Below are 69,742 nucleotides of genomic sequence, written 5' to 3'. Positions count from 1 at the left end.
ACATGGCAGTAACAGGATAAATTGGGACCATGATTTTTGGTGTTAGAGCTTCGATGCTGTTACATATTCTCCATAAACTGCATACAAGGGAGGTGTGAGCACTTTGTAGTGATAGCAAGGTAACCATTAAAACTTTTTAGGTGGGAACTAGCACTTCAATTTTTCTTTCCTGACTTATAGATGAGGTTTAAAAAGGATATAGCAAAATACAGAGTTGTAAATTCAGCTTCCCATCAGATAAATCCTTAGTAGGTTTTAAATTTATCGGACAAGCAATAAAAATAGGGAAAATCTGACTACTTCCAGCCAGCTCAATTACAACAGTTGGGCTCCATGCATTATATTACACTAAACTCAAGACTAGTTCATTAATATCAAAAAACCTTCAACATGCAATATACTATGATGTGCTTGCAAATGTCAGAACAACGAAATACAAGATATAAATGAAAACGAACATGCTGAGACATACTGAAGACTGAGATCAAGGAAAAATGCATTATTTGCCTCGGATTTACTGCAAGACTGGGGAAGAAAGCAAGATCTGCAGACTAGCTTTGCTGGAGCAGCCTCTATACATGTTTAACAAATTATGGCGGAAGACATGCAAGCCCTATGTACTCATCAAATCAATAGAGGGTTGAAAAACCCTGGAATATGAGACCATATCCCAGAGTAGGGAACGAAGGGGAGTCCTGAAAATTCAAAATGTGGTGTGGTAATACTCGAGGAGTGGAGAGAACATAAAACCAAGAAAAGACGAAGAAGAAAAGGGTGGTGATCGGTGCCATAGTTTTGAGCTTACTACACGGGAAGCTTTGTGCTGGAGCTAGCTGGGTCTCTATGATCTTAATCTGTTGCTTTCTTTGCGAGTTTCGACAAGGCATGAAACAAGTGATTGTGGCAACTGAAAATAACGATCCACACCCATGCACACACGCAAAAGGCTGAGAGAGGAATCCCAAGTGTGCATCAATTGCCTTACCTGATGCCGTGAAAAATTATGATCTCTCAAGGGTTTTCCAAAGTTTTTCCGACAAAGAAGTGTGAGGGTGGGTACTTTCGGTCACAGTGACATGATGCCTCGAAAAGAAAAAAGGGCAAGCGACAAAGTAGTTAGCAATTGCTTGCACGCTGCGGTCATGGTTCAAAAAGAAAACGCGACTTACAAGCAACTTCTTTTATAGCATTCTAGATCTGCAGTTACGGCAAAGCAGCGCTCGCCACGTTTCCATACCGTTAGCAAACCAGACTACGAGGACTGATTAAGATATTTTTGTAAAAAAATAATTTGTTTATTTTTTATTTATAGTTTTTAGTATTTTTAAATTGTTTTGATATATTAATATCAAAAATAAATTTTAAAAAATAAAAAAAATCACTTTAACGATTAAGAACATTTTGCTTTGAAAATTGGGAATTTAAAGAATAAAAATTGTAGTAGTAGCCTTGGCTTGTCTTCACTAATTAAACTGCCGATCCACTTGACTGAAAAAAAAACCAAGTAATTTGACGGTTTTTTTACCTCCTAAATGACGTTTCAGATTATTTTTAATAAAAGATTTTTACTTAACTCACCTAATCCATGATTATGATGATAAAATGTGCTTTTGAATTAACCATTATTGATTTGTGCTGATACCCCACTTTTATCATTACAGAACCGTCACAAAGAGATGTCATGGAGCTGTCTTTTGTTTTTATGAACACGGTTAAACCTCTGATCATGCCCTGATCATCCATCTCTGAAATTGATGCCTTCATCGATTGATGCCGCTGCCGATCATGAGGCAGGGCCTTAACAATAATACAATATACTTGTAGACCACAGCTAATGAACTAATCATCCCATAACAAATATCCAAAAGTTTTTAAAAAACATCCCATAAGGCAAAAAAAATTAAAAATACATTGGCTATGGACCAATCTATTTGCACACTCTCTTCACTTAACAATCTACTCAGTTGAGGAGTCGGTCGGTCCTGCAGACAGCGGCGGCGGCACGAAGAGTGAATGAGGCGTGCTGCAACCTAGGGATCACGAAGCAGCTCTTTTGCTCTATAGGATTTTCATTTTTCAACAAATACCGGGTAAGGGAAGGAAACTGGATAGCTAACCCGGAATTGGATAGCCGACTGATATTCGGGAGGGGAATCTATCTTCTTGCCCACTTGTTTGTAATTAGAAAAGTGAGAGATGTTATACAGCAGCCTCCAGGGAGCTTTGAGGTTGAAATTCCCCAGGATCCAGTAGCGAAAATCTCAAGAGAAAATCTCAGGTGAACATGGTCTCAAATAAATTAGCACGAGTTACAAAAAGTAGTATGCATACAAATGTGCTTTGAGTCTAATTGAGCCCAAATAACGGCAGATGCTAATCTTCTAGCAGAATCTGGACATTGGTTTGAGCCCTGAAACCCACGATTTCAAGCCTTTCCAGTTCTTACAGGTTCGAGCATTGCATCATTAACAGAGCCAGCCATGTTTCATCTGCCGCCGGCTTTAGAAATAAACCATTCAATTACACTAGTTCAACTCTCGAATCACATCATCAACAGTTAAGCAATACGCATCCATTGCTCTTAAGAAAAGGTAAACCCAGTAAAAAAAGCTAAGGGTCTCCAGAATCATCATGTACAGAAAAAAAAGAAAAGAAAAAAGTCCTTGTCTGGTTTGGTACGCTACAAGAGAGAAAAATAGCATCTTTTTTTTTTTAGATTAACGTGAATGTCCTTGCCAGCTTGTGCGCACCACGACTAATCCCACGGGCCCTGAAGTTAACGACCATGTAAACCTCCAGTGGCCATCATATGAGCAACCAAGGACTCGAACCTGAGGAAAAAAAAAGAAAAAAAAAAGAAGAAGATTGTAGCATCTTTATAGCATCTTTAGAAAAATAGCATCTTTATAGTAAAGAAGATTGTAGTGGTTTTTTGTTAACCCAACTCTTGATCCCAAGCGAGGAGTTTGAAAAGTATTACTTTCATCGTTCTCTTTTCAATGTTTATCAGATTAGATGATCTACTTTGTAGCGTAGCTAATATAGAATTCCAGAAGATAGATATTATTTTTGTATATATACAATAAGAATTTATGCTGTGAACTCAACTTAAAATGCTAACTGGTGGTCACAAAATGACTAAGAAGATTCACAGTGGTAGAGTGGCAATCGCAAGCTTGAATCCCTTGAATGTTCTAGTTGTAGCGAGTTGTACAAATCAACAGGAAGATTTGTGCAAAGCTAGTTATTTATTTATTGGAGACAAGATATGGAGTGGTTATGCCCTAATCTTTCATTTTATCTTTTAGCTACATTGGCTTTGGCTGAATCACGGTTCACTTAATGAATGATCAAGCTTAACTGGAGAAATTCTGACTTGCAAAGTATAAATACAGACGGGGCGATAATTTATCTGTTGTTTACATTTGCAGTGCCCGGGCATGCCAAGATTCGGTATCTGAGTAGTGGTTCAAAGCAGGAAAAATGTAATGATGAAGAAACTTGAAAGTGACTATAATAATAGGCAAAAAAGAAAACACAGCCTCGACTTCTCTTAGAAGCAAAATAGGTGCGTAGAAGAAAACATATCATTGAAGTGAATTCCAAGGCAAGTGCCTGAAAATGACACAAGGGATAATAAAAGCCTCCCTTTTCCAAAGAGACTTTATCTACAGATTCCATGATTCACAAACCCTCATTTTTCACCAACCCCACAAGAGAAATCCAAGGGCCGAAGAAACCATCATGCACGCACAAGCACTTCCTCATTATTCATGTTGAAAAGACTCCAGGTTTAGACAGTCGGGTTGCTCCTGAATGACCCGAGAGCCTTAATAGCTCCTGCTCTCAAGATGAATTGGTGGTAGAAGGCTGCTATGGCTGCACCAATGAAGGGTCCAACCCAAAAGATCCACTACAAGAGAAGATAATAAAAAAATTACGTACCCTCTTCGAAGTAAATAAATATTGCCAACTAATTAATCAGTAGTAGCATCTAGTGGATGCTTACCTGGTCATCCCAGGCCTTCTCATTGTTGTAGATAACAGCAGCTCCTAAACTCCTAGCAGGGTTGATGCCAGTTCCTGTGATTGGGATGGTGGCCAAGTGTACCATGAACACAGCAAATCCAATTGGAAGAGGAGCCAATACCTATTAATTAAGAACAAAACACAAATCAGATAAATAATTGTGAATAATATACATACAAACCTTCTCGACGGCAAATTAAAAAAACAAAGAGGTTCAAACTTCAATGAAAACAAAAACTACAATGCATGAACATGTTCAGCATACAGATCATCAAGGAAAATAACATCAAGCACATCTACAAAAGTCGTTTTGCTCCAGCCGTATACGAGAATGCAAAAACGGATTGTTCACGTAAAACTAACAGAAGACCAAATTTGTAAAATAAAGGAGGACCGTTGTTTTGAGGTAAAGTTCGATAGAAACTGTTCCTAGCCATGGACACAGAATACATGCATCCCAAAAATTAATTTGTGTTAACTTTCTCAGTGTTATTTGACTCTTATTGTAGATATCTTTTTCTAACAATATTGGTGATGTTGTTATTAGAATTTTAGTATTTTTAAGAACTAGTAGAAGATATCATCTAAATTATACTATTTTTTAAATATTTTTTATATTGATTTATTTTATCTTTTTTTTTAAAAAAAAGCTAAAGTAAAAAATAAAAAAAAAACTCTGTAAAGTAGGATGGAAACTGTTCCTAGTCATGGATACAGAACACATGTATCCAACATTGAAAAAGGTAGAATCTTCTTTATGACAAGAAAAAAAGAAAAGAAGACAAGAAATGGTGACAAATGCATTGAGATAACTTTGATGGCACCCCCCATGTGCAAGGATCATGATGGCAATCCAGTTACATGTTAAGTCGTTGCGCATGCTAGTTCCATTTACTTCATTACTTGAGTACTGAACTTCTCATTTGAGTTAGAAATTAAGAGCCTCGATAATAGTTTAATACACAATCATTTTGCCGAGTTCAAGCCAATGAAAATAAATTAGTGCCACTATCTTTTATAGAAAAAATAAATGGCTAATTGCATGCCATGGAAATGCATGTGAACAGTGAATTTATTTGCTTTCTTCCTGTGCATAGACATTGAATGATGAACATGTCCTGAAACATTCTGAGCTACTTTGTCAAGAAAAGGATTTTGGAATTCAATAGTTAATACATACTTACTTAGTAATCTAAACAAAAAGGTCCAACAACAAATCAATAAATAAATATGATGGGGATAAACCTAATTAAGTTACTAGAAGCATGGATTAAGTTATTAACCACTTGCTTATTGGGTGATAATCACCCTAGTTCCGATGAATGAGTTGGATATGGTCAACAATTTATAGCCCTCTCTATGCCAGCGCAGCCCATCAAGAAAATCAAATGGTAGAAACAAAATGAAGAGACGTGAGAGGGTAAAGGAACATACAGGCACATGGGAGTCCCTAGCACTCCTCTTGGGATCAGTAGCAGAGAACACGGTGTAGACCAGGACAAAAGTTCCAATAATCTCAGCGCCCAATCCAGTGCCTGTGCTGTACCCATCAGCCAAAATGTTGGCTCCGCCCTGATATTTTGTGTAGTAAGACTTTTGGAAGGCCTTGACCAACCCAACACCACATATGGCTCCCAAGCATTGGGCCACCATGTACATCACAGCCCTGATCAAAGACACCTTCCTGGCCAAGAAAAGTCCAAATGTCACTGCTGGGTTAATGTGACCCCCTGCGTAACAAAGAAAGTTTTGTGTTAGTCTTGACTAACATACGCCGGCTCACCATACCATACCAGGGAAGGAAAGACTAAAAAACTCAAGCTGGGCCTTCCAATTGTTACTTGATATCGTAGCAAACATATAACATATTTAAAAATTGTAATGTATTTCAGAGATTATGAGTATATTATTTTCAGTTTTAGCTAACTCCTTGTCAAATAGTAAAGTTAATTGTGACTAGATTTCAATTACCACATGACTTGATAATCTGCATTAGGTAGAAAACAATCTACTCCCAGAATAAATTTATTTGTCTTAAATCCTTCTGAGAAAAGAAAAGGAAAGGAAGAGGTAAATACTCCTCTCAATACATAGCCAGTCCAGGAGAAATTTTCATGTGAAAGGGTTTTTTTAATGAATAAAACGAGGAGTTAAAAACAGAAGCTATCAGACTAATCTCATTCTTTCTCGAAAAAATAAAGATTGACACTTTAATTTTTATTTGTATTTCGAAATAGAAATAATTATGGATAGAATTATGACTATATTAATAGATTTTCAATCCAACTTGTTTTGCTAACAATATCTGGTAAAGGGACTCGTCTAAAAACTGATATCATCTGCAACAACTTACATCTCGACGGAAGAAATTAAAGAGAGAAAAGAAAAGTAAGAGGCAGAGAGACTGTAAAAGGCTGGCATGTTTAAATCACTCTTGACGGTGTGTTTACAACTTAGGTGATGATTATTTTTTAAATTGATTTTTACTTGAAAACATCAAAATATGTTTATTTTATTTTTATATAAACAAATCAAAATGATACAGAATTATATATATATATATATATATATATATAAAAACTCAAATGCGTTTTCTAAACACAAAAACAAACACAATCAAAGAAAAATAACTATGCTTATCCTTATAGCTGAAACTAAAAGGAAGATAATATAGCTGCAATAAAAAAGAAAAGAAAAGGTAACGAAGAACTCAAGAGTTACAAAGACACAAACCTTATGGACAGGAGAAACAAGAAAAGGAGAATATCAAAAACCCACCTGAAATACCAGCAGTGCAGTAAACAAGAACAAAGATCATGCCACCAAAGGCCCAAGCAATACCAAGAATACCAACCCCATTACAAGGATCAGCATTTCCATCAATCTGGCTTTTGTACCCAATAACAGTCAAAACAGTGATGTAAAGAAAGAGCATAGTTGCTATAAACTCAGCAATCAAGGCCCTGTAAAATGACCACTTTGTTAACTCTTCGGCATCAATCAATGGTGCTGGGGGTGGGTCTTGGTAATCTTTTGCAGAGAATGATCCTGCCTCTGCCACTTCAATATCCTTTGCCATGCCAAAACACTAGATTTGCGTGCTTATTAAACTTCTCCTAGAGATAGACAAGTTCTTCAAAGAAGGGTTGACAGAAGAAGAGAGGTTTTGGCCTCTTGATTATAGAAGTAGAGTGAGTATGTGAGGGAGAGAGCAGGGCTATATATGGGGATGAGAGTAAGTATAGCCTAGCTACTGGTTTCCGTTTTCCTTTTCTTTTTTTTTTGTATTTTTTCGTTGTTTTTTAAATCGGGGTTTAATTTTAGTTTTTTATTTAAAGATATTCAAGGGAAAAACCTTACATACGGAGATAACCTTTTCTCGACCGAATCTTAAGCATATGATTATATATCTCGTTTAAATTGTAAGCAAGCTAGCCACGCATCATTAGGATGATGTAGAAGAAAATGCTATTCCTATAACTTTTTAATAAATACAAACCCTATACTATAATACGAAGATAATACTCATATACATCAATCAGAGAATAAATAATTGATTTGGTTTTGTCTACGTACGTACATGACACCAAGTGAGCATGCATTGCTGTATTTTGTTTTGTTTTTGGTGATGATTTGGTTTTTGTCTGGGTTCCCTTTCACAGATGCTTAGCTTTTTACCACGCCACTCCCTCCCCACTCACCTCCCCTGTTCTGTGTGCTGGCCCGTTGGGTATGCTAGCCCTATCGGTGTCCTTGCCACTTACTCCTACAGGGTCTTTTCCTTTTCTTAATAACAACTTGCTTGTTCTGTCCATGTCACTCAATTACCCTTAAACGTTAATTCACTCCCTTTGGTTTCTTCTTCTTTTGTCTTTTACAAGGCACTCTCTTTGGTTCAAAAGGCGGATCCGCCATTCAATATATTTCAAGCATTATTTTACCAACATGGCTTTTCACTGCATCGGCATCTGGTGTGCCCCTTCCCTGAACACGCGTAAAAACATAGGGCATCAGGGCAGGGCTTATTTTCGTGTTCCGGCTGACTAGAGACTGCCGATTGTATGGGAGCCAAAAAAACGCGAGAGAGTGAGTCCGTGGTCTCTACCCTAGCGATCCAGAGATGACAACAGTGGCGCAGACCCACGAGCAATCAGATAGTCATAAATGATAACCTCTAGTCAAATTTGCTAACGTTTCGCATTACTGTGGAAGGGAAAGTAAAAGAAGGGGCTTCGAATTTGATAGAGTAGGAATTTCGAGAAAGGGACACGTGGGTTTCTCTAGACCAGTTCTTCGAAGAGGTCAAATCATGGAATTGTGGTTTTAAGAGATATTAGACTTTCCACACGTGGCAGGAATTGTGGCCTGAGATGGCTTGGCGGTGTAGAGCGATGGGGTCCGGGGTTTCCTATTGGATAAGGAAGACAGCTGTATGACATGTGTACAGGTCACCATGCTTTGTATTTCCGCCCTTTTTAAAAACTAAGCAGGTAGCCGATACTCGTGACGTGGTGACAAAGACAGCATGAGGGGTTCTTAGTTTACCTAAATTCTGAAGAACAAATAAATATACTAAAGTAAATGATAATTGAAATTGAGAAGTCTAAATGGCTGAAAACACCCAAAGCAGCTGCCAAGTCCCTTCATTGGTTTTACGAACACCTGACCTTTGCAGGAGTTGCTTAACTGAGGAGGAAAGTTTTACTCGTAAGGTTGTCGACTGCTTTGTTGTTGAGTTAGTGTTTATTTTTTAAAATATTTTTTTAATAATATTTTTTTAGTTTTTATAAAAGTATAAAAAATTAATTTGAAGTAAAAAAAATTAATTTTTTTTTAAAAAAAATTTAAATGTAAAAAATTAAATTTGTAAAATGATTTTTTTAATTATGAATTATACTAACTGCGTACATTTTTTTGTTTTTAATGATTGGTTTTGAGGAGGAAAAAAACTCCAATATTCTAGAGTGTTCCATCAGTTTGCTTTTGAATTTGCCCTTTGCGATCACTTCCAAATCATCATACAAAAGTTAACATAAAGTTTTAAAGTAATATTTATATGACCGTTGGAGTTTGTTGAGCAACTAGACAACTCCCAATCTCTCAGCACATGCTCCAAATCATCCAAGATTAGATTAACTAGGTGATGAGTCATAATCTCTTAAATCAATATTTTTTAAAAGACAATGCATAAAAATCATAACATAAAATGGAGTTATATTTTTTTGTATTTCCAACCCCAAGTTAGATTAGATTGAGTTATATTAACACCCAACTCTACATTAGATTTGGATGCGACTCCTCTCAACTCTACATTGAACACGGACATGTTCCCGTTCAATTTTATATTGGGCTTGGAAGCTACCACGTCCAACTCTAGGTTGGGCACGGACACATCCATGCTTAGTCCCATGTTGGGCTTGGATGTGACTATGTCCAACTAAACATTGGACTCAAACGTGTCCACGTCCAGTCTCACGTTGGACGCGAACGTGTCCATGCCTTGTCTCATATTGGATCCGGACGCACCACGTCCACCTCCACGTTGGACCAAAATATGTTCATACCTCACCCCGCCCCATGTTGGACCTGGACGTGTTCACGCCTAGCTCTACGATGAACTTGGATATATCTGCGCCTCATTTTCTCCTGAGCTTCAGGTGTAGATTGAGCCTAACATCTCTCAGATTAAGTGCATAACTAACGAGTCACTTCACACTAAGCCCCCCAAACTCTGAGTTTGGGTAGTAATTATAATACTCATCATATCTTATTAAATACAAATAAGCAACCCATGCTTATATTAATTATATGTTATAGCATGAACAGTAAATAATATTATTTTACTATTACTATATTACATCTCTATCTCTTTTATGTTGTATGAAGCAAGTCAAGTAAAGTAATATAAAAGGAAGCATGAAGATATAGGAAAGGGTTCGAAACCTTAGACTCAAAGATAAAAACACATACTCTACTTCTTCTTCTTTAATTCTACACCTTTTTCCTTTTCTTCTTTTTTATTTTCATAAAAGTTTATTAATATTTCTATTAATATCTCTTATTTCTAAAAATATTTGTCAAAGAAAAAATTAATGTGGTCCTAAACTGGAGTTCATTGAATATACCATGAATGATGTAGGGTGATTTCAAAAAATAATTTCTAGGATATTCCTTTTAATTTGAACTCATCACTTGATCCTCTTATGCAAATAAAAAGAACAAAATTAATTTATTTCCTAGTAATATAAATAAATTGATTAATGAACCATGTACTTCCCTGTCTTTTGTTGAATTACAATGGTTGTTGGTCGACATGACCCTTACACAGCTCACCGTGCACATATATCATTTTTTTTTTTTTTTGAGAAATGTAAACTTACTAAGATGTTAATGACATTTTTCGAATTATTAAAATAAGAACAAGGTGACATTCTTTTCTTTTCTTTTCTTTTTCATTAGGTTATCACCATGGAATAAAAATCTGTTTCTTCTTGTCCTGAGTGGACCTTCTATGGGTCCCATGATCACAGGCAAACATATCTAATTGGTCGGTCAGCCAGCAGAGCACACCCACCTATACACAAATCAAGCAAACGAGAGCTCAGCGAGAAAGACCTAACTCATCCTGACCTCACAGTGTTTTGTCCACCGTCTTTGTTAGTTAATTATTGCTAGTAATAATTTAATTTAATTTAATTATGCTCGTGTTCCGGTAAGCTGAAACTAAAAAGGGAAACGAGAACCCAGTGTCTCTCTGTCCATCGCTCGTCGTCTCTGGAGCTTGCAGAGTCGAGAGGATTAGGAGAGGAGATGGAATGTCATAAACGTGGCTTAATTAGTCATCGAATTATTTATTTTTATTAGACAGTTTTTAGAGTTTCCTCTTCCAAAATAGCTGTGCCGGGTGTCATAACTTTCACTATTGTATCTGTGCCGAAGAGCATGGGGAAGAGTAAACAAGAGCCGGCCGCCCGATGAGATGATGTTTATGCTAATTTTTATTACAAATCAATCATTTTCAATTTTTCCGAAAGAAATGCAAGTCAATATGCCGAAGCATGGCATCAGATGATATACTTGTCTGTAGTATGATTGTTCGAGACAGCTCGTAACTAGACATTCCCATAATTAATTCAAAGACAAAAACCTTTAAGAAAATTCTGACATGTTCTCTTCTGCGCCTGGTTCAAGATTTGTACAGAGTTTCATGACCTGGCGCCGAGGTTATGCTATTTAATCAATGCATGAAATGGAGGGTTTATGGATTAATTAAAAAATAAAGATGTCATATATGTGAAAAACGGTAATAATGATAATCAACAATACCAGCATCTAAAATATATAATTTTTTTTAAAAAGGTCGTGCATTGATACAGTAACATTTTGCAATCTTCATCGCTTTCCTTTTCTTGGACGTCATGAAAATAATAATATTAATATTAATGTCGGTCGAATTTGACAATCAGCCGACCAACGCAGCCTAAGTTCGACTCCCGACGAATTGTTGCATGCCACGAGTTGAGTTCTTCCCTTTTTTGCTCTTAAATGATTGGTGTCACTACCGACTTGACACTGAGAGCCGAAATTGGGTCTTCAAAGAAGAGATGATTTTTGGATTTAAATCTCAATAGGCTTCCACACTCCGTACCTATCTTCTCGGTGAAATGCTTGGTCGGCGGCATAAGAGTTCATTATCATTTTTAATCGAAGAAAACTAATATCCTACTTAAATTGTTTTCAGAAATTTGGTTGAAATTGTTTATTAAAAATTTATTTTTTAATATTTTTAAATTGTTTTGATATTCTAATATTAAAAGTAAATTTTTAAAAATAAATAAAAATATTATTTTATATATTTTCAAGTAAGAACTGTCCATAATATTTGATCCTGATGACAAGAGCATTGTATTTTAACTAGGATAATTTACGGATTGTGATCCTAACTTTTACTCGATAAATGCTTGCACCCAACTCCTATACATGGGAAACACAAAAAATGCAGGTAAGGATCTTCAATCCCAATATGATCCTCATTTTGTTTTCTAGTTCATGCCATCCATGGAAAGGTGAAGATCAAAGCAAAGAATATAGGGCAAGCCTTGTATGTCTTCATGCATGAAACGGGAAAAGATTCATAGGGATCACAATCACATGACTCCCAAGCAGGAGTTGTCTATTATTACCTTGGTTTAAAATCTAATCCATTCACTATCAAGCTGATGTGTTGCACGTTGTTTTCACTTGAATAAATTTGGGATTGATATGTTATTGTGTAGTGATTTGTAAACCGAAAGCAATACTTAAAAAAAAAAAAATAATGTTTGATAATTAAACTAAGTATTAAAAAAAATCATGATTTTATTTAGAAAATAATGGAGCCTATCGGAAATTAACAGCTTTGCTTTTAGTTCAGGGTAGTGTTATTTTTATCTCATAATTTGCTGTTACTACTCCATAAATCTATTTTTATTTTTAAATAGATCAAGAGACACTCAAGCTGTATTTTTCACTAATGATGGTAGTTGTTAGTGTGGTAGTATTCCTTCAAGATATTATCCTCCAAAAAAATATTCATTTGAAGAAAATTTAACAGGAGAAGTAGCAAATTATTTCTCAGTCACAAGGTACATGACGCTAAAAGCACTCACAAACATAAAAGGTAGAAAAGCCACTCATCGATGTCATGTCTTAGATTCACTGCATCTCTGCAAAGCCAATCAAGAGTTGAACCGACTAGAAACTTGAGCCTGGTAAACAAAAAGCTGCTGAACAAATAATTAAGGAGTCGTGACAATCTGCAACAACTAAATAATATGTAAAATACTACGTACGCCGCCATACAATCATCCACAGTTGTAAGAAATTATTGATTAACAGCTCGAACTTGCGGGATGCGACTACCTCCACCGTACACATCATCTTCTCGAACCGACTTTTGGAGTTTTATTATATTTTTCTTCCATCGATGACAAAGATGGTCAACATAAAGATTGCGGGCAACAAAATAAAATTCCCAGATTCCACCAACCAGGACAGCCAGAAAATCGAGTTATGATGGTATAAGGTTCATTCACGGGAACCAGAAAATAAGGGAGTCGAGACAACAATAGGTCCCAACATTGCCGTCTCTGGACAATCACGATAATCAGAAAATAATGGAGCCGGGGAGGATGTACTATGTAGTAATAGAGTTCAATAACCTAATTAGGATATTTTCTCGTGTTATAGATTATATCTTCTTTGTTTCACCACAAGAAATGATATCAAAGAAAAAAAGCTAGATGATTAAAAAAAAACTCAAGCATTTGGATCCAAAAAAATTACATGGCAATATCATACAGAATTAATCAGTCTTTATAAAGCCCAATTTATTTCTCCTTATAGAATATTATTCATTATGGCTCAGCTCAACTCAGCTTTTACACCTTATGATTTTGTTTCTGGCATCCTACAGGCTTCAAAACACATCCTATAAGGTTAGATACCAACTGCCTTAACATGCCTAACTCTGGACACTGTTCTTTCGTTGTGGAATGTTATATTCTCCACATTAAGAACGAGTTATCCTTGACACTAATATTATATGTAAGAACCAGCCCCTTCTCTCTTGTAGAATATTGTTTGTTATAACTGAGCCCAACCTGAATTCCACACCTCACGGTTTTGTTTCTAGCAATCTATAAGCCCTTAAAAGCGTCCTATAAGGTTTGGTATCAATTGCATTAATATATCCTAGCTCTGAATACTCTTTTTTCGATGTGAGATGTTATAGTCTTGCTTAACCGGACAAATACTTGACCCAAATCATAGACTCTATTTAGTTTAATAATTTTTTTACCTAAATATATGATTAGAAATAAAAAAAAAAAGTTAAATGATAAAATTAAAAGAAAAAAAATTCAAGATAGTATTTTAAAAAGATATATATTGATGACTATATATTGAACTAGCTTTAGTTAATCCAAGTTAACATATCAAAATCATAGCTAAAATAATAAGATTGTGATAACTCTGTAAAAAGAAAATTAAAAAAAAATCTTATAAAAACAAAAAAAAAAGCATATCATGACTACTGATTCAAAACAAACTAAATGCCTAAAAAAAAATTAACAATATTTTTTTAAAAACATTATTGTGACAATAAAATGTTGGACCAACACAAGTTTGACTTAATTAGATCATGAATTTCATTGGGGTTAATAAAAAAAAATTTATTAAATTTTTTTTACCTAAATATAGAATAACCAAAATATTTTTTAAAAAAAATTATAAGAAAAAAATTAAAGGAAAAAAAAGAGAGATCAGGCGCGTGACCTTGTCTTGAGTGGACCAACACGTCTAGGCTTTTAAAAAACAGCTCAGCCCTACATGTTTGGGTCTTTTCTTCTTAATTCTTTTTTTAAAGGTGAACAATTTTTATTCCATTCTTATTTTTTTCAAAAAACTAATAATAGAACAAACAATGTGTTATTTGATGTATAAACAACACATCATCTTCTGTTCAGATTTCAACCATCATTAAGGTGCTGAAAAATTAAGGGGGTTATCATTTTGCCCTAAAACCCTATTTTCACCTAAATATACCTTAACACCCTCAAACACATTCAAAAACTAATCTATCAAGCTAAAAAAAACCCCAAAATGTTTTTTTGAATAGACGACCCTCTCACCTCACTAGAACTTTCTCCCTTCTTTTTCTAAGTCAGAGATTGAAATTACAAAAATCATTGGGACTGTAGTGAAAAAAATATGAAATTATAAGAACTACAAAGAACTTTTTTCAAGAATTTTTTATTGGCCATTTTTTCCTTTTGTTTTACACTTTAATACTTATTTTAATTTTTTTCATCTTTAATAAACTATTCATCAATCATCTTTTTTTTTTAAAAAAAAAAAACAGACTATTCATTAATTTGATCATTACAGGTTACAATTGAGAGAAAAAACCTGAGGGGAAAAAAAAAGGGGCAGTGGAGCGATAAAGAAAGACCGAGGTGTTTTAGTATATTTAATAATAATAATAATTAGCCAGGATTAACATCTATAGAAAGTGACCATTAATTCCCTACATAATTTCAAGAATACAATTTGCTAGACCTCTCTAGAATTTCTTCTCAGCAATGACTACTCTAGAAAAAATAAAATAAAAATTAATGATCCTGCTACTTGACCACTGACACTGGGTGAATCTATGGGACCTGGAAACAGTATACCGTAATTCCTTCAGTTTTGAGATCAACCCGGGATCTCCGGCGAAGCAATCCGACCATATCCTTCGGAAAATTACATTCCTTCCACACCAAATATTTTGGTACAGGAATCTGAACTGGAGAACAAGAAAGCAAAGCCAAAAGGGTGGTTTTCAATCAAGGTCACTACAAGGCCCCGCCACCTCTAATCCACCCTCTAAGGTCCCTATAAACCTGTCTATTTGGTAATAGGTCATGAAATTAAGGTGCCGAATTAAAGGGCATAGAGGCAGGACTGATCGTGACTCTATTGTCAATAAATGAGAATCCTTGCCAGGACCACTTGGAAATTCAATCTAGCCGTTATCGATTGTAGACCACCTTCTTCCTTGCAGTCGCTAAAATAAATAGACATAGCTTCCTATGTGGTCCATGCCTCCAATGCAGATAGCGGTACATTCCCTTCCTTTCACAGAAATCTGGCTGAGGCTCGAGGGAGATAAAAATCCAAGGGTTTGATCACAAAGTCAATCTACAACTTTGCATGTTTTTGTTACTACTGAACAGTTTTGTGACCCTAGGTCAATCAAAGCCTAGATTTCGAGCAAAGAGCACCCAAATACAAGGAAAATGATAAGGCAGAAAATCCAATAAAGTAATGGGGGCGATTTTCCTTTGAAGGTTTGTTTCAAGAATAATAGCATCTCAATTATTCTTCAACAAAACAAACCTGCTCATCTTTTTACGTCGTATCAAATCGCAAAGGACCATGACAAAGAGGTTCCTGTAAACACCAGAAAGAAACAATGCTACAAAAAGTTGCACATCAAAGAAACAAATACCACATGTAAAAAGTTAGGATCCAATAGTGGACAGAATCTTTCCAACCAACATACAGTTTGGCAAGAATTTAACACCACAAGAATAAAGAAGATGGTAAAGAAATTTCTACATTTCTCTACTTCATGGCTAACTATAAAACCCAACACGATAAAGACCAAAAAAATTTGGAATGAACAACAGCTGCACCAAGATCAGCGTTGTTTTCATGGTTACCTGCGAAAGGGAAATTAATAAGCTAAACATAACGTTTTTTCGGAAGACATGCAAGTGCAAATGCCATTAATTCAGCTGGTCACTTTCGTTCAATTTTAGCCACTACAGCACGAGTGCATGAACATCACATGGAAAACTCCATTTCCCAGTCAATCATCCATAAAACCTTACCAGACATAATGAGTAGTTAACACTGCAAAATACCAGGCTGACAAGTCAGAGCTCTCATTGTGAAGCAGTCTGAAAGAAATGCCTATACCAAAATGCAACCACATATCCTGACAGCAATCAAAGGTACCACAATGACTTCACAAGATTCGTATACAATCCTATCATAATTTCTAACTCTCAAATCTTTCTTTAATTAGTAACCTTCGAATCCTCTCTCAAAATAGGTTAAAATCCACTTGATTGTTACTGTGCCCAGGAACAACATTTTTTTTTTTTTCAAATGAAAAACCATGAAAGCACGCTCTTAATCACAAACGGCCTTCTGTACAGGATATACATAAAACCCAAACCTGGAATTCTGACACGAACAATATACATCAGGTACAGCCGACAAGTTGGCATGAAGGTGACAGATGATGTTTGGTTACAAGAGGAATGCTAACCAGCTATGTAAGCATAAAGCATATACAAAAAGAAAAAGAAAAAAAGGAAAAAGCTCTGAAAGTTAAGCAGAAAACCCAGATTCCATCGCTCGCAAGATGGAAGCAGTATCAAATCTAAAATTTCTGAAGCTCTTGCCAGGGCCCATGTCAGGAGGATGAGCATCAGATCCAGGCTTATTTAAATGGTTCTCCATTATCACTGTGCTGCTCCCTATAGAATTGTTCTTTGCTTTCCACACGCACATAGCTTGACAGAAATAAAAAAGAACTCATCAGTGAAAAATAGGGCTGATACTTAATTGATTTTTTAAATTTTTTTTATAGAAGGAATTCTGTTAATATTTTAAGAACAGAGGATCACATGTAGACCATACTAAATATAGCTTCAAAGCCTCATAAGATGGTGAATGCAAAGACTTATGAAAGTGTAATCATTGGTCTCCCGATATCAAAGGCACAATTCTCTTCTCTAAATGTATCTGTTTATCTTAACATTCTGGGATTGGAAAGAAAAGGCCAAACCTTTGGAAGGCATATCGAGTCTGGGGGCTACAGGGAGCTGGTGTGATGAAATCCACGATTTCAAAGACCTGTGTATAGACATTATTATATCTTTAAAAAATTGCAAAGAAGATCCAGAAGCATGAGAAACCTGTACTGATGGTGTTATCAAAGTACTCACGCTAAAAATGGTGCAACCATGTAAAGCTTGAGGCCAGTGACGCTGCGAGATATTACTTCGTAACTTGCCGACTGAAGTTCATCAAGCCGCTGCCATGCAATTTCCTGCAAGCAGACAACATAAATGACCACATCATTGCTAAATTCTAAAAGCAACCAAAATTTCATATTCATTCTATCAATTAGAAGATAGCCCTATAATAAAAGGTTAAGCAGGCCGTTCCTTGTTAGTGAAAACAGACAACAAATGTAGAGGCTAGCCATAGAAGCCATGGATATTGTAGGCATTATAGGTGCAAAGACCAAAAGCATGGCAGTCAGTCCATCCAAGATCCTTCAATCAAAGTAAAACACCCATTTTATCTTATATCCTTCTTAGGTCAAACTGAGTTCAGAAAAACCTTAATTAATGACCTAATGCAATTCTTAATGTTTCTAAGTGAGAAATAAAGTCAATAAAATTAAAAATAACTCTAAATGAATATATATAAGAAGCCACATACACTGATCTCCTTTTTTGTAAGGGGTGCAAAGGCAGTATCATCCTTCACACCAGCAATTATGTAGAGCCGCACCCTCTGCTGTCCAAACATCTCTTCAATGTAATCATCTTTGTTAAGAAGATTTGAAACATCAAAACCAGTTTCCTCCAGCACCTATATTCCACAAAAGAAGGCACGTTAATGACTAATGTGTGTTGGGTGCAGGGCAACCATTTGCATCCTCCGATCTTTAATCACTCTTATCAACTACCATTCAAAAGTATGCAGCAGTCGATTAAAGCCCCTTTATATCATAACAATTCCCCCCAACCACCTAAGGATCTACAAAAATGACTTGCACCAATGCCTATGCAACAAATGGATTAAAAATAACTTTCTACCGTCCTAGAATCTTTTCCACTGTGGATCAAAAAAGAAGCTCGAATAAAAGCAAGCCAGCATTCAGACTGGAAAAACCAAAAATTTTCATGATGTAGCCAAGGAAAGAAAAATCTATATTTTAATCGACTATTGGTTTTTTAGAGATTTCTTGTTGAACTAGTCCATGTAGGACTTCATATACTTATGATTATTAATAATAGTTGGGAATCTAAGAGGCTGTTAAAAAACAAAGTAATATTTCAATTTTCTAAAATATTGAAGTGGGAAAAAGGAAAATTCCTATTAAAATGTATATTTCCCCATCCAAAGAACTGAAAAACTAATTTTACAGTTTTACAAATTTGTGATAAATTTGGAAAACATATTTTAGAGGTTTTCCATGGTTTCCCATCAAACACTTTTCATTGTTTGCCAAATAAATAAATAAATAAAAACTAAAATGTTGAATAATATGATATTTTTCTTTTATATACAAGCACTTTGTAGCAACGTATAATATTAATTTTTCTTTTTTACAATTTCATATTTAGTATTTAGTTAGTGTCATAAAATTTATTTTATTATAGATCTAATATCAATCCTGATATCTTCACAAAATACCTTCAACTCTTAACCTAGCCCGACATCCTCTGCTCATAGAATGATGTTCGACAATTTAAAATTCATAAAAGAGAATTTTTGTGCTAGAAGGAATTGAAGGTTGGGTCAATGCAAGCTAGATTTATGGTCAATGCAAGTAGAGAGGTGAAAAACCATTAACAATTATGTGTTTTTCTTCTTTTAAATAAATCAAAACTGGAAAGAAAGTTTCCTTGGGACAGAATTTCAAAATCCCATGCCCACTGTTGCATGCATTTATCAAGCTGTCTACTATTGAAACATGTACAGCCACCCTGTGTTTAACTGAATCAATAGCAACATTCGGCATAAAATTAACTAGAACAACTAATAGCAGCATTCATCATAAAAGTAACTATAACAACTAATAGCAGCATTCATAATAAAAGTAACTATAACAACTAATGTCTGAAACCTTGATAAATTGTCTCTCTCACTAATCACTGGTTCAGGAAAATATATTATTACATTTACACCAAATTAAAATGCTTTCATGGATAAATGTGCGAGTACAGAGACAAACCCACAAGGGAAAAAAACTTACTTCTCGGACAGCACAAGCATGGTCTTCCTCGTCTTTGTTCTTTTTGCCCCTAGGGAAACTCCAGCTCGTCCCTTTCCATCCCTTCACTAGCAAGCACTGTCAATTACATCGACCAAGATAAGAAAGTTGATAAGAGGACTTCACAAATCCACAATCATTTACTGAAGCATTGAATAACTCGGACAAAGTAAATAGTTTAAAACTATTCCTTAAATCACACAGAAAAGCTTCGGTAGAAGCCCAAGAATTACAGGTTAAAACAGTGAATCGGGTAAGCATGCTTTAAAAGTCAGCATAATGATTTACTAAACTCACACAGCCATTGCCAAGGACACAAAGCAATAGCTCTTAAAAAGAATAGATATCATCTCAACTATGTCCACAATTCAAAGCACTTGAGGCATATGAGTTTTCAGAACTACCCTGTCATCCAAGGAGCATCTTTCCTTTTTATTTTCAAGTGTTTTACTTCCTTCTCAGGCAAAGGCCAGATCACGTGTCTGTGGACGATAAATGCAACACCAGCACCCATTCACCAAACAATTTGCATCATTGACCTTATGAACCTAAACTAAAGTTTCTCCAGCTAACAAAGTATTTCACCCCACATCACTAATCCTTCAAGTTTCTGACTATTATGTCCTTAGAATCAATTCAGCATCATATCAACACTCTCATTTCCATTTCAATTAGTTCAAAATCCAAAATCTTGATGAAAAACCAAGTACATTGATTTCCTCTCATTCTGTTTAAATCACAACCCAAAAGACTTTCTTTCCCTTTCTCTTTCGTAACTTAAAAATATTAACAACCAAGCACCGAATAGTGGAAGTAAAATACAGGTAATAATCATAATTCATAGCAAATCAACACAAAATTCCACACAAACACATAACAAATACCAAGACAACTAATCACTATGCTTCACTTATAAAAGACCTCACCCGTTCGAAAGTCTCATCCAAAATAATCGCACCGGTCACAGGAACTTTAACTTTGTAAGAAGTAAAATCCTTAAAAATATCATCAATATGAGCAACATACGGTCTTAAAACATCACAACTGTTAAACACTGCAACGAATTAAGGAAGAAAAAAACTTAAACTTGTATAATAAGATAGACAGCATTATCAAGAGATCAAAGAAAAAACACAAAAAAATAAAATAAAAAAGGATACTTAGAGAAGTGAATTCCTTCAAAGTGAAAGACTTCAAGGAGGGATTTTTCTCGACAGAGTTATCTTCATAGAACCAATAAGCGTACTCGACGAGAAATAGAATTCTCTCAAAAGATTGTTGGTCTTCTTTAGGCACATTTAAGACAAACCGACTGCAGAGATCGTCAAGGAGTTCTTGAGGAGGAAGGCCTCCGTTCTTAAGCGCAGCGCTGCTAGATCGATTCAGACCGGACATCGATTTTCTCGAGCCCTAAACCCTAATTTTTTTTCAAAGCTGAGTTGAGAAGGAGCTCTTTCAGTTGGTGTTTTTTAGAGAGAGAGAGAGGGAGAGAGCTCCTATTTTATGGAATTTGGGATCAAGTGTGAACTTCTACAGCGAATATTATTGTATTGCTCTAGAAGAGAGGGTGTTGCTTCTGAGTATCTGGATTTTATAGTGGGCCGCAGGTTAACTTTATGGGCCCGAATGAACAAGATAATGAGGCCCGTTGGTCCAACATTTGGAGCCATTACACGGGCAAGAAGGCAAATTTTACGTGTTTTAAATTGTCCCTTCCCTTTTTTTTTTTTGGTCTTGATTACCCTTTATGTTTTGTTTTTTTCCTTGTCATGCCCTTTTTTTTTTTTTTCCTTGTCATGCCCTTTTGTTAGCGAGAGTGATAAGTCACTGACAGTGTCAGATATAGGGTTAAACGGACCTTTTATTATTTTTCCCAATAATAGTCATAATAATAACAATATTTTTTTTTCTAAATGATTTACACAATTTAAAGTAACTGAATATTTTCATTGTGTAGACAAATACTTGACTGATGTTTAAATTTACTGTTTCATATAAGCATAACAGGAATAAATAAATTAGAGCAAATGTGAGAATATTGTTTTTATTTGAAGATCAATGTTTTTAATTTTTACTGTTAACAATGATTTTGATAAAAAAGAATAACATTTTAATTAAATTAAGAAAATAATCTCCTCACCTCGTTTGAAACAAGATCCCCTCTTCCCTTTGTCAGTTGCCACCTCTTATAAACAGCTTGTGACATTAGTCATCAACCAATCTATAAAAATTGTTCAGGTATGCATGTATGTGCATGCCCAAATAAATATAAACATGATTATTAAACAAGATTTAATCTGATAAATTAATTTAGAATCTATTTAAGCTGAGTTTTCAATTGAATAAAAAAATATCTATATGGTGAAGTCTAACTAATTATAGATTGTTAGTGATTGTTAACCTAGCTAGCTCAATCAAGTTAACATTAAAAAATAAAATAAAAAAATTAATTCAAATTAACAAAAATAACTCACAAATTATCTAATAATTCAATGAATCCATGTCCAAGTCATTTTGTGGATCGGATACGACAACTGTGAGTAGAAGCACTGACCGGCCCCAGTGAAAACAAAAGCCCAGCCCATTCAGTCCCCTTTTCTTCCAACAACCGCCCCAGTCAGCTCCCAAACAAAGCCTGCATCCGAATAAGAGAGAGAGAGAGAGAGAGAGAGAGAGAGAGAGAGAGAGAGAGAGAGAGAGAGAGAGAGAGAGAGAGAGAGAGAGAGAGAGAGAGAGAGAGAGAGAGAGAGAGAGAGAGAGAGAGAGAGACCTAAAGTCAACCACTCTCTGCTCTTACCAAAAAATTCAGCGAGCCCTGCAACAGTAAAAAACAGAAACGAAGCCCTCGCTCACAACAGCAGACGCAAACAAACCACATTAGAAAAACTCGTCTCTTAAATTAAAAAAAAATGCGAAAACGACCGCAAACTTCTCCCTCTTCGAACTCACAGCAACGGCCGCCCAAACAACTACCATATGCGAGTAGCACAACCAATCTGAGTTCATCAATGAAATCAACACGGTCAGGATCTGTATGGATAATCTTATCCGCAGTCATAATTTACTCGTGTTATTCCGTTCACTATTACCAGTTCGAAAATCTGCCTTCACCTTTAACCGCTGAACAAGCCGGTAAAAGAGGTTTCTCTGAAATCCAAGCCATCAAACACGTCAAAGCATTGACAGATTTCGGTCCTCATCCCGTCGGCTCTGATTCTCTCGACCTCGCTTTGCAGGTATACTAATTTACTTATTCATTTATTTTATTTTATTTTATCGTTTTTGTTTTTGGTTTTTTTGCAGTATGTTTTGGCGGAAGTGGAGAATATAAAGAAAAACGCGTACTATGAAGTGGATGTTGAGGTGGATTTTTTTCACGCGAAAACCGGAGCGAATCGGTTAACTAGTGGATTATTTAGGGGCAAAACTCTTGTTTATGCCGATCTTAAACATGTTGTTTTAAGAATTCTGCCCAAATTTACTCCAAATCAAGCTGCTGATAATACTATTCTTGTGTCTTCTCACATTGATACCGTTTTCTCCACGTATGATTTCTGTCCTGGCTGGCATTACTTTTTCTTATTGATCATTTAAAAAATCAGTTGGTTTTTACATTTTATGATAACTGATTACAAATATCGGGTACGAGACCGGATAGGACTGGACTGGACGTGACAATTCTCATGGAACGGGACAGATAGTAACTTTTGGTTCGTTCTATGTTTGCAATGTCCTATCTAATCCTGTCTCGAACTGGTTGTTTAGTTACACGTGCTTTAAGTTTGTTTTGATGAATATGTCATTGTTTATTAGGTTCTTGTAGTGACAAGATTGTTATTGATGTATCAGGGGAGGGGCTGGAGATTGCAGTTCATGTGTAGCTGTGATGTTGGAACTTGCTCGAGGGATTTCGCAGTGGGCGCATGGGTTTAAAAATGGTGTGATATTTTTGTTTAATACTGGGGAAGAGGAGGGTTTGAATGGGGCTCATAGCTTTATCACTCAGGTTTGAAGCTTTATTGATGCGTTTGCTAATTTACCCTCCTTTTTTTATCAACTTGTTGTCGCTTTAGTCTTTTACTGATTTTGAAAATGTTTTTGATGTTCTTGATGTTTTGTTTTTATTTTAATTTTTGCTAAAAGTGTATCTTGCCCTTTGATGTGAGTACTTTTTTGGCTATTTCAAATTACAAATCTTTCAAGTGTGCCATGGTGCCTTGCATATTCTGAATTGTGTTTTCTGATGCAGCATCCATGGAGTAAGACTATTCGTTTGGCTGTTGATTTGGAGGCTATGGGTGTAGGAGGAAAGTCTGGCATATTTCAGGTGTTGTTTTCTGTATAAATTTACTTCTTATTGCATTATCATTCATTTAGCCTCCTTAATCTCAACTTTTCTTTCTTGCTTCTCAGCCCAGCATTTTGTTTAATCTTCTTTCTAAAAGGGTGCATCCGAATATTCTGAACCTTTTTCTTCTTTTTTTTACACACCCCCACCAAAAAAAAAACATAAATAAATAAATAAATAAATTTTATGGTTCTTCTCCTAACAGGCCGGACCTCATCCATGGGCCATTGAAAACTTTGCATCAGCAGCGAAATACCCATCTGGGAATATCATAGCACAGGTTTGTAGCTTTTATTATCAAAGTTGTTTTCCTATATATTACTTTTGGGTAGTTGATGTATTTGAGTGGCTTTAGTTTTGCAGGATCTGTTTTCTGCTGGAGTCATCAAATCTGCGACAGATTTCCAAGTATACAAAGAGGATGCTGGTCTTTCAGGGCTTGACTTTGCTTTCACGGATAATGGTGCAGTTTATCACACTAAGGTAGTTTCTTGTCTTGTCCATTTTTTATTTATCTTCTTGGAAGGACGTGTCATGTTCATTTTCTTGACAGAACCCTCCTGCTTGTAATAATAAACGATGGAAGTTCACAGAAATACTGTCTTCAACAATATAAACTTAGCTGTATATGATGGGATCATGTTTCTGTTATGTTTATTTATCTTATTCGAAATCAACAAAGATAGAGGTTTGAGTCATGACATAATACTTTGACTATCTCACACTTTGCCTATGGTCATCCATGACATGTGATATTTTGGGTGGAAAAAAAATGATTCCACATGGTGATGGTACATGGAGTAACAAGCTTTGGTGCACTGTGGCGGGTAGCATTTTATTGTTTGATGGCTGTGGCCTTGAGCTAGGTAGATGGCTGCATGTTAGCATAGGTTTGCTGCAGTCAGAATATTACTTTAATTGGACCTCATTGACAGGCATCCAGAAAAAAAAATATATATATATATATATATACATATAGTATTTTTATGTAGTCATTTAAATTTTGAAAATTGCCCCATGCAGAATGACAAATTAGATCTCTTGAAGTCTGGATCTCTCCAGCATCTTGGAGAAAATATGCTTGCTTTTCTGCTTCGGATTGCTTCATCCCCTCATCTTCCAAAAAGCAAGGACATGGACAAAGAGCTAAAAACTGGCCATGACACTGCCATATTTTTTGATATTTTGGTATGATATAACTACTGGGATTCTTTAACACTTTTCTTGGCTTTGCTTTGAGATGGTTATTGAGCGAATTTGGCAACCTAATTTTGAAGTCTGCCACTTTTTAATCTGACATTTGAGTAAATCTCAGGGGACATATATGATTGTGTACAGTCAACGTTTTGCAAGCATGCTTCATAACTCAGTGATACTGCAATCACTTCTAATATGGGCGGCATCATTGTTTATGGGTGGTTCTTCAGCGACCATTTCATTGGGCTTGTCATGCTTGAGTGCTATCCTGATGTTGTCATTTTCAGTAAGTTTCTCTGTTTTTGCGGCCTTCATTGTACCGCAAATATCTCCATCACCAGTGCCCTATGTTGCAAACCCATTGCTGGTGCTTGGGCTATTTGCTGCACCTGCACTCCTTGGGGCTTTGACTGGTCAACATTTGGGTTATCTTATTCTGAAGAAGTATTTATTGAATGTCTACTCCAAGAAAAAGCAGCTTTCATCTGTTATCATAGCTGATGTGGTAAAGTTAGAGGCTGAAAGGTGGCTATATAAAGCTGGTTTTGTTCAGTGGCTAGTTCTTCTGATCGTAGGAAACTATTATAAAATCGGATCATCATACCTAGCAGTCTTTTGGCTTGTTCCACCAGCATTTGCATGTAAGTTTATGTTTGACATCTTTCCACCGCTGATAAGAAAGAAACACCCTTTTCTACCTTGGATAAGGAAAATATTTGTGTGTAAAGAACAAGTTACAGTCCAATGGAAACGTATTTTACCATTAGCATGATAACAAATTCTCATAAATTGCTGTTCTCATGGTGTTTTCTCCAAACTATTTGTGTCATTGGAACATTCAGATGGTTTGCTTGAAGCAACTCTAACACCAGCTCGGCTGCCGAAGCCACTCAAACTTGCAACCCTCTTGATGGGCTTGGCGGTACCAATTCTGATTTCTTCTGGAACTTTCATTCGCTTGGCTGGAACAATTATTGGAATGGCAGTTCGATTCGACAGGTAAAGTTATGTTTTAATCATGCTACTTTCTAGAAAGCTATTCAATTTGTCCTTTTCTTCTAAACACTACACTATGTTTCAACATGGAACATACTGAATAGTCTTATTTAGCATCTAGAGCTCTTCATATATCGACATAATTACAAAGCTACTTTGATTTACCAGACATTTAGAAATTGATATTGCTTTTTAATTTTGTGCAGGAATCCTGGCGGCACACCAGAATGGCTGTGGAATATAATAATTTCCATTTTCATTGCTGTTTGCATATGCCTGACTTTCATTTATGTACTTTCATATGTTCATCTTTCAGGTTTGGACTCTATGTGATTTCCTTATTTGGTTGCATCTGATATTGATATTTGTGTTTAATGATACTTTTGTATTGGTTGCTGTTTGATGTTGAGATCTTATTATGTAAATCAGTAATAGTTTCTGTTTGATTAACTGTTTCAAATGGCCAGTTTGTCTGTAGATGCAATACAACAGAAATTAATTATCATAGTGTGGCTTTATTGCTAAAATGACCGACCTGATTATGTTATTAATCCACCTACATATGCATTCTCTATGAAATGTTAGCCGACTCATACTGTTAGTAATTGAGGCTTTAATGAGTATTTAATTACCAATTTCAGTGCAGTTACTGAAAATATATACATGAGTTTTTTTATAAAAAAATTATATTACTGGTAACTTATTGGTGTGTAGGTGCAAAAAGGTCAATCATTCTTGCAACCAGCATCCTGTTTGGCCTCTCACTTATTTTAGTGTTATCTGGTCGCATTCAACCTTTTACAGAAGACACTGCCAGAGCTGTGAATGTAAGTATCTATTTCTGAATTGACTATAGTTGTTTATAGTTGGTTTTTATTGGTCTGTATCCTTAAGAATTCCTTGAATGTGATTATGGGGTAGTGGACTATGATTAGCTAGTAACCCTAACATTTTCTCATCGATTTCCATATGCTGTCTTAAGTAATCAAACAGATACTACCATGAAATATTGTGTCCTCATATTACATTGCCACGCCAAATTTAGGAAAACATCAAATATGGACGAGCTTAGAAATGCTATGATGTTTGAATCACATGATACTAGACACTAACACCATAAAAGTTATGTTGTTTGTAACAAATAGTCAACTTATTGCTGTTCTTCAAATGGTACACAATACTGCAATACGCTATCCATCAAGTAAAATATTTTAGGTCCACTCCATATCAGTGGAGTCCTGGCTTTGCCATAGCTTTTCATTCTTTCTCTTGGGTGCCCTTGGTTTTGCAATAAATCTTTAAAAGGCACAATCTCTTTGTTTTGTGATGTGCCCTGCTGTATCACTTAATTTCTGTAATATGCATGCTATCGTGCACAGGTCGTGCATGTTGTCGATGCTTCAGGAAGATATGGTGAAAAGCAAGATCCTCTCTCTTATATATCTTTATTTTCAAACACCCCTGGAAAGCTTGAGAAGGAGGTTGAACAGATTAAAGAAGGATTCACATGTGGTAAAGACAAGGTTGTTGATTTTGTCACCTTTTCAGTCAACTATGGTTGTTTGACCCATGATGATACTGAAAGTGGATGGAGCGAGTCAGATATTCCCACCTTGCATGTTGATAGCGATACCAAGGGGGGAGAAAGAATCACACGAGTTTCAATTGATACAAAATCCTCCATGCGCTGGTCTCTTGCAATCAATACCAAGGAGATAGAAGATTTCATTTTGAAAGGTATGTTGAGGTTTCTCTGGTGTGCATCCCCTCTTTTCTGTGTTTGAGTACCTTCATTGGAATGCATTCCTCTGAACATCTTCCTCGCTTTCTCACCTGCCCCCTGAAATTTTTATAACATGGGATACAGGAAACTTAGAAGAATTAATTCCTTATGGCAACAAGACTAGTGTCGATGGATGGCATCACATTCAGTTTTCAGGAGGGAAAGAATCACCAAGGAAGTTTGAGCTAACTCTTTTCTGGCCAGTAAAATCTATGCCCTCTGCTGACAATGTGGATAGAACGATACGGGACCAGCGTCCCTTGTTGAAGCTAAGAACAGATGTTGACCGATTAACACCAAAAGCTGAGAGAGTTCTTGCAAAACTCCCTACATGGTGCTCCCTGTTTGGAAAATCGACATCTCCCCTCACCTTAGCTTTCTTGAGTAGTCTTCCTGTTAATTTCTAGGTAAATGAATCTCTTCCGAGAACTGGGGACGTTTATTTATTAAACTCTCAGATTTTTACCTGCTTCTTGAATCTTGTACACATAAATTCTAGAGGGTTTTTTTTTTTTTTTTCCCTTTTAGAAAGAAGATTAAACAAAATGCTGTGAGATGTAAATCAATTACTTTGACGTTAGAAAGATTAAAAATGTTTTTCGTGATTTTTTTGCTCCTCAGCTATTTCGTTGAAATATTAAAAAGGTTTTGTAATGTAAACCATCAACCCATCATCAAAGACCTGTACCCGATAGTCTCAGGAGAGAGAAGAAGTGGAGAAAAAAAGTGATAGCATTCAAGATGACAGAGGAAAAAGAAGGGAGAGCTTGTGTGTTTTGAATGAACGATTGATTTACGAGTAGACGACAGAAAAGAAAAGCTCTGACATATTTACTTTAAAACCATCTAAAATGGGGGTACTTTTATAATCCAAACATGGTTTGGAGCCAGATTTAGATTCAGAGCATATTTGAGAATAAGATACAAATTATATTTTTAAAAAAATTTATTTTATTAAAATTTAATATATTTTATATGTTTTGAATTGTTTTAATATATTAATATTAAAAATAATTTTTAAAAAATAAAAAATATTATTAATATATATTTTAACATAAAAAATTATTTAAAAAACATCCATAATCAGACCCCCAGCTCTCAAATGAATTACAACAGCAGTACTAAACGACACCTAAGTAGTTTCCATGCCTAAGAATCTCAATCCTTGATAGGCCATGAACACGGCACATAACTAGATTCCAACTACTTCAAGGGTTACGGTAAGAAATAATTGTCGAGAGACGGGCAAATGCACAAAACTTAAGACTACTAAGTAATAGGGAGTTGAGGGTTTTTAAAAAGGATGTGTGGGATTGGTATATGTTCAAGAATCTATTTAGGAGATTACTAATTAAGCGATAGCCAAGCCATTAAAATGGTTTATTTCGCTTGGTATTGTTTCACTTCTAATTTCAATGGATAATGAAAAATTAAATTTTCCGTGGATATATTTTGTATGGATGATTTGACTAAAGAATAATTCAACTGTTTTTATAAAAAACTAGGCAGACCTAGGAGACAACAAAAAGGTTGTAGGTGTCCATGTTTTTTTTTTTCATTGTAATTAGGTTACCGGGTTAAACTACAATTTATAATTCACTGGATAGACACGAGTTAATTATTTTTTTTATAAAGATGATATTTGTTTAGAATTCTTTAATTAAATTCAATTAAAATGTTTTAATGAAATTTAATATTTAGAATTATTTTAGGTTTTAAGAATTGAATTACAAATTAAACTCAATTTCTAATAATTGTACAAAATAAATTAAATGTCAACCCCACTGATCTATAATTTAAAAAATAAAAAATTTAATATTAAAATTATTTTTTTCAAAATAATTATTTCTCCTTCTATTTTTTAAATATATTTAAAAGAAATAAGAGTAATATAAGAGTAATATAAAAAATAAAATAAAATAAATTCTATATTTTTCAAATACATCACAATTTATTTATTAATTGAATTTAAATTAAACATGGATAATTGCTGCAGCACTCGGTAACACGTGCCAATGAAGTCTACATGGAGGGGAAGAAGCCACAACGTATAGTGACAAACAACACACGTGTGATGCATTTTGTTCGTTGCGTTCAGGCTTTACTGAACCAAAACAAAAACCGGAAAGAATCTCCATTTCCTTACAGAGAGATAGAGGGAGAGGGGGAGACGGAGAGAGAATCTCTTCAGTTTCTTCCAATAGAAATGCGGTCAATACCGTTGGGATTCTCAGTATCTCCAACATCCATATACAACAACCTTAATTTCAATCTCAAGAAACAAAAACAACAACGACAACAACAAAATCAGTCTTTTTTCACTTATTCTTCTACAAGGGTTTCTCGTCATGAACTCACTCTCTCTTCTCTCCCCAAATCAGGTAAAATCTCTTACCGTTTTAAGCTTTTCCTTCATATCTTGCTGGATTTGAAGTTACTGTGGATTATCTTTTGTGGGTTATCATTCTTTTTTGTGTTTTATATTTATGTTGTAACGTGTTGTTGTTTCAACAGTTGGCCTGTAATCAATATTTTTTTGGCTAACTGGTTGTTATGATCCCTGATCTATTTGTAATTCTGATTTGATTTCAATTCTTGATATATTTGATTTGATATAATCTAGCTATCAGAATTGATAAAAACTGTAGTTAATTGTGAGACTTCCAATATGTTATTACAACTGATGGTGTTAGCTAATCTAGACAGTAAATCACATGATAACAAACGATCTAGGATTGGATCCTGCTCTAATTGGAGATGGGAGGGGCAAAGCAAGGGAAGGCTATCCTCCCTTGGGTAGCGTAGCCAATGGCTTGCTGGGCTTCCCTGTGAATTATTTAACAACTTTATGTAAACAAGACCCCGTCTTTAGTGCTAGTAAGATTGCTTGTCAAAATAAATTGTCAGAATATGGTATCTTTTATCATCTGCTTGCGTAGAATCTGTTCCCTAAAGTTCATTTGGATGATTCTGGTCATTGAGTGTAGGACCATGCAGAGCAAGTCAAGTGGCTGAATTTTATCCTACTGTATCTCCGGAGATAGTTGTAAGGGAAGCACGGTTGGAGGATTGTTGGGAAGTGGCTGAGACTCACTGCAGTTCCTTCTTTCCTGAATATTCCTTCCCTCTAGATTTTGTGCTGAGGGTTGACAGGCTGGCAGCCATGCTATCAGGATTCAGTATACCAAATGGCTGCAGAAGAACTTGTCTGGTTGCTGTCATAGGTAGCTCAGTTGATCAAACTTTCTATATTGGAATTGAAGATTTCAAAATTGGAGGTTTTGATGGGAAATTCAGTCTCAATCGAGGCTATGTTACTGGGATATTGACTGTGGACACTGTTGCCGATTTTCTTCCAAGGAAAGGCCCGCTCAGACAGAGAAGGTGAGTGTGAGTTTTTTGCTCTTATGACAATTAGGTCTTTTTAATTGTGTAAACCTTGCGTTGTAAAGTGCAATCTTGCATGCCATTGGTTTTGAGTAGATTTAAATTAAACTCTTTTAGTGGGTCACTAAACTAGCACAGCAGTTTTGTTGTCCAAGCTATTCAAAGAGAATTAACTGCTGACAACTTGCTGTCCACCGACTCTATGTTTGGTGGACCGAGAGTTTTTTTGAGAAATACTTTTTGGAGGATCTTTGCTGATGTTCCGTTTTCATGCTGAAACAAGGAAATCATAAGCAAAGACAACCCTAATACAAATGATCTGATGAACATTACTTATATCCACATAGTTTCTTTTACTTGCTTTTATATCCACATAGTTTCTTTTACTTGCTTCTTTTGCCTCTGGATTACTTCAGTTGCATTATTCAAATAGTTTCTTAAACTTCATTCCCTCAAATGTGATATGTATGCTTCTGCCACAGGACTGGGATTGCATATATATCCAATGTTGCTGTTCGGGAGAGATTTCGTCGGAAGGGGATAGCTAAAAGACTCATAGCGAAGGCAGAGGCTCAAGCTAGGAGCTGGGGCTGCCGTTCCATTGCTTTGCACTGTGATTTGAATAATCCTGGAGCTACAAAACTGTATAAAGGTCAGGGTTTCAAATGTATTAAGGTACCAGAAGGCGCAAGCTGGCCCCAGCCTAAGACCTCTCCAGATATCAAATTCAACTTCATGATGAAGCTTCTAAACACCCCAATCACCACATAGAATTTTTAGGAGCACACGAAGAATTGATAAGGTAAACGTTGTAGGAAAAATTGAAAGTAGGATAATTGAACTGCCTCGTATAATCTTGTATATGTGCTGGATCTTAAAGGGATTTCCACGGATCTCATGGTGCTGTATTTATGATGCCTGCAATGTCTACCGTGTGCCCGTTTGTGTGATAGATGACCTTTCTGTATAGCTTTTGGAACTATTTCAGAAAACATGATTCAATTTGCCTGGCACTTTGTCGCCTCATCACTCAAATCTGCTGCTTGTTTTTCTAGCTGCTGTCGTTTCCTCAATTCAATCATTATTTTTGCTTGCCCGATTAACAATTTACTATACTAACTCTTTTTTGGGGCCCTCGAAACTATACAGAAGCCAATATTAACGCAATCGAGGAACAGGATAGGAATTCAAATAGCATGTTTAACCAAAGACTGCAATTTATTATTATGGATAAAAGGCTCGTCACTCAGTATTTATTAATATCTCATCAAAATCAGATTTAACGAGAAAGACTCCGAAGCACCCGATGTTTTGCTTCTCCGCAGATAACCCACTCTGAAGGGATGCCTCCTTCAACAAAAAGTCTTGCACATGGAAACTGAAAGGCTGCAACTAGAAACTCAACTAATTATGTCTGGATAAACTTATCCAAGGCAGACGTATCCAATGCATGGAATTCCTTGACAGCAGAAGAGACAGCGAGTCCAAGTTTCACAGCATCTTCATGGCTAGCTGCCTGAAGCGCAATTACTTTTAGTTGCTATATATAGAGAGATAACAGTAGCAGTTGATGCAGAAAATGAAAGAATGTTTTCTACCTCGATGTTAAGGGGAAGAACGGGATCATGAAGTGAGAGTCTAAGAAGGAACCACCCATCAAAACCAGAAGCTCGAACCTGTTTAAGAAAGGGAAAGGGGAATAAGGACAGGAGAGAATTTATCGTAATGCTTTGAGAGCATGACACTTGATGCCAAATCACTAGTCACAGGCACTTCAATACATCCTCCATGATTTTGATCTGTGTCAAACTCACCCCTTCATAGTTAACAGGAGCTTTCTGAAGCTTCGGATCTGACTCTATATGATTCTCCAAAAGTTGCAGCACTGCCTCTCCATATTCTCGGAAAGATCTGGAAGTTCCAAGTGATCAGTTACACCACAGCAAAATTATATAGAAATGTGGCAAGCCATGCAGAAAACCGTACCCTCCTTTAAGATCTGGATGGTTCTGATCGATTTTCAATCTCAATTCCACAGCTACTCCTGGTTCCTGCAGACCCTCCACCAGATCAGTCAAAACTTTGCTGCCGCCAGCAATTCCAGAAGCTCTAGCTGAAGCCAGTTTATTTAAAACTTTAACCTGCATGGATAAACAGAAAACGGCAAAGATGAAAGTTAAGCAATAAATTGACAATACAATAAGGCAAACGAAGCTTAACCTTGCTATGTTTCATATAAAGCCTACCATGAGGTATGCTCCATCATCAAGCCAGTGGTTTTCTCTCAGAGCTCCATGGCCACTGGTTTCAATGGCCAGATGTGATTCCTCACCAACAGAGTTCTGCGAGCAATGTGAACACGACATTGTTATATAAGGGCACTGAGACTATCTAAATACCAAAGACAGAACAAGACATGCTGTTGAAAGTTGTTATACTAAAATCGACATGAAGAAATTTATTAAACTCTAGCTCACTGAAGACAAGATCCTAAAAACTGTTCAAAACGATATGATAAGGACCATATACAATAAATGATGAAGAGCTAACAAAGATTTTAGCATTTCAAACAAAAAGCAAATCAGAAACACCCTGAACAAATTCAGTCACCATTAGTAAGGTTATCATTCAATAACAATTTCCTCAAGCAAACTACTTTCATACTGATTTGCATACAACCTTCAGAAAAACCAACATCATATTCCGTGTGGTTTGAAACTCCATCCAGCCAGTACCATAACATATCATCATTACTAGTCCAACAATCAAGATTGCATACCCAAAATTTCCCTATTTGGTTTATTTCTTCATTAAACTGTCCCAAAAATTACCAAGTAAAAAATTTGGCATCTCAACTTACCAGACGAACAGCCTCATCAATGACATTTTTATAGCCTCTTTTGAACCGATGGTGCTTTCCCCCTAAAAAGGACTGCAGTTATAAGCATATTCATGTACAGGGAATAAACAATATGTCATTTTGGTTTTCTGCATACCGAGTTTCTTTTCAATAAATGTTGTCAAGCCATCTGAAGTCACACTGTCTGTAACAATGGTTGTTCCCGGATGCTAAATGGAAAACACAACAGGCCAAATTGATAATGAATTTGGTGGGGAAAAGAGAAATGGACACAAGTTGTATATTAAAACAGTAGCACTTGAGACAACTCAAGTATGAAGCTCTTACTTCCTCTAGAACAATGGCAGACATCAAGGCAATCAAACGATTCCGGTTGAACTCACGACCAATGGAATCAACAGCAGCAGATCTGCAGGAAATGATTATACATTGAAAAAAGAGCCGATACATGAATGTTCTATATGATTGGGCAGAGTGGGATAGTTAAAATACCTGTCAACATCAGTATCAAATATGATCCCCAAATCGGCCTTGTTCTCAAGGACTGCCTGGGTGATAGCCTTCATTGCTGTCTTGTCCTCTGGATTGGGAATATGATTTGGAAACATACCTGTTTTGAAAAGTCATTTTAGTATTACTACATAAAGAATTTGCATATCAATAGCCATAAAAAATTTCTGACATCAACATTACCATCTGGTTCCAAAAACTGGCTGCCAGAGGTGATAGCTCCTAGAGGCTGAAGAACTTTTTCCTGGAAAACCATCTGAAATATTAGCATATTTGAAGACAAGGAGATGAAAAGGTTGAATAATGGAAATGGAAGGAAGTTCTTTAACAAAATAACTGCATATATGTTGTGGATTGTGTCGCCACAGTCTGGACTATGAAGATTCAAGACACTTGGTTAAATGCCGATGATAACAGAGGCAGTAGTGTTCAGAAAGTTAGTTACTGGGAAGCACTAGATGAACATCAAGTATAGATTTTGTAACAAACGAGAACACTAATGTTTTATATGAACAGAAGAAAGCTAAATAAATCACAACATGACTTACAGCAAAAAATCCTCCTGCTCCATTTCCAGCATCAACAACAATATGGAATCCCTCCAATGGCTTCTCTAAAAGTTTAACAATTTCCAATCAACAATTAGCAAATGGGATCACACCACCTTAACAGGCAATTGGAAAAAAATAAATTAAACAAGTAACAGTAACAATGAAGTAGAAATCTCATGCAAAACATCTCCAAGAAAATGCAAAATATTTTTTTTAAAAAAAAGACTATAAGGGAAAAACCCAGTGGTTAAACTTAGGATTTTTAGTCTTGTGATCAAATCCTGAAGTGAGTGGGGGTTTAGAGAAAGCAAGAGGATCACTGCCTATCATGTGGACCAAGGTCCAGAAAGTCTCCTAATGAAGCAAAACAGAAATATTTGATGGACTAGCATTCCCAAATTTACCAATTCATGTATGAAAACTGTTTCAGAACATTTACCTATATTTTCTGCAGCTTTGCGGACTGCCTTCACAAGATCAGATGTATACACAGTCATGTAATCAACTCTTTTTATGGATTCAGAAGCCTTCTGTTTTGACTTCATTAAACCTTGATCTGTGAAGCTCTTATATATGTCTGCAGCACGCTCTAAAATGATTTTGATATCAGCCTTCCCAAGCCCACCAGCATTTGTGAAGAATTTGAACCCATTTCTGTTGTAAGGAAGATGACTAGCTATTTGCAAAATAACATCAACCAAAAATTTGATCAGGTGAAAGATAGTCAGAAAGCCTATTAACATGGTCCAAAGTAAAGCAAGGTTTGCACCAAAGTTCAAGCAACAAAAGTGGCAACATTACAAGGGCCATTTCCAAATCCCACAATTATAATAGGTCAACTTAATCTAACAGAAAATCAACCAGTTACCTGTTATCATTATAGCCCCATCAACAGGACATAAAAAAGCTTCATCTTCAGTTAGTGTGCTATTAAACATTGCAGGGGTAGATGCCAGTCTGCAAAAGGTAAGATGCTACAAAAGTTGAGAATAAATCATGAAGTCTTCAGTTAGTGTGCTATTAAACATTCCAGGGGTAGATGCCAGTCTGCAAAACGTAAGATGCTACAAAAGTTGAGAATACATCATGAAGGAACAATGGTTAAACCATGTCTTAGCCATGGATAAGATCCATCACAATCTTCCCAGAGGAGGAAAAAGTCATATAAGTTGTCTTCCCTGAAAAGGCCATCACAAGATCCAGCCAAAGAGATTTTTGGCCCAATATCATCGAGCTTGGAATATCAAAGAGAAGGCCATGCACAGTAAGATGAAAACAATTGCTAGAAAATCAAATCAAGATGGGAAATCATAAACCCACCCATATTGAACAACATCCAGGCCTGCAACAGCAATACCTTGAGAAACTGCATCCTGCAATTTAAACCATTAAATTTCAGTAATTTATATTAGTAGATGTGGATATTCCATGAAATAATATCTCTAACACTGCATGGTAGATGTATTCAGAGTAACTCTCTTTCAAAAAGATTATATTTTTTGCTGTTTGAATGGCATTTTTAGCATAGGTAAAATTAGCAACTACTATTATTCACAGATGGAAAAAAAAGAGAGAATTAACAGTGAAAAATATAAACAACTAAACATCAATTGCATAGCCAAAACAAAGTAACTTGATGAATCCAGTCAGAAGAAAGCATCTTCCGCTTTGTTGGACCTAATTTCTTCATAAGAAGGAGTTGATGGTTCAGAGCAGAACTGCTACAAGCATGTTTCATGAATGCCAATAACACAAGCATCATATGAGCTTAAAATAGAACCATAGAACAGTTGACCAATCAGAATGGAAGAGAAGAAAAGACTTAAAAATTGTTTGCAGATGATTCCAAATAGCCAGTAGATTAATGCACAAGAGGAAAAACAATAACTACCTGCAACACCTGTGCAGATATGCGGGAATCATGGCCAACAGACACTCTCAAAGGTTTGGACGCATCAGCCCTCTTCATTTCCAGTAACCACGCGGAAAAGGCTGCTGCTATTGCTTCTGTAACTGGTTCAGTGAGGGTAACAGGTTCTCCCTCAACGCCATCAACAGCCACACCTCGAATATCACTATGTTCACATTATGAGATAATACAAGCACAAGGTCCAAGTTCAACCACTTCCAATTAACACTAAAGTTAGCTTGGTTCCAACTTCCAAGCATGAAGCATAAGTAATACTTTTAAAACCCGGACAGTAAATAAACAATTCCCACCAAATAATTCTAAAATTATGCCTTTAACCACAGAAAATACTCACCTTCCATTCTGAAGCTTCATAAAATCCACCTTCTCCAGATATGGCACCGCAGTCGTCGACGGAGCAGCTGCAAGAAAGACCAAAAGCAGAGAATGTGTAAAAATTATTGCAAACTCACAGTAACAAATCAGAGTTATAGTGCAACAACATCTGTTTCCATCACAAACAGAAAAACAAAAGCATGTTGTTTACATGCACAGAACACGAGCATAAGACACAAGAATTTTCATGCAATGATCAACCTGGGAAAATGATAGTCTACAACAGAGCAGTACAGACCATTGCAGTAAATATTTCGACGGCTAACGAAACAACAGTGGTATTTTGGTAATAACTTTTTCCCTCCGTGGAAGGAAAGGAAGTTGCGGTGGTTATAAGGGGCCGCCGCAGAACAACAGTCCCTTTGGTTGTATTGATTTGTCGTCAACTCCCTATTCTTTGCTACAATTACATTTTCAACAATCTTCTTGCATACTGCTGCACTCACAACACAATTCCAAAAAATAAAAATCGATTAAGCAAAGTTAGAGAGGTTGGTGGTCACTGTGCTTATATAGTGAAATCAGGTTGTCGAATTCGATTCAGTTTCTATGATTGCTTGAATTTGATTACTGCGAGGGAAATGAGAAGTGGGATTCAATTCTACTGCCCTGCCATTTTCTTTGACGGTTCCTGGCGATGGTGCCGATTTTGGTTGTTAGGAGTCTTAAGACGGAGAGAGAAAGAGAGAATGGGTGACGGAGAAATTGATGAAAATGGAACGTTAATAATAATAATAATTTAAAAAAAAAAAGGAAGGAATAAATCCATATAACCTGTTTTTTTTTTTTTAACAACGCGAACGATGCTGTGGTTAATGTTACCAGTGAATGATGTCACGTGCTTCTACTTTTACATTGGGTTGTGATTAAAAAATAGATTTTTATAAAAAAAATTAATTTTTTTAATATAAAAACATGTGTATAGTTAAAAATATCATGAGAAGAATTTTTAAATGTAAAATAAATAAAAATTATGTTTTTATAAATAAAAAATATATTATTTTAGCTTTTATAAAATTAAAGTTGAAAATATAATTATATGTATGGTTATGTACAAAAACAACATACATGACTTAATTAACTAAATAATTTTTCTCTATATCAATTAAAAATAAAATGTAACACAATACTAATTTATCTCTTGTGTCTCGTTAGATATTGCAGCTGAAATTATATTTATATAAATTTAAAATCTTCTATTTATATTTTAAGAACTGATCATTCTACAGAGACATCAAAAAAGTTTTTTTTTATATCATAAAAGGGTTATTGAAAAATAAAAAAGCATTACTTGATTTAGATACCACGTATTCTTTCATTTATATTTTTAATAATGTTTTACTTTCATACACATTTATATTTATATAACATACCTCGTCCTTTAAATTTTTTTCGTTGATTTTTGAGCCGCCCAGGATTCCTCGACAATGTTTTTGAAAAATCACCTCTGGTAGAAGAACCATGAATAGATGGAGAAGGGTGAAGGAAGGGGTGAGAATAAAAGGTGGTTATTTGACGTAAAGGAAAATGCAGGTTAAAAACTTAAATCATTATTTGTTCGTTTTTATTTTCATAATTTTCTAATATATTTTTTAAAATCAAAATTTTTTAAATTTAATATTTGCATTATATTGTACTTAATTATTATTAAATAAAATAAAAATAATATGATTCAAACTTGTAATCGTTTAATTAATGAGTTTTTGATACCATATTAAATAAATATCTCAACTTTGTAATTTAAGTTAAAATATGAAATTAAAGAATATGATTTATATAGTTCTTTAATGTATGTTATGTTATATGTGTATTAATATAGACTATCATGATTAAAATAATAGTAGATTTTTTCAATAAAATAATAAATTAATGTTTCTAAGTTATTATAATAAATAAAATAAAATAAAACTAATATAAAAATATTTTGAATATAAAATTTAAAATTAGAACAAAAAACTATTTTAAACACAAAAAAAACCATATTTAGAAGCTCGAAAACCAGAATTATACATTCAAACACATGGTTACTAAAAGATCCAATTAACAATTATATAAAGTATGTGTATTCATGGATATAATGGGTTGGGTTTTTATACGAAATTATATCCAATCTAATTTTTAATATTTTATGAAATATAAACTCAAATCATTTATTTTTTTAATTATAATAGGTTGGATATATTGTGCTGGACCGATTTTTTTTATAGATATTACATAAATATATTAATTTTTTTGTTCTTTGATGGTTCTATAACAATATTGGATTGCAACCTTTTAAATACATATATTAGATACTATAAAAACTATTATTATTCTAATATAAAAATAAAACAATACAAAAATTACAATCAGGCTCTTTATCAGACAATTAAAGCACAATATGATACTAAAAAAAATATAAAATGTTTTGTAAATTTATAATTTTACTATGAAAATAAAAGTTTAATATGAATTATTAAAAATTTCATTTATTTTCTCATAATTTCTTAATAATCAAGCAATCTTATTAAACAAGAAAGATTAGAATGATAGAATGTACTATTATTTCATCAAATCAAACTTCAAATGAGCAACTATAATCTATGTAAAAGCGAGGAATAAAAAGAAGATTAAAAAACAAGGAGTAGATGTGGATGTGAAAGCAAAAGAAAAAAATAAAGAGAAAAGAAAAAATATTATTTATATGTAGAACTCAAATTATTTTATTTAGCTATACGTGGTAGGTTAGTTAGGTGGACTGAATTTTAAAAATCTAAACTCACACTTGACTAATAACATCTATTTATTAGTTTTTTTAATTTAGCATCAAATATAATATTTATACTATCCGATTTTTACTCGTTGGATGTAGTTAGGTAATGTAAACATGGCGTGAACACCCCTGGTACCCACCAATCTGACCAGACACCCTGTAATTAAAGACTGTAAAAATATCGCAATAAACGACATCGCTTTCGAGTCAACGCGGAAATCAGGCCAGGCCCCAAGCCAGCTATTGAAATTCATAACAAATACAAAATCAAACACGCCAAACATCCCCTTCCATTCAGTTTCGCTTTGTTATCGCTCCAGTTGAAGAAAAGTCCTTTCTATCTAGGGTTTGGGTTTGACAATCATTTCTTTGAAGATGTTGGAGGTGGTGTTGAACGATCGTTTGGGAAAGAAAGTGAGAGTGAAGTGCAACGACGACGACACGATCGGCGACCTCAAGAAGCTCGTGGCGGCACAGACCGGCACCCGAGCTGAGAAGATCCGGATCCAGAAGTGGTACAACATCTATAAAGACCATATTACCCTCAAGGATTACGAGATTCATGATGGCATGGGCCTCGAGCTCTACTACAACTAGAATAAACATGTAATCTCCTCCACTCTCATAATCGATTTTTTATGCTGTTTCTAGGGATTTGATTTTGAATTTATTTTGCGGGATTTTTTTTTCATGATTATGTGCCGGGGTTGAATTATAATGAAATTGACCCTGTATTGTATATTTTTTTCCGGGTGAATTTTAACTAGTCTAATTGCTGGAGTTGATCATATGTTAATTGTCTTCAATGTTAATCTAGAAGCGAAATTTGTTGACGAATTACTTCGTTGGCTAGCTGTTGATATGCTATAGTAAATATATTGGATATTGTTCACCAGGAAGGTTTTGGTGATTTCGTTCTAGAGAAGAAAACTAGGCGATGAAGCACTTGGTTTTATATATAAATGGTAAACTAAAACATGTCTCGGTGAAATAAATGTTTAAAACAACTGAGTTCACATTTATTTGAATTACTGTATGCTATTGCCTTGTACTAATGAGGCTCTAGTTTTTATCTTGCTTTCCTTCTAGGCTAATTGAAGTTGATAGCTTTGTGGTGAATTTGTTTGGTGGCAATATCGCTTGCCATTCTTTTCTGAAATCGATATATATATATATACACACACCGACACTGTGATAGTTGGCTGATTCTGGTTTTCATCTCACAAGATAAATTTTATTTCACTTGTTTTATTATGTTTTTTGTGTCATAATTCATGGTGCTATTTGATAGACGATGACTGCATTAGAGTAATATAGTCAATATGGTTAAGATGCATTTGTTATCATTTCTTTTGATAAATTTGTTGCTTACTAGTTGAGAGAAAACTGACAAGGAAATTTACTGCCACTTTTTTTGGCTTCTCCTCACTGATCCAGGAATTCCAGTGCAGTATTGCAAGGCATTGTGGAAGATGAAGCTGCCTCTTCTTTGCTAGTAATTTCTTACTCTTTGCAACTAGCCTGATGGTTTGTAATTGATGCACATATACTTATATGAAATATGTAATGACTGCCATGACTAGATTTGGTTATAATATGTTAACTTGCAGCGTGTTCTGTTTGGTACAAGTGTTCCAATTGTCTGTGAATTGGTTGTTTTATAACCAGGACTCTTAGGGTTTCAATAGGATGAAAAACTGGTTGATTGGATAACTAACTATATTTTTATTTCGCTGATGGCACGTGTATGCTTTACGCCTTGATCTTTTCATTTTCCATGAAAACATTATGAGAATGAAATTACTGCTTGTAAACACACTCCATGAACTATTTTATGTACTAGGACTACTCAGAAGGCTTTCTTCCCAGGAATCAATAGTGTTTTGAAACTGAGGGAGATTGTCGCATTTTGTAGTCTTTTTTCTGAGGTTTGAATCATCATGTGGGTTTGTGGTTTATATTTTCAATAAACAGTATGCAATATGATCTAGATGCAAGCTGGTCAATATTGCAATGAAGCTTGCACTTCCCATCCACCAGACCAACTGGGCTTTAATGCTGTTTATGAGCCGCTGATTGCTTCTATTAGCACTTGGTGCACATAGATATTCAACAACTCGTGGTGATTCATAATAAACCCCTCATGTCCATCCGCAATGAACTTAACTTTACAAACACTGGCAGTCGTTTACATTTAATGTGCCATGAAGGAAATGGAAATATATGACGTAACCAATCCGCCATTTCATTCTCAGATGATCTTTCCATGGATACTGACTGCAAGGGGTATCTTTCAAACCTATAGGTTTGGTCACTGGATCTGGACGTGATGAGTTGAGTGATTAAGAACTTAAAAGTTTACACAGTTCATCCTAGAGGCTGTTAGCCGGAATGAACCAGCAGAGCAGCAGTAGCCTATGACCTGCAACTGCTGTGTGTTATTTCTAGTTATTTTCCTAGCATCCCCCCACTCATAGGGGAAGGGATCGGGAGATATATGTGTGTGTGTGTGAAGCTAAACCTAGCGTAACAGTACCTGAATCGGTTGGATTAACCATCCCAGAAAATGGATTCTATTTGTATGGGATTGGTGATTGAGAAATTGAAATCTCTGGCGTGGCACAGAAGATACAACGGAGCTTCAATCACAACAGATAACCAGTGAGTTTCGGCAAGATTTTTAGATTTTAGCTTCAAATCAGCGGCCTGATCAAGAGTTTAAATATCTGACTGGTAGTTTTGTGTAGATTTTGAAAACGGAGAGAATCAGGGTTCTTTACCTATAAATCTGGGGAGATGAATCGATGATGCTAATACATGCACTCCCCAAACACTACACCGCACTTTCGCTAATTATATATTCACAAATTGACCATGAAACCTCCCCTCACCATCCTGGCATTTACCTCTTCTTTAGTCTTGCCTCCAGACAAGGAAACTTGCTTAAAAACACGACACACCACACAATTTACACGAACATGTTCCTTTTTACCAGAACAAGAAGAAAACTTGGAATAATGCATCGCGAGGATTGCACAGTTACCCCGTCAACCCCCTTAATTAATTATACACAGAAGAAATAATTTTCTGGTTTTGCATTGTGGTATCCTTAGTGCATGTCTTTGGATTGGGTTGTTTTAAAAATCAAGAGGTTTTTACAAACACGAAATTGTTAAGCTAACGATAAAGGTTTGTGGGACTTGTCACTCGTGTGTTAAGAGTTGACTTAGCCCACACTTCTCTTTGTTCTGCTGTGATGATGTTAATTCTTTCTGGATTTGCGATGTTTTCGTTTTTGCTAATTTTACTTTCCGTTTTCTTTTTCAATTGAGGCAACAATCAATTTTGAGATTTAATTTGGCGGCTTTGAATTTGAAGAATCAACAAATTCCAGATCATTGAAAACGAAACTGGACTAGAGAGTTGATTGAGAAGACAGGGAGATGGAAAAAGGATCCCTACAGGGGTATGGTTGTCAATCACAATAAAATAGAGTTGAAGTGCGCTTTTAACCTTCTTCACTTACAAGTCCTATGGAGTTCATGTCACTCAAGACGTCATGTAGGTATAGACAGTTCTTTTACGTAGGCCTCAACCTTCGTCGTACTTGGGTTTTCGACATGGAGATGATTCGGTGGCCGGTGCTTTGTCAAACTCAAGCCTCTGCATTGTTTGTGACGCCCCGAGTCCGACTCCCACTCCCACAGACCAGTGATATTCTTTTGCTGATGATTGATGCAATCGCCATTCTTTGGAATATCCCTCACAAGCAAATTAACAACGCATAATCTCACATTTCTCTGTACTTGGTAACACCGCCGCCTCCTCTTCTTATAGACAAGCAGAAATTTTGGCTCTTCAAATCATTCATGCCGCGGCGTCTAGCAATAACTCGGTTCACTTCCGATCCCTGCTTGCCATGTTCGCCATCACCATACAAACGCGACCGCCAACTACATCCATACAACAGCTCTGCCTGCTCTATTCACTCTCCAGGTCGGCCTGCTGGCAAGCTTGGAGAAACTTCAACAAACTGAGCACCTTTATCCTTCCTGCTGGAAGGAAGATCATTGATTCCTCGTCCAGGGACTCCAACCTAACTAAGCATGAAAGTCTCGAAGATCATAATAGAAGAAGAGAAGCCATTTTGATTACATCCTCCATGTCAAACAACAAGATGCAGTACCTATTTATTACAAGGGCCTCATCGATTGTTCCTCCGTCATCAACCGACAAAGAGGACATTTTCGAATATCCTCAACCAGTCCTGGACATGGAAGCCATGCCACCAGAGGCTTTAGAAGTCTATGCAGCCTCCTTTACTCTTTTTCAGGGACAAGTCCGAAAATTCTTAAACCATAAAACTACCCCTCAAATTGGGTTCGCATGTCCCCATGGCCTGATCTGGACTTTAAAGTTTTAAGGAGGCTAGTGTGAGAACCAGCATTTTTTTCTCCGGGTATTGAAATGGGCCAAAGCCCATAATACAAAAAGAAGCAAGACAGAATCTAGGGTTCTGAAGAGCTCTTTTGGGACTACATCAAATTTTCAGTTCCTCTCCGTCCATATCAGCTCCTTACTTACCTAAATCTTGGAGCAAGCATCTAATTTGCCAAGTCTCAAGGGCCCAATAATCATGGTTCAGGTTTATTGGGCCATCCTGTTGTGCTCGCTGACGATCCTTCGGTTTTCGCCATGAACTTCCGCGTTTGTTCGGTTCCTGTACAAGAAAAAAAAAGAAGAAACAGTCGTAACACAAGAGATAGGTACCTCGTATACACCTATTAGATCAAAGGAGAAAGAAAACGCGTGTGAACGAGACTATTTAAAAAATGTAATGTGTTTTGATCGACACACTTTCGTTATATTTCATTTTTTTTTTAGTTAAATAACATATGATTTATAAATATTTCTTTATAAAATATCAAAGACTATAAAGAATAGGTTAGTATGTTTAAGATAATTTTTTTTAAAAATTAATACATGATAACATTTCATTAAGAAATTAATCCTAGTCAATTTTATGACTTTTTAGTATTTCTTAAGAAAAATATTTGACTTGCGTTAATATCTAATAAATAAACAGGCCAGTGGTATCAATGATAATCACCTGTAACTGAAGGGTGTTTGTATGTATGGTTTGGAGATTTGGTTGTATTTGCAACATTTTTCAATGACTTGTCATACGGAGAAAATGACACTCATACGTGATCAAGGCGTAGACAGATGGTTCTTTTACGTAGGCCTTAATATTTGTTGCTCTAGGGCTTTCGGTGGAGGATGAGTGGCTTCAAAGCTCGTGGCCAAGAAACAATTTCACAGAACACAACATGTTGTGTTGACAAAAATGGCTTGTTTTCTTGACAGTTGTAAGTTTGACAAAGCTAATTAAACATCTGCTTGCTTCAATACCTCGCTGCTTTAAAATAGCCTTTGTTGCTCTAAGTTTCTGTTCCACGCACATTCATGCTACAATAAAAGACAGCTCGGAGGCTTCCAATTCCCATGTCGGAAATCTGATTTCATGGAGTTGACCCCCGAGCCATATCAATGGAAATTCTTGGATCTCGGTCTATAAAATAACACAAAAGCAAACACAGCATGGCATCAATAACATGACATATTGAAACTAGCAAGACTCGGCAGATTCAATGCTATGTTCCCTGTCACTTTTGCCTTGTACAATCATCCTCCTCCTTGGCAATTTTGATGCTAGCCCTTCTCTTCTAATTCCTTTTTGCGTGTTTATTAAGTTAGTTTTTTTTTCCCCTTAAACCTATATTACATCACACTTTTGTGATTGATCAGTAGATTTCCTCCGAGCACGTTCAAACTCGAGCCTCCCCAATATTTTTATATAAAAGCCTCGCTCGAATTTAACTTGCAACGGTTAAAGATGTACTCGGCGTTGCTAATCCTTTTACATTGGGATAGATATATTGTTGATGGTCGAGAATTTGGATAATTGACACAAAGTATTGACTGCATGCTGGACACAGTCAAAAAAGCATCCCGTGGGAGGAGGGCTCGGCCATCAAAACGGCACATTGTATGAATGGTTGACCTTGGCCTCATCATGTGATTAGCTATTAATTAATTAACTGTGATATTATTTTGTAGAGAAAGAAAGAAAGGGAGACGAAGAAGATACGATGTTATGTTAATGTTAGTCTTTTAATAATATGATGGATCCAACGCTAGACATTTAGAATGTGTCTTGCCTGTTATCTTTGCTGTCTACTGTTCAATGTTACTCTAACAAATGTCAAAGACATGCACTCTATCCACATTATTATTATTTTCGTCTTAATTTCCTTTTCTCTCTTTTTTTAGGTTATGGTCTCTCATGTGCACATATTTCCAACAATATTGTGATTATTTTCGGTAGATTCTTTTATTATTATTCAGGATTAATTTTGCTATAATTACAGTATTTATTCATGGAGATAGTTTATTCCTCTCTCTTCCTTTTTTTTTTTTGTGCCGAGAATTATAGACAAACCATCCATGTTAAAATTAGAACATTCAAGATATTTTTCCTCGTGATCTCTTTAAATTCAAAATGAGTAAATCCATTAAACACCTCGACAATGCTGTCTTAGTTGATATCAGTTGGTCCTTATTGAGAGATGATTTGACAAAAAATGGAAAAAAAAAAAAACCCTCTGAAACTGGATTTGGCCCTTCAAAATATATGTATAGAAACACATCGAGTTTTGTAAATTTAAGGGAGAGGGAGACGGAGGTTAGCTTGAGGTTTGTGCTGGTGCGTGTGTAAATGCAAGCTAGCAGAGGTAGTGAGGGAGGTTGGCATTCCTTGACTCACGAATCTCTGTCTGCCTAGTGTAGCATTAAAAAAACCCCACTTCAAGACCTTGCTCCTCTGCACTCGCAAACTTTTCAACACTTGTTTAATCTGTATTTGTGCATGCAAGTTAATCTTTTGTTTAATGTGTGCACGATAATTCAAATCCCGATGAGATAGTTTATTTTCTCAGGATTTGCTGAACAAGACCGGTCCGGTTTAGTAGCTTGTTTTTGCATTTTAAAAATGTAATTTTATAAATACGCCAAGTCAATATAAAAAAAGTGTATTTAAGATAGAATGGAAAAAAAAAGAAGTCCCGGTTGATACATAAACAAACCTAAGAATCTTCTTAATCGTTGAAACAAGAAAATAAAATTGATCATGGACCTAATCAAACGGAGATCACAAGCTGAATTTAATTCTCACCTTCCCCACCTTCCCCCCTGCTACTGGGCTAGATGTCATTTTATTCTGGTTTAAAGCTATTGCCCTGACAGAAACGTGTCGGGCAATGACTTTATTATACTAAAATGTACATGGTCTTAATCTCCTGTGTCATGCTGTTATTTGACAACCTACCGTAACTCTGACAAAAACTGCTGCTGCCTTGAAAAGGTTTTGTTACCTGGCAACAACATTAGATGCCATGCCACTTCCTACGAATCAAGGGCCACTAATCACTTCTTTTGACATTTCGTAGCCACAGGCAATTTGATAGAATGAGCTATTTCTAAAACTCAGAACAAGAATTGGTGGAGATACTCTCAGCATCAACCACTATTGTTCTTTGCAGAGACTCCAGCGGGCATGAAGAGTTATGCCAAACCTGCATAATGTACATACAGACAAATCCAGCATATCCTTGCAAGCTAAAACAAAATATAAGACAACGAAATTTCATGCCGGGATTGAATGGCATCGGTGATGAACATAAAAGTCATTTCATTGGAAAGTTAAATTATCCCAAAAGTGGATGGAGTGGACTTATCCCACAACTCCCGATAGACAAAATACGTGAAAAGTTACAATCAAAACAAATGACTTGCTAACTGTACAATTCGATGGAAGTTCCTCATTGTCTACCTTCCGAAGTTGTCTCTACTTGCATATGAAAGAATTGTTAACCTTCTTGCTGTCTTCAAAAACTCACTGTCAAGCAATTAGAAGTGCAATCTATGAGCAAACTGTATACATAAAACAAGCCAAAAAAAAAAATGTAACATGTAAAAGGGGGATGACGTGAGGATACCTAAAGGGCTCATCTCCAGCATGTTTGGTGGCGCCAGCTGCATCCCGGTAAAGCACATTGCTCAGCATCTCTGAACTCTCAATGCCAAACATACTAGCCAACTTTCTGTGCAGCTCTTCGTATGAACCAAGGACTGATAGGTCAAGGGTTCGACCAATATCCTCTGATTCCATGAACACCTTGCAATGATCAGTCTCCAGGCCAAGATCAGTTTTTTGGTGATCCTTGTACCAAGGAGACCTCTCATCCGAAGAATTTTCCATTGGGCCATTCTGTTGTAATGCAGAACCAGACCCATCAGAGCTGGCCTTCCCTAGATTTCCATCTGATGAACTGTTTGCATTTGTATCACCTGAGCAGCTTTGAGAACTCTGCTGATCGGTAACAATAAGCTGACCAAACAGTACAAAGTGGGGTGTCTTTGTTTCACTGCTTCCCTTCAAACTCTGTGAGGAACTTCCCATTGTCAGCAAGCAAGAAATATTCTCACTTTTTTTAGTATTGCCCATGAAGTTACTACTGGTGATTCTAGAAGGCGAGGCAGCCTGATCACGTCGCTGGAAATCAACTGGGAACAGTCCTGACTGCAGTTTGTTGAAGTGGAGATCTGATGAAGATAGTTCAAATTGAGCATGCCTGGCTCCCTGTATGCCTGCAGGAATGTTATCTGAGACACAGCATAAGGGACTGTTCGACCTAAGCGGGATGCCGGTAAATGACGGCATTGGAATTTGACCGATTAAGGGAAAGTCCGGGGGTTGTGGAAGTCTCAACTTCTTTCTTGGGGGTGAGAAGGGCGAGAGATGAATGGCTGGCATGTTTGATACCAGTTCAGCCAACCATGGGCTAACACGCTTCACATTCTGCAGTAGATCTGGCTCATCCCATGCTACCTGAAAAATGAAAACATGAAAGAAGATATAGTCAGGAAAATAATAAAAACAATCGAGTGATTCAAGCCTAAGGCAGATCATTTGTGGCGTGCTCCTGTTGATGAAAGTGTATTGGCTATTTCGCTACTTTCTTCCTATTGTTTGCAAACAACTAAACTAAGAAAATATCAGCGACAATTTTTTATGCCATTATATTTCAAGAAATCATAACCATGCAAAACTTGCACATCCATAAAAACAACAAATTTGTGGTTAACGAGTGATAATATTCAGGTCAAGAAAAGTAACACATGCTAAGGTTTTTGTCAAAAAAATCACTTCTCTTTGGAATGAATTACTAAACAAAGTGAAGTGCTCGAAATAGCAGGACAGCTAGCATCTTGGACCATAGCTGAGCTTTTTCAGAGTCACCAATCCAACTACATCATATGTTGCCCAATTATATCAATTTTATACAAATAAATCATTCCAAATCAAACAATAAATTCAACAGGGAACAGGAGAAAAGCAAGGCAGTAAGTACTGAAGATCAACAAGTAGAGAATTTCCACATCCAAAATTGAGATTCACGATACCTGTAGAAGTCGCCATGGAGAATTTGGCCAGCGGATGGGGTCAGCAAACTGAACAGAAGATATAGTTCCCATGAACCAGCTAATCCGAGACGAATCCTCGGTCTCAAATGCCATTTTGAACCTCATCCCTGGACACCACTGAATATGCATTGCAGTCCTCACAGCTGAGGCCCTTACACAAAATTCTGGAGTACTCGCTCTTGGATAATAGACAACTTCAAAAGGCTGCCCATTGGCTGCAAGAGATGCAGCTTCAATAACAGACTCGGGCTTCACTTTCCCCTTCACATCCCCATTACCATTCCTCCTCATCAATTTACTCTCATCTTCCCTCAAAAACCCAGAATAGCCCCCAAATGAATTCCACCCCGATGAGCATTCATTTCCACCACCGATCCCTCTCTTAGCACGTCTAATTCCAACACAAAGGTCTCCATTCTCTGCTCTCAAAAACACAATAGAGTCCCCAGCCACAAGCTTCTTTTGATTCACAAAATTACTCCATCCAGTAGTCAACAAATGGCGACGAGGCGTCCCTCTGTAAATATGCCTAAATTTCCAAGTCTCTCCGTGCACATCCTTGGCAAGAATGGTCTGCACAGGAGGCTCAGCGGTGTAATCCAATCTTGGAAATATAGTCTCAGCGCAATAACGTGGCACAGAGAACCCACCACCATTATTAGCATCAGATTGAGTCAATGTCTTGGCAAAAGAAGCAGGCTTCTCTTGAGACTCAATCCCGTTAGGCAACCTATCATCACTATCTTCACCACAACCATCTCCAAACATTAAATCACTATTACTGGATGGGTTTAGCCTAATTTTGGCATAAACCTCATCAGTTTCAGGTTCTGCCATGTACTTGATAGCGGATACCTTACAAGGGATTAGCGCAGGAATCTGAAAATGACCAAAATCCACACTCCCCTGAGCATGTTCAGCATGACCCTGAGGAAAATAGAAAACTTTTGAGTTAACTGCTGGCATTTGAACCATGCTACCAGCACAAGCATGCCATAATTGTGAATCTAAACATTTTTCTGCCACTCTCATTTGTTCCTTTGGGGGATTCATAACTTGAAACTCCCTAATCATTGGACCACTATGTAGTTTTGGGATTTGAAGAACCTGGGTATAACCTGAAATTTGCAAGAGAAAAAAAAAATTACATGAGAGAAAAGAACAACATCTTTATTGCTCGGATCAATTGCATAATATATCTATCACACGGTTTTTTTTTTTCATGCTTAACCATCCAAAAACAGGGGGAAACGAAGATGAGAAATAAAAAGATCAATCTTTAATAGTAACAATTTTTAGCAACAATTAAATATGAAAAAAAATCAGTTATAACTTGTGAAGAAAAAAAAACAAAGATTTTGAGATGTTGATGAAAATTAATTTACTCTGAACAAAAAAAAAAGCAGAATATTCTAATAAATCTCAACCAAAATCAAAGAATAACTTACCGTCTCTAAGTTTTGCTTCAAACATAAATTCTGTTGGGGAGAGACAGAGTAAAGCACAAACCTTAGCTTTAAAAAACACAAAAGCTGCAAAACTATTCAAAGGGTAGAGATCTTAGTAAGAATTGAGTAAGCAAGTGTAAGGGTATGAAGGAAGGGAGCTTGTCAATGGGTTTTTAAGAGTGTGCTTGTGAGCTTGCTTCTGCCGACCAGACTCGCAGGGAAGGATTTGACAAGAGAAAAAAACAAAGGGGAAAGAGATAGTAATTGTTTTATGGGTTTTCTCGAGGAGGAGAAAGAGATTGGGTGGCTTTTAAATTATGTGTTTTGGATCACAAGAGTCCACCATCATACCCAATCTTCAGGTGAAAATGAATCATCATCTCTCTGTGATTTCCCCCCCTCTTTTCTCCCCTTTGCTAACTTTCTACTTTATTCGCTTGTAAATAGAAAAACATTAATACAAGAAAGTGTTTATAAATACTTTCAACTGCAGTTTGGTCTTTTCTAGCGCGTGGGTTTACGCTCTGATATTTTTCTACATTCTTTTTACTGTGCTGTTTTCATTCTTTTAATTTTGTTTTTGGGTTAAGTTTTATGGTTATAATTTGAAAAAAATAATTTTTTTTAAAAATATAAATAGGTATAATTAGTTAGATTTAAATATATATTTAATAAAAATGATAGTTAAAATTTATATATAACAAAAAATATTTATAAAATATTTGATTATGGTTACTTTTCAAATGTATTTTTTACTTCAAATATATTAAAATATTTTTTTTTTATTTTTAAAAAATTATTTTTAATATCAGAGCATCGAAATAATTTAAAAATATAAAAAAATTAATTTGAAATAAATAAAAAAATAAAATAAAATTCAAATTTTTTAAAAAATACTTTTGAAACATAAAAGCAAACAAAATTTTACAAAATATAGTTAAAAAAACATGTAAAAATTACTTCACTAAAACTGCATTTTAAACTCTATTTTTTTTTATAAATCTCACAATATAAAACACATTTTAATATATTACCAAACATTTAACAATATTTTTGTATCATAAACACAAAAACAGGTGTAAAATAAACAAACCCTTCATTTTTTTTATTTTTCATATCTTGAGCTTGTGCCTCTGTCATTGAGTTTGTGTTGATTCTTAAAAAGTTATATTTTTAAAAAATATTAAAAAATTATATTAGACTAAAATAACTCTTCAATCTTTTAAAACAAGTTTTAAAATATCAACATATATTAAATACAACAAAGGATATGACACATATAGAGTTTAAATCTAAAAAAAAATCAAAAGGAAATTGTTAAGATTAAGAATTGTCGTCTGGTGTTTGAGCGTGGGGACGATGGAATTTTAAATTGTAACTTGAAGAGTTGCAAGCACAAAGCATGCCCAAGCCAGCTCTAAACTATCCCAGCTCCTTGAAAGGTGACAAACACGCGATACCAAAAAGAAAGTAACGTTGTTTTTTCTTACAGAGTATCCAAGTAATTAAATAAAAGAAGGGGAGAATTTTTTTAATAAATAAAAATCTCCATCCCAGTTGCCTGAAGATTAGATAATCCCCCAACAAGAGAAAAACTGGCTTCGCATCACAAGGGTTTTGTCAAAGGTGTAGCTAAGCTCTGAAATCAAGGCAGCCAAACCCAGATCCTAACCAGATACATTTGACCGTAGTTAAAGCTCATCCAAAGACAGTGAGACCAGTGCCCTAACTCTTTGGGATAACCATGGTTAGTACTTTACTGGTTCCGAGGGTTATGGTAGATTAACTATGGTCACTGGTCAACACCCTGGACTCACTTGCCACTGGTTGTTATGCGTGCTTCTGATTTCTTGGTAGGAAAAGAAGATTTGGTCATGGTAATTTTAGGGTTCAGGGGATGGCAGCAGTGGGGAGTAGAAACACTTCCCTGTCAATTTGGATTGTTATGCTGAAAACACATAAGGGCACCCTAGAATTAGGGTTTGTTCGGATTAGTTTTTTGGGCCATGGTACCAGCTAGCGGGGACCTTATTTTGCATATGACATGGAGATGAGGCCAAGGATTGGAGAATTTAGGCGGTAATGCTTGATGGTGACATTGAGATCAAAGAGGAGTTAACATACTCTTGATTTTATAGTGACTGCATAAATACTCCAATTTGTTTTGCACTTGTTGATCAAGACATTGGTCGGTCTAATTAGGGAAAATGAGTTTAGATTGGTAATTTTCTTGAGCTGCACGGTAGAGTCATGGGTCGACAGCATTCCCACGAATTTTAATGGCCTGGGGATTTTGAACTTGTTAGGTTTAATTTGGAGCTTTCTAATCAGTGTACATGGACATTTTACTCGCAGCAAGCCCTTCCTGTAACAAGAACAAAATCACCGAGTTCTTATTTGCAATACATGAAAAGCTTGAAAGGAAAGGGAAAAGGAAATAAAGTGGGAATTGTAGAAAATGGAAGCAATTTCCCTCAAGCTTCCGATGCTGGTGATATTTTTCTGGCCTGTGCTTTACTGAGTTGTTGTTTTCAAGTGATACAGTCGAGCTGGCTCCGGCAATGACGATGGATGGAGCTTGCTTGCAGAGAAGTAATTAGCTCACGCCGAGCGCTGGTTTCACAGAGATAACACAACAATGGGCCCCAGCCACACATCAAATCGAACCATTTATGTGACTGGACCTGGCATAATTATAAGCTGGAGACATCGGAGTTAAAATAAATAAATAAATACTTCCATGGTTGCGTGTGCCTAAATTCCTGTTAAAACTGTGTCCAAGAGTTTTAATGGTTGACACAGACCCTGCACCAACATGGAAAGAAGCAGCGCGAGGTTGTGGACACCATCACCCCACTGGTTATTGAAGGAATTAATTATCTCATTAACTATTACACTACAAATTGTCGGGGTTTTTTACCGTCGAAGGCTTCAATGTTTATTTTTAAAAAACATTACAGTCGAAGGTCCGTGAAAATTTTAATATTTTTGTAATTCGGTTTTTAATTTGTTTTTTAACCATCTAGTTTTAAAGCTTTAATTGAAAATCAATTTTAAAAAATCAAAATAACATGCTATAAATTTTATAAAAAATACACTTTCATTCTTAAACTTTAAAAAATCACATAAATCATATAATTTTACTACCTTATTATTTTTTCAATTTAATTTTAATATAAAAATTTATTTTTTTAGTTTTCAATAAGAAAGAAGAGAGAGCAGTAGTGTCTTTTTCATTTTAATTTTTTTGTTTTTAATTGATCTTGAATTAAAACTAAATGGCTGGGAAAAAAAAGAGTTTAAGGACCAAAAATTATGGTTTTTTCTCTATTTTTTAATTTATATTTTAATTAATACTCCTTTTCTTTTTTATTTTGTTTGAAGAGTCTTTTTTAGATGATAATTATTTTTTTAGTTATTCATTTAAATTTAAAGAGTTTTTTTGATTCATGTATGATTTTTCTTTTTATTTTCATATAAATTAATTTTATTTTTAAAAATAAAATCAGATATTATTTTTAATATATGTAATCTAGCATTTTTTTATTTAATTTATATCTATATCTATATCTATATTATTATTTGTTTAAATAAAAATAATGGGACAAGAACGGTGCCAACAAAGTTCAAAAACCTTTCGCAGCGCCAACAATTTATTGATTTTTCAAGTGAAGGGAAAAGGTGGGGAAAGAGCAGAAACCTCTCCGTCGATCATTCTCTCTCTCACACACAACCAGGGGGGGAGGGGAGAACATGCTAACTTTCGCCAGAAACATTCTTGAGAATTTCCCTCAAGCCTAAAACACCAGGAAAGTGACTCTTTAACCAGACATATAAGATACAAATGGAGACGAAGGGAACAAGACAGAAACAGTTGGGAGTGAAATAAACACCGAAAAGGACACCAGTAGTGTTTTGTCCAGCTTATCCATCCATTGCTTTTCTCCAGCAAACAAGAACAAGAGCTTGACCCATCAATTAATGTTTTTCGAGTGTGCATTTTGGTGGGTTTTCTCCAACCAGTGTTTGCCCAGTCTTTACACCACCGCAGACCCCGAACATGGAGCATCTCTAGAAGGAATTTTGTCCAAAAGTAAAATGATTGTCTTGTGGTTGTCTTTCATGATGCGTGCCTTTGATAAGGACAATTCAACAGGGACAAAACTTACGATTGTCTCTTGCAATTAATCTTGATGTTTATTTTTTATTTCCGTTTCATATCGAGACTAGACGTTAAATCTAATCAATTCTAGCCTCGGCCACAAGGATGATGTTAAAATATAGAGTTTTTTATGTGAATTTAATTACGAGTTAATTTATACTCATATGATATCAAAATAATAATAAAATAAAATAAATCAGATTGAAGCCTTACAACAACAACTGTAAATTTCTAATTTTTATCTTTTTTACTGCATGCCTTATGTTTACCTTGTATTTATTGATAAGTATAAATTTATATATATTTCATTCTGTCTTGCTTCTTTTTTTATAATAATTTTTAAGTTTTCCTTGCTGGAAAAAAGAAGGTACAAGGCATAATTGCACAGATTATTACGACGTGGATGTTTTTCTTAATTTGGCATCTTCTGAAAGAGTTACGTGGGTACAGCGAGATTCAATGGAAACTTCAACGCTCAAATCATCAGAGGGTTGTCTTGCAAGCACTGGATTATCTCATTTGAAGCCAGCAGCACAGGAGGTTGATCATAGCCACCCAGAATATCAGAAAACATAATACTCAAGGATAACGAAAGAATGCATTCCATTTTACTCTCTCTCTTTCTCCCTCCTATTATTATTATTATTATTATTATTATTATTATTATTATTATTATTATCATCGTCGTCATCATTACCATCAATCATATCATCATCGAGATTTTAGAACTTTAAGTTTACCATATATATTGATTTATAAGCTACGATGAGATAAGTTGTCAACAAACAAAACGCTGTTTTTATCATAAAAAACTTTTTTAAAAAAAAAATACAGTCTCCACTTTTTACCTGATTGATACCAGAACCGAGACAAAGTTTTCAAAAATAAACCCTAACCCGATTGAATTTGTTATTTATCTGATTCTACAATAGAATTGTTCTTTATATTTACTAGGAAATCCAAGTCCAGGATTCCGAAAAAACCAGACGCGCAAGAAAATCCTTAGAGTGTTCCGAGAATACTTACCAGTATCTACCTCTAAGAAAAAATGGACACAAGAAAAGGAGAGAATTAAGGGGAAGAAAATAAAATAAAGTAAAACGTTTTCGAGCCTAAATGAAAATATTATTAAAAATAAGCTTATAAAAGAAGCATTTTTAGTTATTTATAAAAGAAGAATAAAAGAAAAGAAGAAGTGGGCACGCGTGCAAGGCATGTGAGCTCCCTCGGGTTGGTGTTGAATGGGCTTTGCCGACACATTTAAACTTTTTCAATCTCTGATAATTTTCACTACTTTCTTCCATCAAAACAATAGCCACGTTTCATTATCTGGAATTTTCTATCATAGAGTTGTCTGGGCGTTGTGAAAACGCTGTGCCCTTTCGTCACCCACAAGAACTGAAAAAGGGCTCGCTCCCTGCCTCTAAAAATAAAATAAAATTACTGAAAATAAATGTTTTATTTTTTTTACCTCCTGTCCTTTCATGTCCTTGAAATAAACGGACCCTTTTGTCACTGACAAAGCCGGTCACTGTCACGATAGCAAGAAGCAATCACCGCTTCCTGCTAGCATGTGCCAGAGGGTAAGAGATCAAAAAAAAATAGCAAGTTAAAATATAACTAAAACCGGCCATGCTAGCGTGACAGTGAACCGTACGTGTAAAGAATTTCAATTACGGGAGCGATTTAGAGTACGGCACGTGTCGTAATTCGTCACGGAGCGGGCCCCTGTTCTGTGTGAATCTCGTCAGTGATGGGACTTGACGCGTGGGGCCCAGATAGTAACTGGTCCCATGCCCGAATCTCTGTCGTTACTTCTGGGACTAGTGAAAGTCTTATTACAGCTTTGTCGGAGACTTTGTTACTTTGCATGACTTTTGATTTTTATTTTTTTCGCTATTTTATTTTCTTGATACAGTATTTTTTATCGACCTATGTGTATAAAACCTGTCTTGCCCGTCAAATCAACACAGTGATTTGATGATTTAAACCCGCTTCGAAGTTTTACTTCAAAATAATTATTTTTTTTAAATCACTTTGTTTCAAATTATTCGAGGTTTTTTATTTAAAAAACAATTAAATCACAATTAAATGAATCCGCTCCACCCAGAGTTTAATCCAACCACAATTTTGACTTGCCTTATCTTTACCAAAAAAGTCAAAAAAGCGTCTAGGGTCATGATATCAAGTAATTTTCAATACAAATTTTTATTTTTAAATATAGTCAGATAATTTTTATAGATTTTTTAAATATTAACATATTAAAATCATAAAAAAATTAAAAAATTATTTTAATATTTTTTAAGTAAAAATACTCAGCTTTGCTAGCACAACTCGTGAATACGGTGTGTCTATCCTCTTCTTCTTTTTTTTTCTTTTTTTTTCTAGAATGGTAAGTTGAATTAGAGGGAGGAACAGTGATGCCCGCAGGAAAGTTTCTTCGTCTTCCTAACCATCTCGGCAACTTAGTGCATCAAAAGTTACATGATTATGCACAAGACACGGTGTGACCAAGAAGAGTAATGATAGGGTGGTTCACTAGAGCCACAACCCATATAAATATCATCACCATTGTTTCCATGTTGTTCCTGCCCAACCGAACACTCAGATGACCCGGAACACTTCAATTGTCTCATCATTACAATATATTCGTATACATGATCACTCGTATTTCTGTTCACTAATTTTAGTCTTCTACCTAGTTGTCCGCTCATTATTTCATTCATGGCCCAGCATGATTATACTTTGGACCGTATTCGATTGACTTCTTCAACAAAAATATATCCCCAGTGGGAAATTATCATCGTGGAATCAAAATGTATCTCTACCTATCACGATCTCCTTTAATATCGACAGATTTCTTAAATATCCTGCTATACATGTACATTTAGATATAAGCTTAGTGGAATTGGATAATTATTTTTTGGTGTGGATGAAGTATTGAGATGAAAAACATTGATTGAATGGGGTTATGACAAGTGGAGGTGCGAGCCAATCTAACATGACAGGGGCAAAGAGAATATGTGTAGAGAAGACGGGCGATCAAGAGGAGGGTGTGCATGGATGGGAAGGTTTCGAAGACCACACAACCTTGTTTATCTCGAGAGATCTTGCACGAGGTTCATAGCATAAAGACTACCACTAGTTTGTAACTTAGATTGGAGTCTTTGCATGCGACAAAATCCCTAATATATGTGCGTGTACACACACACACACACACACGTGTGCAGTTGAAAGAGGGGAGGTCACATGTTTTGGATAAATTTCATTATGTATTGTTAGGGTTTAAGGATGATGAATTTTCCTGTGCACAGATGGTGTATTTAATTAGTATGTCAAACAAGCTATTTCTTTACACTCTGGATAATCTACAATGGATGTCGAAGAAACCTCTGCTTGGTGTTCAAGTTCAAGCGTGATTGGAACCTGCCTGACGCTTGCAGCAGTTGGGTGGGTATCCATCGAGGCTTTGGTGGAGAAGGTGTAGGAATTAAGATCTTAACCATCTAGTTTTACTTTGATTGGATTCAAGCGAAGATGAAGTTTATAGTGACGTGTTTAGGATCAAATAGAAATTGTTGGTACCCCTAGTCGTAGCTCTCTCTTTTTTAGTGGTCACCTGACCACACATGTGACTACGATTGAAAAAGCCATTTCTTTACATATGTTGCCTGCTTTTTACCTAGATGGTTAATAATAATAGAATTATAGTGATTATTTAAAAAAAATTGTTTAAAAATAATATTTTTTTATTTTTTAAAATTATTTCTATCATAATATATCAAAACAATCCATATATATATATACACACACACATATTATAAATTAATTTTAAATAAAAAATCTTATTTTTTTTTTGTGAAACACTATTTAAAATGTAATTTCAAACAAACTCTTATTATAATTATAATTGGATGGGATGAGTTGTTCTATAGGTGTGTGCAGCCACATATACATTAGAGAGTACTTTAAAAGAAGAAAATGAAGTCATGTAGTAAAATTTTGATCCGTCTTAATTTGTAGGCAAAATTAAGGAGGCATTTTGAACGAACAACATGAATTTTCGTGTTTTTTTTTTCTCTCCTTTTAATCTCTCATTTTCTTTTGTTAACACTCTATAAAAATATTTATTGTGATGTTTGAGATGTTTTAAGGTTTTCCAGCAGTATAGAAGGAGTGTCGCCGCCTTAAAAATTAAAACCCATCCATGAGATCTGCGACAAGAGCACCAGATGCAGCATCTTAACAAGGGCAACGCCCAAGGAAAAAAGGGCTGCGCGGGCTAAACAAGAATCATGGGCAAGGATTTATCTGTTCATGTGAAAGCATGACATTTTTGTGAAGATTCCATTTCACAGATTCGACGTTTGTTTTAAATCAGACCCCTTGATGTTCCTAGGCATGGAGCTAGAGTCAAACTCATTACAAATTCTAATGATACCAATCTAAACTATGACATCAACACACCTTCTTTTACTTTACTTTCCATCTTCATTCCATTATCAGCAGCTGTCTTGTATGGTATTGGAAAAAAACAACAATTAGATTAGATGGTAGAGCAAGCAAGCCTTTCCATTTGGCCGAACAACCAATCGATTAGGTTTTGACAAAAACCACCACGATGTACAGCACTGGGCAGTGGTTGCTGTTTGGCTAGACAAGCAATCAATTGTGAATGGTATGGTAAAAATGGAAATTCTATTGGGCCGATGAACCCAGACGGCAGTGGGACACACAGAATGAGCAGATGGGAAGCACCCAACATATTAGAGTTGTCTCCGTTCTTCCTTCATCAATCCAGTTACGTCCTCCCAATGAAGGTTTGCCATGTAGTGTTGACCTGGGAGTGGCTGCAATTTATGTGACGGGATGTGGAGTTCGTGTCTTGTAGCATGTGAGGGGCAACAAAGATTTGCTATACAATACAGTGAGGTGGGGCATACACGCATTCATTTTGCACTATTAATTTATCATGGGCTGTCTCAGCATTGATTACTACACGTTGATGACACACAAGCGGAGGCAGCTGGTGCGCCGTCACGGTGGCCGCAGGCGGCGGGATTGCTGGTGTGCTTGCTTTCAGCTTAAATTTTCACCTCTAGGGTCAGCTGGTTGATTTAATGAGAGTATTAATTATATAAAACCCGGCAGAGTTAACAAATGCAGCCCAAGACAAAGCTATTAATGAAACTTAATTAGTTGTCGTGGGAAAAATGAGATAACATGAAGACTTTTTTGATAATCCTTGGGTTAGTGCCAAAAACTATGGATAAAAATAAATGAAAATGAACCGAAATCGAAATCCTATCAGTGAGAACCAGCTATGAAGGAGTTGCTACTCAGCTCCATCAACACGGACTCAATGCTGTGATGCTGAAGATGTAGCTGCATCTAAGCTTTGCACAAGTACACAAGTTTGATTAATTTCTGCTTGGGCTCCGCCTGGCCTTTCCAGCTCACCGCCTCTATGCTAATCCTCGTCCGATTTCAGGTCCAATTGTCCTTGGACCACATCTATCTTCTACAGACACTAGTTTAGCATACACATATAGTCAAAGTCCAAGCAATGCAAAGCTATTTACAGCTCGGCTCATTTTGTTTTGTGGGCTTAACTTAATTCAAATATTTCGTGTTTCATTAACGAAGTCCAACTACATTATCCATTCCCTCGGTCCCCTCCCCAAAGCAGCCCCCATCTTATTTGTAAAGCCATCGAGGTGTCCAAAGTCTCAAGTACCCTGTAAAAGTATTTGAACTATATCTATTTTGTTAAGGTTACAGGTCTTTTTCTTTTTTTTTTTCTATCTATTTTGTTAAGGTTACAGGTCTTTTTCTTTTTTTTGTTCTATCTATTTTGTTAAGGTTACAGGTCTTTTTCTTTTTTTTTTTCTATCTATTTTGTTAAGGTTACAGGTCTTTTTCTTTCTTTTTTTCTTCATTAGTATTATCTTGTTAGGATCACAGGTTTCTCCCCTTCATTTCAGAGAGAATGATATAAATTCTGGTTAAACCTGGATGATTTAATGAGTTGATTTGCAGAACCTGGTTTTAGTTGGGTTTTGAGATACGAGTTTTCCAAATGAACTTGCTAGAAAAATCGAGTAAGAGATTAGTCTGGGATGATAACAATAAAAACTCTTTTCCTTACATATATGTCCATGAAACCATGGGATTGACTCCAAATTAGGTTGCCAAGGCTTTTCAATCTGGTGATAAAATAGACAAAGTTCTTGCTTGTGGTGTGTTGTCTTTCTTGTGAATGGCACCATCCAGCTGTTTTTATTATCAAAGCATGAACATAAAGCATGTCTATGAATGAAAGAATGCCATACCTTATGATTAAAATGTTGAATCAAACTTTAAACTTGTGAAAGCAAACTGGAATGATTGATTTAATCAATTTGTTGTATTTCTTGCATTAGTAATTATTCTTAATAATGACTTTCTTTGGCGGTGTTGGGTCAGATTAAGACGTGTCGCCAAATGCCCTGTTAACAACCTAATGCAGGACCATGATTACATAGCTAAAGTTTAAGCAAACCAGTCTTGTGCCAAATTATTTCTTGCCCAAGCTACTTGTCTTTCCCATATAGCCACCACCTACCTAGTAGCAGGCCTGGAGCTTGATTTCTTTAATAATATCACTCATGAGCATGAGCTCCAATTTGTCTTGGAATTGGTTTATACTCGAATTATGTAGTGTTGGGCACGATGGCTTGGATGGCCACATCGGCAAACAGAAGCAAGGTATAATTTCATGTGAGCTTTCTGTTGCCAACTCGCTAGCTTTCCCTTGTTCAGGCTCGACAAGATGAATCTGCATCACCATGTTCCACCATTTAATGTTCTCAGTTGAGGCCATGGTTTCATATCAAGTTAGAAAGTGGCTATAATCTGATTTCTGAACTTGCAGTGTGGTCTGAGCAGTGTGATAAGGCATTGCTACCAACACGTCTCTGGGCCAGGCTATTTGATTCCCATCCATGTAGATGCATTGGTTCATCGATATCCCCTCACGGATGCTGATGACTGTATCAAGGATGGGCAGTTCTTATCTTCAATGGTGTCAGAACCTTTTCTCCATCCCGTCTACCACCTAAATCATTATGACATCCGATGAAATCAACAGCACAAAGTTGAATTTCCTTCTCATGATTATAAGGTAATTCACTAAAGATTTTGATCAGATTTTCAACCAGGCAGATCACTAGAGAACGTATCCATCATTTGTTCAATTCCCTAGTTTGAGGGTCCAAGCCGATGATTCGCGCAGACTTCAAAGTGGTCTGACAGAGCTAGCCAATCTTTGAAATTCTCCACAGTAATGCTTTCAATTCATGGAGCAACAAGCACTAAATTGTATCTTGATCCATGGATTTGTACAAGGAGCTCCACGGCCATGGAGCATTGAATCCCCTGCATTCTTTGATGTGATTCTCTAATCCAGAAAACTGAGGTCATTGAGGGATTAACAATATATTTAAAAAAACCCAAGCCTCGCAAGCCACGTAGCTGAAATGGGGAATAAATAAAATTGAACAGCTTTGTGCACAGGAGAACAAGTCGACGATTGATGAAGCATTACAAAGTGCTAAAAATCCATTACTCGTCTCAGATTTTTTTACTAACACATTGAACTGCAAAAAGAATACCCATGGCAAAGGAAAAATAAAAAAGAATGCAAGGAAGAAACAAACAGACTCCCAATACCTACTTATCTTAATTAAGGACCTACCCTTGACTAAACCTAAAACCCTACTATCCCTTAAGCTTCCATTACGCACTAACCATTTTCTGAGTTCTGTCTTACAATGCTTCTCTACTGGCTAAAATTGTGGTCATCTAGTGCTTCTATTCACCGTTCCATCCCTGTACAAAAATCCATTGAAGAAAGAAATGAAATAACAGTAAACGAACAGAAAATAGGCAGCCATCAATTTGAAATGATCCAATTGGAACACTGTTCTCTACACCATCCCTTCTATGTAATCCATTGCAGGGTTGCTCTTATTAGGAATCAGTTCCGGCGAGTTGGCCACCATTGCAGCAGGTCTGCTGACAGTAATTTTCTCCCCAGCCTTTGCTCTCATCTCGACAACTTTCTTATGGGAATTGGAATGCAGGGAAGGAACGAAGGTTGGACTAGCCGCGGGCCGGTACTCGGGGAAAAGCCGGCCTGACTTGTAGCGAACACCACAAGCATTGCAAAGGGTTTTTGGTCCCATTGGGCCGGCTCTCCATTGTGGTGTCTTGGTTATCTCACAATGCATGCATTTTCTTACTGCTTGCTGTGGTGATGGGTTTTGGTTCATCTCCACGGGACCTAACGGAACAGTAAACTTAATTTTCTTCTTCTTCTTGTGCTCTGGGTCAACATGGTTCGGTATCTTGATCACAAGTCTGGACTCAGCAAAGTTCTCAGAGTCCAAAGCGATCTTAGATGGATCGAATGGCTGGGGAACCTCAGTGATTGATGAAGTGGGTGAAATGAGTTGCATTGCTGGACGAGGAGTGAAGGTAGCAGGGCGAGGACGCTTGCTACGAGGACGCCCACGTTTGCCAGAAGCACCAACTTCAGGGCTACGCGGCGCAGTTTTCTCTCCTGAGCACGAGCTACTGCTCTCAAGGACAGAAACTGGGCTGGAAGTCTGGAACTGGTACTGGTGATGTGGTGGCGAGTCCTTGTTGTTGACGATTGTGGACTCCTCTTTCTTCATCGTCAGGCTTCCTCCAGAGAAGGAATCCTCCACAAAGTTTGATAGCCATTCCAGCTGAACAATATCTTCATACTGCAACACAAAATTCCACATTTTTAGATTTCAAAATTAAAAATTGTAAGTTTTATACCATAATTAAACTATTACATATGGAGTTCTACCATTCAAAATCATCAATTTTTAAGTCAGCAAACATCGCTTCCAATTAAAGCCTAAAAATCCTAAATTAATACACAACTATTTAACATTATTATCCTAGTCAATGACAACTAAGAAATGTTTGACAACCTTAATCTTTTCATTAAACATAATTAATTATCCAACTACTAGTGATTATAACCTGAATCTTTCACTTGCTTAACATACAATTAATATGAATATCTATATATATATATATATATATATATATATATATATATATAAAGAAGATGATCAAACACTTTCCGCTTTTTTGGTGGGCCTATAAGGCTATAACAACTTGCACATGATCCTAATTCACTTTGAGTAAATCACATGACAGCCCACGTGATCCATAACTGAACCATTTCTTAAAAGAAAAAAGTCCAGCTTGTCGCCGACAATCCCACTAAATGACAAAAACACCCCTAAAAACCAAAATATTTTAAAATTCTAAAACAAATTGACAGGCTGGCAATCGATGACATCAACATCGAGAAAATACGACGGCTAACATTGAGCAAACGAGAAAAAAACAAAAAACACCAAATCATACAGAACGACCGCGTGTAAGAATAATTAAATGCACTCACAGGAACGGACAACTCGGCAGATAGGTCAGAGGCAGAACCCGGGAGTGAGTCGGACTGAGTCGGCCAAATACCAGGAAACGAGTTATCATCGTTGTTCACGAAACAACTGGTATGGTTGTTTGTGGTGGTGCAGTCAGGTAAAGTAGCGTCGACGTCATCAGAAGGGAATTCGAGGAGGTCGTCGATGTGCTCGAAAAAGCTTCCACAATCTATCTCGTCCATGAAATTACTAGTAGTATTTGTCTGTCCAATCATTTTCTCTTCTCTTCGCTTCTTGAACTTTTTATTCTTTCCTGAGAAATTATTTCAGGGTTGTGAGAAAATGAAAGGAGAATAGTAAGGGGCAAAACGCGATACTAATTATAAGTGGAGATTTGTATATGTATAGAAGTAACGTAATAATTACGAGTGGTTTGTGGCGTTTTTTCTGTGGGTCTTTGAAAAGTTTCTCAAAAAATATAATAAAAATGTTTTTTTCAAGTTTGTCTGTCTCACTGTCAATCAATTATGGATTTCTATACCCAGCAACAGCGTATAATTCGTGTTGCGTAATTTAGCCAAAATGCTATCCGTTTAGGTCAAAAGGAGACAGCTAATATTCCTGCTTTACTTTTCTTATTTGGAATTTTAGCAAGTGTAAAATTTGGAATCTAATTTGGGAAAGGAAAATTATAATTACCTTGACGGAAGGGAAGGGAATTCTTGGTAATTCGAATTTCTTGTTGGGGTTTTTGGGAGTTTGTAATTTTAAACACCTGCAGAAGAACAAAAAAAAAATTAATTAATGCAATTCCGAGTGCTTGATTATTGTTCATGAAATGCATTTAAAAAAAAATGTCGTCAAGTTGTAGAAACAATTAATGGAAGGAACCTTTTTTGAATTTGGGGAATTTGTTCAAGGAATTATAGCTATAATATTCATTTAATGCTAAATTTGCTTGTAAACGAAACTGGGGAAAGTAAAACAGGAAACGGAATTTGGCTCTGAGATTGGGTTTTAGAGGGGAGAGTGCGATGAACTTTCACGAATTCAGGAATTTTCCTTTCCCTTTCTTTTCTTTGCTCCAGTTCTCAGCAACCCCAGACAAGGTTGTCATTCACCCAAATTAAACCTCTACTAATTCCAGTCGCATAAACCATGCCGAAACTTGAAGAAATTATAGTTTCGAAAACAATTTCAAACTCGATTTGAGAAAAAAGAACAAGTAATTGCGCTTAAAACCACTGAAAATGCAGAGCCAAACCAGAACCCACTAATCAATTAATTCCCGCCCAAAACCCAGAACAACGCTGAATTTCTGCTAAAGAAAGACAAAACACGCAGCCCAGAAAATGAAATTCTGCGGACGCTTGAAGATCAATTTCAAAAACAGCTTAAACAACCCAGTTAAGCTCTAAGCCACTATTAGTGGAGAGCGAAACCTCAACTTAAAACCCAAAAGAATCACTCAAATTATCTCAAACAAAGCAGAAGTAAACAATCCAAAATGAATACCACATTACCTTAGAGAAAGAGGGAGGACAGTGGGAGCGACGAGGAATGTGGGATATGTGTTTGAGTTTTAAAACGGAGAGAGGGAATGAAGAAGAGGGAGAGAGATTGAAGCTAAAAAAGAAAGGAGAAGACGAGGAGAGCGGGTACTACTAATAGTGGTAGTAGCTGAGTAGTGATTGAAGAAGAGGGGAAGGAGAGGCCGAAGTAAAGGGCTACGGTAGGTGAGCCTCCACCTTCATGCTAGCTGTATTTTTTTACTACCATCCCCCCTCCTTCACTCTGTCTTGATGTTGAAGTCTTCCCCACCTCCTCTCTCCGCTGATTACCCACACGGGTCCCACCTCCCACCGCACCTCTTCTTTAAAAAAATTCCCTCTTTTTCTATTTTTTTTTAAAATACTTTAACTACAAAAGATTTTATTGCTGGCGTTGATGGATATGTAGCTAATTTGCTCAAAGGTGATTATGGAGTTGAAATCACGAAGAAATTAAAGCTGTTATTATCACACTCATAAGTCCATTGACCGTGTTTTTCAGGATCTAAGTGCTAGGATGCTGTGGTCAGACGATAGTATTAAATTAAAACTGTTGGTATGATTTTCAGTACCTACGCTAATTTTAATAAAATTACTTAGGAATATATCGTTTTTTATTTTATTTTTTTTACAACCTAAAGAACGGGACAGTTATTTTATCACAAGGGTAAATTTGGACAACTCCACCTTAAAATTAATTAGAATTATGAGTATGTATAGCGACACTTCATCTAATATTGTGATATTGCAATGAATAAAAAGATTTAGGTTACCGACAAAAAAAAACAATTCAATAACACAAATAAAACTGCAATGCATTATTATTAACTCTAGTATGAGAGCATGTTTGAAAGTATATCTATAGTTATTTTTTAAAATATTTTTTATTTAAAAATATATTAAAAATATTTTTAAAATCAATACATTAAAATAACTTGAAAAAAATAATAAATATATTAAATTTAAATTAAAAAAAAAATACTCTTGAAGTGCATTGTTAAACATTCTTGAAGTAATAAGTTAGAGACTTGAAATTATATAAAATCTAATTTTAACCTAGTTTTAATTTAAAATAAACAAGATATTAATCTAAGTTAGAACCAACTAACATATAAAAACATTTTATGATATATTTGCACCGATGAATTTCAATTAAATTAAACTAAAATAACATGTGTTTAGTATTATGTTGAAAAAGAAAATTCCGCCATTGGATTTTGGAAACAAATGGGCTTTTCTTTTGTTTTGTTCTGTCGTCTCAGCTTGCTGCAACTTTTTCTTTCATGCTTAACTTTGCTATGATGGATGACAAGTCTGGTTTTTCTTGGGTTTCGGGAATATTTAGAAATTCGATGGTAATTAATTTTTAAAATATTTTTTATTTAAAAATAAGTTAAAATAATGTAATAAAATATATATAAAAAATTGTTTTCAATATCAACAAATTAAAAATATAAAAAATAATTTAATATTATTTAAAAAAAAATAAAAGTATCACGATCAATTATGAGACTCGCACATAGAGAGAGAGTCCTGTGACTGTGTCAGCTTTTTTTTCTGCTGCGTACATTCTTCTTGGATTGGATTTTTCCCTCCGCAACTCCAATATCGACGAGGACTGTAGAAGTCGGGCCTCCGGCCCCTCCATTTTCTTGCAGGAATAACTACGAATCAGTCCCTAACTTTTAAAATATTTCCGATTTTTCCCTATAATTGATTTCGTCTACCTAACTCACCCCCCACCAGTTTTCTTACTGTAAACAATTAACTATACACAGTTTTTATGAGCATATCAATTAGACAAATGCTTACATAGAAAACCTTAGTTTTTCATACAGTAAACAAATATGTAGTTATAAAAAGACAACACATCAAAAAATAATTCTAATTAAAATACAAGATTTTATTTTTATTAATTAAATCATAACAATGTACGGCGATCATGTAATCTTCAATGGATGTCTTTTTTTTTCACATGCATGAAAAAAAATTATATCATTATTTATACAAGTGATACTTGCAGATCTTTTCAGGGTTGGAGGCCAATTTTCACGTTGCTGTGATAAATTGAAACTGGCAAGGGATGAATATGTTAAACAAAGAAAAAACATGGCGAAATGTGCAATATTTGGTACTCATTCTACAGTTACTACAACACTGGGGACTGAATTAAAAAAAGTACCGCGGTGGTCACTTATGTAGGACCGCGTTTTGGTGTGCTTTTTAAGGAAGTCAAATCGGATTTCACATGGGGCTGTTGCCTTTATAACTGCTACTGTTTAAGTTTAAATAATAAGGAAGAAAGGTCAATCTGTTTCCACGTGGTTCTGGTAATTTTGGATTCTTTATTTAAAATGTGAAGTAATGCTCTTTAATCGTGTTCTTTTTTTGTATATTTTTTTAAAATTAAATTTTATTTATATTTTTACATTATCATGATATGCTGGTATAAAAGATAAAAACAATATTATTTTAACAAATTTTCATATAAAATACAATTTAAACTACAAAAAGCTTACTCAAACAGAAGCTTCCTTCCTAGTTTGGTCTCAACTAGAATTAGCAAAGTTGTTCAATTCTTTCTTCTGAGATGTACAATTCTAATTATTCAAACCATCGATTTGTTACCTTTATAGCTATGCCTTTTCGTTGATGATATATTCAGGAAGTTGATTTGCCTTTTTTCTTGCATTTCAATTTAGCAGAAACATATTCAAGCTGAAATATTGTATTCTAAATTCCTGGTTTTCAAAAACTAAGCTTCACATCATAAACGTTTCATGTCAAAATAAATTCAATGCTAGAGAGCCAGGAGTAAATTCGATTTGAATTATTTTTAATATTTTATGAGTATTAAAAAAGCATGTTCATCTAGAGATTTTTTTCAATTAAAATATATTACAGATATTTTTAAGTGAGCTAGATTTAATAATATTAAGATTATAAATAATTCTATTAAGATTAACACGGGCCACTCTTTTTCTAATGATTTATCTTTAACATGTATATAAATATATTATTTTATATCGCTCTATTGTTTGGAACTTAGTATATATTAACATTACTCATCCAGATATTATATATGTTATTCATGTTATTAGTTAGTATATTACTTTTTTTATTATTGTTTATCAAACAATTGTTATTTGTATTTTGCAATATCTTCTATAGAATCTAGAGATATATAATTGGAAGTACCAGAATTCAAAACTTATTTAGAGTATGAAATGTTTGAGAAACTATAAGG

General features: G+C 35.6%; 7 protein-coding genes and 2 long non-coding RNA genes across 18 annotated transcripts in view; 4 read left to right on the top strand and 5 right to left on the bottom strand.

Annotated features, from left to right (window-relative positions):
• Positions 1-1,189, top strand: part of LOC105130775 (uncharacterized) — a 4,381-nt gene extending 3,192 nt beyond the window's left edge. For 4 of the 6 annotated variants that reach the window (XR_843309.1, XR_843306.1, XR_843305.1 and 1 more), the window contains one exon: positions 10-1,189. This is a non-coding gene — a long non-coding RNA (uncharacterized LOC105130775). The remainder of the gene's footprint in view (positions 1-9) is intronic. The other 2 variants (XR_843308.1, XR_843307.1) reach the window with 2 other exon arrangements.
• A 2,300-nt stretch (positions 1,190-3,489) lies between these two features.
• Positions 3,490-7,295, bottom strand: LOC105130774 (probable aquaporin PIP2-5). The gene is made up of 4 exons (XM_011033442.1): positions 6,808-7,295; positions 5,464-5,759; positions 4,010-4,150; positions 3,490-3,913 (listed from the first exon to the last, which is right to left on the bottom strand). Exons 1-4 carry the CDS (start codon positions 7,106-7,108, stop codon positions 3,794-3,796), a joined length of 858 nt encoding a protein of 285 aa, XP_011031744.1. The 5' UTR covers positions 7,109-7,295; the 3' UTR covers positions 3,490-3,793.
• Positions 7,296-16,660: 9,365 nt separating this feature from the next.
• LOC105130773 (mRNA-decapping enzyme subunit 2-like) lies at positions 16,661-21,194 on the bottom strand. Its single transcript, XM_011033441.1, has 7 exons — positions 20,794-21,194; positions 20,560-20,687; positions 19,616-19,711; positions 18,073-18,225; positions 17,571-17,674; positions 17,411-17,478; positions 16,661-17,135 (listed from the first exon to the last, which is right to left on the bottom strand). The coding sequence occupies exons 1-7, from the start codon at positions 21,026-21,028 to the stop codon at positions 16,951-16,953; spliced, it is 969 nt and encodes a 322-aa protein (XP_011031743.1). The 5' UTR covers positions 21,029-21,194; the 3' UTR covers positions 16,661-16,950.
• A 1,178-nt stretch (positions 21,195-22,372) lies between these two features.
• LOC105130772 (Zn-dependent exopeptidases superfamily protein) lies at positions 22,373-28,577 on the top strand. Of its 2 annotated transcripts, XM_011033438.1 has the most exons (13): positions 22,373-22,869; positions 22,937-23,178; positions 23,483-23,639; positions 23,883-23,960; positions 24,187-24,261; positions 24,345-24,464; positions 25,005-25,169; positions 25,297-25,819; positions 26,021-26,177; positions 26,381-26,490; positions 26,889-27,001; positions 27,554-27,911; positions 28,042-28,577. In XM_011033438.1, exons 1-13 carry the CDS (start codon positions 22,543-22,545, stop codon positions 28,362-28,364), a joined length of 2,748 nt encoding a protein of 915 aa, XP_011031740.1. In that variant the 5' UTR covers positions 22,373-22,542; the 3' UTR covers positions 28,365-28,577. The 2 variants fall into 2 exon arrangements, with proteins under 2 accessions (XP_011031740.1, XP_011031742.1); XM_011033440.1 differs by lacking the exons at positions 22,373-22,869; positions 22,937-23,178 and adding an exon at positions 23,250-23,343.
• Positions 28,578-30,039: 1,462 nt separating this feature from the next.
• On the top strand, positions 30,040-32,373 carry LOC105130771 (uncharacterized). Its single transcript, XM_011033437.1, has 3 exons — positions 30,040-30,338; positions 30,945-31,341; positions 31,827-32,373. Exons 1-3 carry the CDS (start codon positions 30,164-30,166, stop codon positions 32,113-32,115), a joined length of 861 nt encoding a protein of 286 aa, XP_011031739.1. The 5' UTR covers positions 30,040-30,163; the 3' UTR covers positions 32,116-32,373.
• Positions 32,374-32,526: 153 nt separating this feature from the next.
• LOC105130769 (uncharacterized) lies at positions 32,527-38,308 on the bottom strand. 4 transcript variants are annotated; one of them, XM_011033433.1, is made up of 18 exons: positions 38,180-38,308; positions 37,809-38,006; positions 37,530-37,596; positions 37,157-37,340; positions 36,586-36,638; positions 36,134-36,222; positions 35,705-35,941; positions 35,263-35,327; positions 34,898-34,958; positions 34,697-34,814; positions 34,532-34,613; positions 34,341-34,413; positions 34,205-34,266; positions 33,591-33,686; positions 33,331-33,485; positions 33,159-33,255; positions 32,943-33,020; positions 32,527-32,860 (listed from the first exon to the last, which is right to left on the bottom strand). In XM_011033433.1, the coding sequence occupies exons 1-18, from the start codon at positions 38,184-38,186 to the stop codon at positions 32,753-32,755; spliced, it is 1,830 nt and encodes a 609-aa protein (XP_011031735.1). In that variant the 5' UTR covers positions 38,187-38,308; the 3' UTR covers positions 32,527-32,752. The 4 variants fall into 4 exon arrangements, with proteins under 4 accessions (XP_011031735.1, XP_011031736.1, XP_011031737.1 ...); XM_011033434.1 differs by having other exon boundaries at positions 37,809-38,003; XM_011033435.1 differs by lacking the exon at positions 37,809-38,006.
• Positions 38,309-40,426: 2,118 nt separating this feature from the next.
• LOC105130768 (uncharacterized) lies at positions 40,427-42,032 on the top strand. Its single transcript, XR_843303.1, has 2 exons — positions 40,427-40,928; positions 41,760-42,032. It is a non-coding gene; the product is annotated as an uncharacterized LOC105130768 (long non-coding RNA).
• Positions 42,033-48,015: 5,983 nt separating this feature from the next.
• On the bottom strand, positions 48,016-51,754 carry LOC105130767 (auxin response factor 18-like). Its single transcript, XM_011033432.1, has 4 exons — positions 51,317-51,754; positions 49,848-50,986; positions 48,380-49,272; positions 48,016-48,279 (listed from the first exon to the last, which is right to left on the bottom strand). The coding sequence occupies exons 1-4, from the start codon at positions 51,339-51,341 to the stop codon at positions 48,210-48,212; spliced, it is 2,127 nt and encodes a 708-aa protein (XP_011031734.1). The 5' UTR covers positions 51,342-51,754; the 3' UTR covers positions 48,016-48,209.
• An 11,284-nt stretch (positions 51,755-63,038) lies between these two features.
• Positions 63,039-66,718, bottom strand: LOC105130766 (GATA transcription factor 8-like). Its single transcript, XM_011033431.1, has 4 exons — positions 66,469-66,718; positions 65,645-65,720; positions 64,966-65,258; positions 63,039-64,267 (listed from the first exon to the last, which is right to left on the bottom strand). The coding sequence occupies exons 3-4, from the start codon at positions 65,218-65,220 to the stop codon at positions 63,446-63,448; spliced, it is 1,077 nt and encodes a 358-aa protein (XP_011031733.1). The 5' UTR covers positions 65,221-65,258; positions 65,645-65,720; positions 66,469-66,718; the 3' UTR covers positions 63,039-63,445.
• Positions 66,719-69,742: the final 3,024 nt, after the last annotated feature.

The sequence above is a fragment of the Populus euphratica genome, unplaced genomic scaffold, assembly GCF_000495115.2.
Source record: "Populus euphratica unplaced genomic scaffold, PopEup_1.0 scaffold29.1, whole genome shotgun sequence".
NCBI lineage: Eukaryota > Viridiplantae > Streptophyta > Magnoliopsida > Malpighiales > Salicaceae > Populus > Populus euphratica.
This window is presented reverse-complemented; position numbering and strand designations above follow the sequence as displayed.

What these genes read in the sequence shown, in the direction of transcription:
- LOC105130774 (XM_011033442.1), bottom strand. Translation starts at nt 7,108, where the DNA reads ATGGCAAAGGATATTGAAGTGGCAGAGGCAGGATCATTCTCTGCAAAA. An exon ending in CTGCACTGCTGGTATTTCAG is followed by an intron (nt 5,760 to 6,807) that starts GTGGGTTTTTGA and finishes TTTGTTACGCAG; the next exon opens with GGGGTCACATTAACCCAGCA. An exon ending in AGAAGGCCTGGGATGACCAG is followed by an intron (nt 3,914 to 4,009) that starts GTAAGCATCCAC and finishes CTTCTCTTGTAG; the next exon opens with TGGATCTTTTGGGTTGGACC.
- LOC105130773 (XM_011033441.1), bottom strand. Translation starts at nt 21,028, where the DNA reads ATGTCCGGTCTGAATCGATCTAGCAGCGCTGCGCTTAAGAACGGAGGC. An exon ending in ATGCTTGTGCTGTCCGAGAA is followed by an intron (nt 18,226 to 19,615) that starts GTAAGTTTTTTT and finishes TGTGGAATATAG; the next exon opens with GTGCTGGAGGAAACTGGTTT. An exon ending in ATGGTTGCACCATTTTTAGC is followed by an intron (nt 17,479 to 17,570) that starts GTGAGTACTTTG and finishes GTCTATACACAG; the next exon opens with GTCTTTGAAATCGTGGATTT.
- LOC105130772 (XM_011033438.1), top strand. Translation starts at nt 22,543, where the DNA reads ATGCGAAAACGACCGCAAACTTCTCCCTCTTCGAACTCACAGCAACGG. An exon ending in ATTGATACCGTTTTCTCCAC is followed by an intron (nt 23,179 to 23,482) that starts GTATGATTTCTG and finishes TTGATGTATCAG; the next exon opens with GGGAGGGGCTGGAGATTGCA. An exon ending in AGAAGATTTCATTTTGAAAG is followed by an intron (nt 27,912 to 28,041) that starts GTATGTTGAGGT and finishes CATGGGATACAG; the next exon opens with GAAACTTAGAAGAATTAATT.
- LOC105130771 (XM_011033437.1), top strand. Translation starts at nt 30,164, where the DNA reads ATGCGGTCAATACCGTTGGGATTCTCAGTATCTCCAACATCCATATAC. An exon ending in CTCTTCTCTCCCCAAATCAG is followed by an intron (nt 30,339 to 30,944) that starts GTAAAATCTCTT and finishes CATTGAGTGTAG; the next exon opens with GACCATGCAGAGCAAGTCAA. An exon ending in GGCCCGCTCAGACAGAGAAG is followed by an intron (nt 31,342 to 31,826) that starts GTGAGTGTGAGT and finishes CTTCTGCCACAG; the next exon opens with GACTGGGATTGCATATATAT.
- LOC105130769 (XM_011033433.1), bottom strand. An exon ending in CTGGATGTTGTTCAATATGG is followed by an intron (nt 36,223 to 36,585) that starts GTGGGTTTATGA and finishes TACCTTTTGCAG; the next exon opens with ACTGGCATCTACCCCTGCAA. An exon ending in ATGATGGAGCATACCTCATG is followed by an intron (nt 33,486 to 33,590) that starts GTAGGCTTTATA and finishes TTATCCATGCAG; the next exon opens with GTTAAAGTTTTAAATAAACT.
- LOC105130767 (XM_011033432.1), bottom strand. Translation starts at nt 51,341, where the DNA reads ATGTTTGAAGCAAAACTTAGAGACG. An exon ending in CTCCATGGCGACTTCTACAG is followed by an intron (nt 49,273 to 49,847) that starts GTATCGTGAATC and finishes TTCATTTTTCAG; the next exon opens with GTAGCATGGGATGAGCCAGA. An exon ending in GCTGGAGATGAGCCCTTTAG is followed by an intron (nt 48,280 to 48,379) that starts GTATCCTCACGT and finishes ATTGCTTGACAG; the next exon opens with TGAGTTTTTGAAGACAGCAA.
- LOC105130766 (XM_011033431.1), bottom strand. Translation starts at nt 65,220, where the DNA reads ATGATTGGACAGACAAATACTACTAGTAATTTCATGGACGAGATAGAT. An exon ending in CTGCCGAGTTGTCCGTTCCT is followed by an intron (nt 64,268 to 64,965) that starts GTGAGTGCATTT and finishes TTTGTGTTGCAG; the next exon opens with TATGAAGATATTGTTCAGCT.